The 72,089-nt window shown below is 36.4% G+C and overlaps 2 protein-coding genes across 2 annotated transcripts; both read right to left on the reverse strand.

Annotated features, from left to right (window-relative positions):
- Positions 1–25,677: 25,677 nt before the first annotated feature.
- On the reverse strand, positions 25,678–51,981 carry LOC141641032 (uncharacterized). Its single transcript, XM_074449710.1, has 3 exons — positions 51,595–51,981; positions 51,411–51,538; positions 25,678–26,545 (listed from the first exon to the last, which is right to left on the reverse strand). The coding sequence occupies exons 1-3, from the start codon at positions 51,979–51,981 to the stop codon at positions 25,678–25,680; spliced, it is 1,383 nt and encodes a 460-aa protein (XP_074305811.1).
- A 152-nt stretch (positions 51,982–52,133) lies between these two features.
- Positions 52,134–52,688, reverse strand: LOC141641033 (uncharacterized). The gene has a single exon (XM_074449711.1). It carries the CDS (start codon positions 52,686–52,688, stop codon positions 52,134–52,136), a length of 555 nt encoding a protein of 184 aa, XP_074305812.1.
- Positions 52,689–72,089: the final 19,401 nt, after the last annotated feature.

The following is a 72,089-nucleotide window of genomic DNA, read 5'->3' on the forward strand; positions in this document are numbered from 1 at the left end:
ATTTTCGTGGTGAGTTAGGTGGCGATACAATTAATGATAGAATTGGGATGAATGTTCAGGTAAATTTTGTTGATGGGTTTGATGTTCGTCATTTGGGATGCTAACCGAAGATGGGAAAGAAACCGTGATATTTAGAGATGAGTGTAAGAGGTTTGATATACGAACGGTGGTAGTGTTGAGGTGTTGTCACTAGTGGTTAAAGGTGATGATCAACAGGAAAGATAGCCATTCTAAAGAGGTTGATTTTGAAGAGACCAGATTGATATGTATGGTTGTGAGGAAGTATAAGATGTGGGTATAGGAGGCGGTTGCTGGTAGTTGAGTATTAATGGTATGGTTTCGTTTGTCTGGAGGTGATAGTTATGCGAATGGGAGAATGTGTTATGAAGGGCATGCGAGTTAAGCTCGGGCGAGAGATAACCTTTATCAAGTGGTAGCTTACGTGACCAGGATTGACTAGTTGTATGTGATTACGGGTCTATGTTGTGTATAAATGTTTGTGTGAGGTTCTGACCTCACGAGAAGTGGTATGGTGTGATAGTTATAAAATTGTCATTTGAATGTTCTGTAATATTTGTTGGTTACGGTAACCTAATGGAATGATATTCAAAAAGTAATAATTTGAGTGATCTGGCATGGCTTGTAATACTTGTATGTTTATTTATGATATATGTTTATTCCATGAAAAGGTATGGAAGATATTCATGAGGTTCTTATATGTTTATTCCGTGTAATATGTTGTGTTGTAATTTAGTAAAGCGGTTTTGAATAGTTTTATTATCCGGAAAGTTATACTGAGTCACTGTTTATGGGAATTGTGTAAGTTGCGATGACTATCGATGTGGTTGTTGTGCCTTGGGTGGTGATCCGGGCACGGTACTTCCTGTTGTGATGCGGGTATTTTCGCGCTGCGATGCGGCTATTGGTGGCGGTGTTATGATGCCATCATCGGTTGTGGTGGAGTAGGAGGGATGATTACGATACGAGTTTTCGAAATTACATACCAGTTATACATAGATTGTTGCTTTGTTTACTGCTGTTTCCTGCAAGTTTCGGTTTGGAAAGATAGACGATTGTTTTGTTTATTGATGTTTCTTACCGATTTCTGCTTGGGAGTGAGAGTAGAGTATGATATGGAAGAGAGTTGTGTATGTTTCCGTTGTTGTCATGGTATAGTGATATCCTGTTGATGGGACACAGTTGCGAGAGGTTGTTGGAGTACTTGTAACCTTCTGTTAGAGGAGGCAATTGTTGACATAGTAATGGCAAGTGATTTGGGGAACATGTGTTGTACTGATCTGGAAGCTGTAGGCGGTTCATAATCTTTTATTGAGACAGTGAGTATAGGGTGTTGGAAATTAGTATCATGTTAAGTTGTGGATGAGTTCTGGTAAGAAAAGGGAGAGCTTGGGCATCTTGTGAGAGTGTGTGTAACAATTGTGGATCGTGAATTATGAGTATGGAGATAAGCGCATGTATAGAGGAGTATGTCCTTCTGCGGTAATGTTGAAGAGTTGGTGTGGTGCTTTTGCTGAGGATTTTAAGGTATAGATTAGATGGAGTGCAGAATGAATTGAGGAAGGAGGACTATTAGAGGAAGAGAGACCTTGATATAGGAATGGTTGTAGGTGTTGAGGTTCTAGTCGGTTATCATTGACATGCGATGGTGATGAGGATTTCGGGAAGTATAGCAAAGGATTTAGTATTAGTGGGTTACGAGGATGTAACACTTATCTTAAGTGGAGTAGGATGCGACAAAGAGAGCTTGATGGTTGTACATGTAGCGGTATAATTGGAAATTTGAGCCTTGACATAGAATAAAGGATGGATTTGTATTGTGGTTGATATTGTTAAAAGGTCATGGCCGTGCTTATAGTAGTGCGATGTTTAGGAATGGGAGAATACTTCAATAGTGTTGACAGTTGGATGATGATGTTTATGAGTGTGAGTAAACTTCGAGGACGAAGTTCTTTTTAAGGGTGGTAGAAGGTAACATCCTGTTTGATGTTTATGAGTCTCTTGATATTGGAATTTCTAGTGGATAATGTGTTAGTGAGACGAAGCTAGCAGCGTTGGTGGATGGTATTTGGAAGTGTATGGAGTTAGTGTCGACAGACTATAATGTGGTAGATACGATATCGTGAGCCATATTGTAAAGGTAGGCATAGTTGGTGTTAAGAGTTCTTGTTTTATAGGTTGGGTTTGAACTTCGGGGATGAAGTTCCTTTTAAGGAGGGAAGACTGTAATACTACGGTTTTCTATGTCTTTGGGTACTCTATCGAGTGGGGCTTACTCTGTCGAGTAAGTATGTTTGGTTTACGAAACAGTGTTCTGCTGAAGGGTACTTGATCGAGTAAGTTGGGGACTCGATCGAGTAAGGGTCACTCGATCGAGTAAGTTACTTCTGCGGGTTGTTTTAGCCGGGTTTTATTAGTAACGCGTGATTGGTATTTAAAGACATCCGTCACTTTCTTAATCAATTTTATCTTTTCTAAAAACCTCTAAAGAGAGAAAACAAGTTACGTTGCCTTTAGTCTTCGCGTTGCTATCAAATCCCAATGGCTAAGGTTGTCGGATCGTTGTGTTCTTTATGCCATTGAGTTCATCCTGTCGTGGGTAAGATCCTTGTATGATTTTTATACCGTTTTGTTGATTTTGTTTAAAACCCTAATTGGGTAGATTGGGGGTTTTGGGAGTATAATGTTGTATTAGATAATAATGGTATGATTATGTGATTATAGGAGAAGGTTTCGTAGAGGAGCAATATTAATTAGCTGCTTTGTGACGATTTTGTGATTGCTTATTCTAGGTAGGATTTCCTACTCAGTTATTGGTTACATACATGTTGGTTGGTTGGTTGATTGTTGATGGTTGTTGATTAATAACATTTGTCTATATCGTATTGGAATTGATGATTGTTGATTGTTGGTGGTTGTTGATTAATAACGGTTGTTGGTTTTGTGTTGTGATTACTGTTTGTCTGTCTGTGATCTTCGGGGTGCGTCCCTGGCTGAGTGGAGTCACTTACGGGAGTGGCTTCACGCCCTTGATTTGCCCTTTGTGGAACCCGCCACAGAAGGGATGTGCACATTAAGGAACATGGGTTATCGCTCGGATGAGATGAGCGGGGCTTAGGTGGATATGACTACAATCCCCCACTGGCGGCGTAAAATACCTGTTACGATGAGTATTCTGGCAGGACTACACACTTTAGTGTGTAGTCAGGTGTGTGGAGTTGTGACGGAGTTTGGGTAATGTGTGCTTATATATTGTGTTTTGTGTAATCAGTAACTGACCCCGTTTAAATGTTTTGAAAACTCTGGTGATCCATTCGGGGATGGTGAGCAGTTATTGAGCAGGTATGAGATGGCTCGCACGAGGGATAGCTGGGATGGAGTCATCACATGAGTCACTAGAGTCTTCCGCTGTGTCATGAAATTAGTTTACTTTCAGTTGATTTGTTTTGGAACATTTGTATTAGTTTTACAGTTTTGGTTTTTGATTGTAATTAGTTTAACTAATTTACTTAATTAAGTATGTTTCTTTATTGTCTATTTGATATACATTGCCTCGGGTAACCAAGATGGTAGCATGTCCATGCATTAGGTGGCCTTGGTAAGGCATCTTGGTGTATAGGGGTGTTACAAGGGATTCCAAAGATACTGGGTATCTACAGAGCCTCCACTTTGACTGAGGCTTCGATAAGGTGAATGTCAAAGTATAGCCCTCAGGTCATAAGTGTATAACCCTCAAGTCATAAGATTATAACCTGAAGACTGAAGCGACGTCGAGGTGACCCCAAAGTATTTGAGTCGAGGAGTTGTCGTCGGGAAGGGCGACGTCGAGGTGAGTCGGGGATTCGAGTCAAGGACCTGCCGTCGGTAATAATTTAGAGTCTGTCAGCTATCAGTGCAAGTCGTTTAAAGTCCGTTAGACTACGTATAAAGGCTCGCCAGCCATAAGAAGGGGTCATATCTGAGGCATATTCGGGATATGTCCTTGATTTGTTCTTATATATGCGTAGAGGTGCGCCAACCGTTGATGGTCGTGTGATCGACTGCTGGAAATAGCCTAAATCGTCGGGCCTACTTCATGAGGTTTTTTGTTGTCGGTATGGAGGCTCGTTAGCCATTGATGGTCGAGTGACCAACTTCAGGAAATATCCTGAATCATTGGCCTATTTCAAGAGATTGCTTGTCGTCGGTGCGTAAAGGCTCGTCAGCTATTGATGGTCGAGTGATCGACTGCGGGAAATGGCATGAATCATCGGGCCTATTTCAAGAGGTTGTTTGTCCAACGACCCGATAAGGGAGTGACATCGATGCTGTTGGGGATGGAAGGTGTTAGATTTCGCTTTGCTTGACTCTCGGTCGTTGTTGCTCATACAGGTAATTTTGCCAGTTTTTTGAAGGATGACTCCGTGGGGAGGTCTTCAAGGGGGGTTCCGCTTGGGATTTTTGGTGTTCATAAGAGATGTTTGCAGGGCTCGGAAGAGATATGCCTTTTTTAACTCGGGCCTGGCTCCTGTGGACGGTGGTTTCTGTTACAGCCATTTGAATTTTTAGGAGGAGTGACGATTTTTATTGCCGCCATTCAGAGGTTTTGCGAGAATAGCGAGTTTGAATTTTGCCACCTGCAGTTTTGAAAGGTGGAAAATAACGTTTTTTATTTCTATCATTTGGATTTCGCGGGAATAACGAGTTTGAATCTCGCTATTTGCACTTGTGAAGGAAATAAAGGTTTTTAATTCCATTAGTTGAATTTTTTGTGAAAATAGTAAATTTGAATTTTGTCATTTGTGATTGTGAGGAAAATGACGGTTTTTAATTTCGTCATTTGAAATTTTTGTGAAAATAGCAAATTTGAATTTCGCCATTTGTAACTGTGAGGAAAATAGCGGGTTTTAATTCCGTTATTTGGACATTTTGTGAAAATAACAAGTTTGAATTTCGACATTTGTAATTATGAAGAAGAATGACGGTTTTTAATTCCGTCATTTGAAAATTTTGTGAAAATAACGAGTTTGAATTTCGCCATTCTGTATTTGTGAAGAAAATGACGGTTTTTTATTCCGTCATTTGAGAATTTGCATTTGCGTAAAATCATGATTAGGTGTGTGTTTGGGCCAAAGCCCAATACTTTGCTGAAACTGACAGAGTCGCCCCAAAGAGGCGCGAGTTCTGGGGCGACATAAGGGGCTTCCCCTGTTTTCTTAAAAAGACGCGAGAACATTCTGCTTCTCATTCCCGTCATCTTCTTCGACAAATTACCCCAAAAGCTCTCAAAATCATCATTTTTGATCTTGATTGTTGCTTGGATTAGTGCTATAAACACCATGTCATCTCAATGTATGTGTATCCTCTAGATTCCACTTGATTTTGTTAGCAATTTTGTTGTTTGAATTAAGACGAACCCTAAATCATCCCAAATTAAATTGGGCTTTTTTGATTTGCCCGTTTTTATGTGTAATTGATGCTTGCATTAGGTTAGAAACTTGTTTAGGAGTATATATGTGCTTTTAATTTGCATTTTGGTCCCCGTTCCCGTCTCCTATGTGCGAAAAATGCGAATGAGGCATGAAATCGTCTCATTTCGCAATGTTTTGCTTATTTGCTCGAGTTGTGGTCCCCACTAAATTGCATTGTAGTCGTGGAAGACCGTCTTTGCCATGTGGAACCGTTGTCGTACGCGAGGGGTGAAAATTTTGCATTTTGCCCTTGCCAGACGGTCTTATGCTGACGATATAAGTGCTTGTTTGGGCTGAAACTGACCCGTCTTGCTTTGACATGTTCCCTAGACACAGTTTTGGTCACATTAGGACGTGATTGGGTTATGTTGCTTTGCCGTGGCCGCTTTTCAATTTTTGGCCCTTTTTAGCGCTTAATTAGGCGTAAAATAGCCCTTTTGAGCTTTGTAAAGTGTCCGGTTAGGACGAGTGTATATTTTTGTTTCCGTAGACTTAGTGTTAGCCGCGGGGAGGGGAGTTTAATTGCTTTGTTGTTGACTTGACTCGTCTTTTGCTTGAAAAGAAGGGCGAGTCGGGTTGTTCTTGGTTTCGCTCTTGATTTGCGTTTGCAGGTGATTTTTGTTTTGGCCGTTCTTGGCTCTTGCCGTTTTTGTGCCGTCGTAATGCCGAAATTTCGACTGACATTATTTCTGTTTTGGCTCCAGGTGAGTGTAAAGAGTTCGCTAGGCCGGTTGGTCCCGAGTTAGGGACGCTGTAGGAGAAGGTGTACATACCCAGTATCTGTTGAATCCCCAACAAACACTCGATCATTATCGGACTACAACATGCTTAGGAATCGCTACGTTTGATCGACAGTTTATATTAATATGCAACGGAAAACACAAAAATGATTTCGAAAACAAAAGATTTCATAAATACCTGGAGTATTTAATGCACGACGACGGGGTCACAATGACACTAACTAGAGTCTTAACAGACACCGGACGAAAAACCGACAGCGGACCAAAAACCGACTCAAAATTCAAATTCCGACTCCAACGACGGGTCAAACCGAGTCAAACACAAAAAACAAACATCACAAATCTTCCATGGTAAGTATACACGGTATACTTGATAGTCAAGTACAACAATCATATCCTACAAAACCTAGGATAGAACAAACCACAAATACAAATGCGTGATAGTGACAAGACAATTTGAAGACCCGCGAACATGCTCGCGCCTCTTCAAGCAGCCCCTGTGGCCACGTCGCCCAAATTGCACACAACTACACAATCCTCTACAAATACCCCTCATATGCCACAATTTGAAGGTACGCGAGTGTCCGCCCTCTCTTTTCTCCCTTAAAATTCTAGACCTCGAATTCCCGTGTAAAAAACGACACGTATTATCAACCTACCAATTGAAAATACGAGCCATACACATTGTTTGGTACCGTCATCATGCAATAAATAACTTGACTTACAACTTCGACCAACTACACCATCACTAAAGTAAAGCAACACTCCATACTTTACAAAAACGGTTTTAAATCGAGTTTTCCGACTCATAAGTTTACACTTTGTCAATTCCTCGTCAAGCAACCTAGCATGTAAGTCTGAGGGGGCAATTAATCCTCTTCTTTCATGTTCTTTTATCTGTTTTTATGACTTTAACATGATAAAACATGATAAAACATGCATAACATGATCCAAAATACGTATTGAATGAGACAAAACCAGGTTTTGACCTGAGGCAGAAGCTCCTAATCACAACTAGGTGGCTCGCGCCTCTTCTGGCATCCCAAGTCAGAAGCCAAATGTGTTTGAGTCTGTGTTTCCTCTATTTTCATTTCTTATTTGTAATCAGTTTTTACCATTTCAAATATTTCAAACCATTTCTTACAACAAGTTTTTTTAACCATAAATTATATTCACCGTTGGTTCATTGTACCATGACGGTTTAATCTGTGACTCAGTGATAATATTTGGTTAATTACATTTTAAAGGGTATTTTAAATCCCTCTTTCATCTGTTTACATTTGCAAAAACATATTAGTCATACATGTATAATCATCCTTGGTTCTACATACCATGTCGGGTTTAACCCGAGTACGATGATAAACTTTGACTAATTACAAAGCAATGAACTTAATATAATTAGTTCATATCAAGCATCTTTTGCACACTTAATTACAAAGCAATGAACTTAACATGATTAGTTCATATCAAACATTTTTGCATCTTTTCTTACAAAACTATTCATGTCAAGCTTGAAAACCCGAACCCGACATCGAATATTATCAAAACAATGGTAATTATTCCGAGTCCCGTTCTTCACATTAGCACAAAAAACGGTCTTAACGACCTTTTCAACAAAAGAGGATTTTAACACCCTTGTACAAGCAATTTCACAAACATCTTCAACAACCAGGAGACACCACTTTGGGTCGTCGCCCGACTCGCGCCTAAACAGGCCTTCTGATTTCCAGTTTTCAAACCTGGACAGGCTTCCTTGCATCACCCTACGGCTCGCGCCTCAATGGTTACCGGGCACTGCTCCTGTCCCATTTCCAGCACTCGTCTAGTATGATCCCGACGGTTAACCCGAATAATGGACGGATCTGATTGACGAGTTTGCATTCCAAAACACTTTTTCTAAGACAAATGAACCGTTTTAAACACCATAAACCTAAATCGTTAAATGGATATTTAATTTCTGTCATGCATGTAAATCAACATTAAATCCGACTTGACATTAATTACTTGATATTTGGATAAACAATGACATAGCAAATTTCACATGTTAGTTTTAAACTTGTGGATGCGCATTTATGCATTTAACCCGTTTAATTAACTTCTGCACTTAACCAACCAAGATCGATCCGTAGACGCCACTACCGCGGCCGGGATTGGGTGTCCGATTAAAGGGCTTCCCAATACGTACCCTCACCTCTTACTCAGAAACTTTAGATAGTGGACGAGCTTATCCCGGGCGAATGAGAGTCATTCTAGCGATAGGATGCTAAAGAGGGACGATTCCTATCTTTAGTACCTATGTCAAGCACCGCTTTTGCATTGATTGACCTAGGTATAAAGTGGATTCGAACGGTTTCCAGGCATCCCATAATTTCTTGGTGGCGACTCCGAACATCTCTGCATCGTTTCGAGACCTTCACCGAGACGAAACCGACCGATCTAAAGCGATCCGGTCAAAAGAATTTCTTACGCCGCCGAGCGTGACTTTCCGACTGCTGCGCGTCCACAGATTGGTCTAGCGTGTAGGTGGCCCATGTCCACAGATTGGCGACTCCGCTGGGGAAAACTAGGACACTTGTGTCTTTGCCATCCCTAGATGGTGAAACTCGAACGAGATCTTGGTTGAAGTGCATTAATTGATATTACGGTCATAAGTCGGGTTCCTTGTCCGGGCCCATAACCTAACCTTTATCGACCAATTGGCTCGTCCAGTCGGCATGAGTTTTCTCATCCCCCCATTTAGAATCCCGATTGCATCAAGCATACCCTTGGCGTTACACATTTCTGTTTCGCCAAAGAGCATTCACTTCCCACGTGCATGAGGCATCCCTTTCAAAAATCGGGGATTGATCGCTTGGTGTGTAACCACCCTTATTAAGCCAAAACCCGTGTCAGCATTATGCATGATATAATGAACTGTGAGTGCTTATCTGCTATGTGATCATAAGTCCTTCCGTGTCATTTCCAAACTTTTAAAACACCTTTTTGCGCCGTCATTGTAACACCCCCATATACCAAGAAGCCTTAACAAGACCTTCCCCAGCAGATAAGGGCAATACCATCTCGGTTGGCCGAGGAACATTAAATATCAAATGTCGATAAAAGAACAATTTTGTTTATTTACAAATTATCAATAAAATAAAGATACAACTCGTGTCATTTATCAAATACATGATACTATCTCTGCCATGACTCGTGGTAGACTCGTCCCTTTAAGAACCTAGATAAGATCCATATAACAACCTGCTAAGACCGACTGCTCACCATAATGGATCACGGCAGACATAACACAAGAAGAAAACACAATCAACACCACACAAAGTCAGTAACTGAAGGAACACACAAACTAGATACAAAAATCATACACCCTACACCTCCTGTAATCACCAACACTCCTCCGACTGCCCGAAGGACCAGTCCTGCCAGATTACCAATCGTAACCAGTAATCCTCTCCACCAGTGGGGGATCGCAGCCGTACCCACCAAATCCCCGCTCATCATCACCGAGCGAAAACCCAAGTTCCTTAATGTGAACATCACCTCTTGTGGCGGTTTCCACAAGGGGCAAATCAAGGGCGTGAAGCAACTCCCGCAAGTGACTCCACTCAGCCGAGGACGGGCCTCACGAACCAGAGACAGACACACAACCACCAACTATAATCAAACCACACTACCAACCACAATACCAAAGCAATCAGACACTACAAACAACATACTAATCCACCACTAGTACTGAGTAGGAAAAACTTACCTTTAGCGATCCACAACAATACCGCGTACGACCATAAGGTGACAAGCAACCACCACAACCACCTACACATATAGTATGACAACCTATTACTACTACCACAGCCGTAAATAGACTAAGGAAGACGATGATGATGATGATAACATACCTACACATAGCATTCCGGCGACAAGACCGCTACCCAACTCATGCTTCCCATCCCCATGGTGTCTCAACTCTTAAAGGCTTCAAAAGGATGACTATGAGTGAAGGAGAGATATATGAAGACAGTTAGGTTTAGGAGAAAAAGAAACGAAATGATTTTTGGTTTCACGATTTCACGATTTATATTTTACCGCTAAACTCCGGTTTCTCGATCGAGTATGTAACTTACTCGATCGAGTGGCCTCTAATCGATCGAGTGACTGAGCTACTCGATCGAGTAGCCTCCGCTAGATCGAGCAACCTAAACTCAAAAGGTTACTATGTCGCAAGACTAAACTCGTAAGGCTATCAAAGGTCTATACATGTGTCTAAGGTCAGTCAACGACGGTCAATGGGTCCCTAAAAGGACGGGTATTACAGTCATAATGGCCATTTTAAAAATAGGCTTTCGCCGACCGTTTCAAACCCTTTATCATGCCGTCGTAATGGTGATTTTCGAACCCGGTTTTATAACCGTTTCAACAAAAACACCTTTTTGCGCCGTTATAATGGCTATTTCAAACCTCGGTGTTTCGCCGACTGTTGTAAATCCTTTCCATGCCGCTGTGATGACGATTTTCAATCCCGATTTTACAACCGTTTCAAAAACACCCTTTTGCGTCATCATAATGTCCGTTTCAAACCTTGGTCTTCCGCCGATCGTTGCAAAAAAATTTCATGCCGTCATAATGACGATTTTCAAACCCGGTTTTACAACCGTTTCAAAAACACCTTTTCACGCCGTTATAATGGCAATTTAAAAACACGGATTTTAAACCGTTTTGCGCCGACATAATGGACTTTTGTGCCAACATAATGACCCTTTCAAAACCCGAGAATGACACACCATTTTTGAGGCTTTTCAAGTTCCGAGGACAACATACCGTTCTCGATGTTGGAATAAGTGTCCTCCGACAATAATGCGATCACATCTGTCGATCATAATGATCACATGTCTAAATCTCTTATGTAAGAATACATGTGGGAAGTAATATTTTACAGTCAAGTGGTCCACACATATCGGTAATGATTGGCTGACTAGAGTTTAACATTACTGTCGTGCGGCGGTGGTGATCAGTTGATCCCCTTAGGTCATACCTATAGGGAAACGTTCTTAATTGATTATTTAATTAATCGTAAGCCGATACGAGTTAATTAAATTGCTTAAAATTGACGGATGATTTGTGAGTAAAATTAACGTGTCTCATTAAAATTCGATTAAATTAGATACGTTCTAAGTAATCAAATTGTCTTATTACTTAGATTAAATTATTGTTTACGAAACAATTGAAACAGAATGAATAATTTATTATAAATACAAGTTGTTGTAAATTTATAATTTGATAAACCATTTTGGTACATGTAATTAAGAATTACTAATTAATTTTGTATGTGACATGTTTTATTAATATGTTGATTTTTAATATGTTAAAAATACATTATAGTGTAACATGTCATGTAACATGTGACACATGACAAAATTGACAAATGACAAAATAAATTGGACTACCCATTTTATCCTAAGTGTACCGAAATTATGGAGGGGTTTAGGGTTAGTATTGTGTTTTATTTTTAAATGGAAACATAATGATTAAGCCTAATATCTAGCCTTGCATGCCTAGTCTCACCTTGAGAAGAACAAGACCATGCATTGGCTCCCCTTAGACCACCCTCCCACCGGTTTTTCTACCAAGAGGAACAAAATGGATTCCTCTATTATTCAATTCACTACTCTTCTATTTTTCTAGTGTAAGAAAAATCCTCTATTCTCTACATTTGTGAAATAATTTTAGAGATAGGAAACTCATAAAAATCCTCTCCTCTTAACCGAAATAAGAGAGAACAAAATCAATTTTTGTGTCAAAAGTTTAAGTAAGATTAGTATTATTACTAGTTCATAATAATATTAGTTATTAAAGGTGTTCCTTGGGTATAAGCTTTTGGGAGTGGTTATAATTTGAACCTTTGTTCATCCATTGTTGGGAAGCTTAAGAATTAACAAGTAGGAGATCTTGTTGGTGCCCAAAATACGAAACACCAATGTAAGAAGTGACGATTTCGTCTCTACTTTGTTTTATGTTTGCATGCATAAGATCTTGTATTTATTTTATGACCAAATAAATTAATTCATATATGAATATGTATACTAATTAGATTAATGAATCCTAACAAGTGGTATAATGAGCATTAGGTTGTTTGCATGCAAATCGGTTTATTGTTTTCCCGAGTTAATCTTATTAACAAATGAAACTTGTAATTTTGTGTTTATTATGATATATCACGAAATCACTTTGCATGTTAAAGTTTCTGGTCCTAAAATGTATTTGGGATATTTTGGTTCATTTATGGATTTTATTGTTCATTTTATATATTATTGGCATTAAAATGTGATTTTTATGAGAAAAATGTCATTTTTGTACGAAAAATAGCTAAACTTCAAATTTTCCTGTGGTTTTTGGATATGTTTTCACATGTAATACATACTAATGGCCTGTAAAGTTTAATGTTAAAATAAGTTGTTTTGCTCGAAATATGAATTTTATAAGTTAAAATCATATTTAAATGGGTAAATAGGTTAATATGAGTTATATTTCGAACTTAATCATGATTTTTTAGTATGTTGTCACATGCAATTTTACAAGATGTGTGTAAAATATTTGGCTATAGTGAAGTCTTTATGCATGATTTAAGAATTTTTGATGAAAAATCACATAAATAGTGACTATAATTACTTATAATGATAAAACATACTTCATGACTAAACAAAAACGTCACATGTTGAATTTTATCATATATTTCAGATCTAAAAGTGAAAAGTTGATAAAAAAAATTTTTTCTCATATTTTATGGTCATATTTGTCAAAACCGATAAACCGCAACATTGTTTTTTCTCGATATTTTTTCGAAATATTTAACCTAAGTTTTGAATATTATGAGTATCATGGTATTTTTCCAGAATGTTCATGAGTTTAAATTTCAAAATTTGAAATTATTTGAAATTTTTATAATTTAATTTGAAGTTTATAGCATAATTTTGTATTTTTGGTCCATAATGAACAATATTAAGAAATCAAGTTGCGTTATTGTCAAAATATTAGTTAAGACTAAGTTTTGAGTCCTAAGATGGTTAGGTTAATTAACTTGCACATAAATATGAATTTATGTAATTATTGTGATTTTAATAAGTTAAATCACGCAAATCCATAAAAACCGGTAAAATATACGATATTGCCTCTTAAAAGGCGATTTAGCATAAAATTAAGCATGTTCATACATATTATAATGCTGCATTTTATTTATGATTGTCATATTTTTTTATTTTATATAATTTTTGAATTATGTATATTTACTTAGTATGACCTTAGTTTTTTAATTGGTATTACCCGAAATGTATGGGAATATCGATTCGGTTGTAATTATTGTGATCTCGTATCACCGTTTTGTAATTTAATAGATTTAATTTTTATTACAAATGTATAATAGGAAATTATGTAATTTTTATTTATTATTTGTAATTTTCCCGGAGTTTCCATGAAGACGGCGTTACCTCGAGATGCGTGCCAAGACCGAAGATCAAGGGACCAAAGTAGTTGGTTTCCGAATTTGTAATAGTTTATTAGATTTACTATTTTAGGAAGGCCATACTAAAATTTTATTTTTATTTTTATGCTTTGCATTTTATTTATATGTTGCATGCATCGCTAAATCGCCATAACTAAACATGCATTTTAAATCGAGTTTATCGACCGTGTCAATTACAATTATCGTAGTTCACCGCTTTAGTTCACTTAAAACGTGATAGATAATAAATTGACATGACCTCTCGCTAAATAAACAATTGAGACTTAGCCTTACCAAAAATTAGAAACCATGAAAACCTATTTCGTGAGGGAGTGCGCTCAGCCAAACTGGGGTACAAACCTTGATACGTAGGGGAAGTGGGTGATAAATGTCTATCCACCGAATTCATGTTGATGAGGGTTGTATCGCCAAAGCGTGCCCAATTTAATGTGAATTTGGATCATGGACACATTTATTCGAAATTTGGGTTGAACTCAACAAAAGTATTCTCGACCATAGCCAGATGTGTTTTGGGCTAAAGATAAAAATTAATGTAATTTTATCGACCAAGAGTTCTAAAAGTATAATCGATTAAAGAGTTAATCCACCAAGTTATATTGATGAGGGTTGTATCGCCAAAGCGTGCCCAAGTTAATATGAATTTGGATCTTGGAATCATTTATCATAGTTGGGTAGAGGTCACTATATAAATGCTCATATCTTGTTAAATTATTTACAAGTATTATAACGATAAATGTTTTGTTTTCATTATTCCGTTATCATATTGTTCTAATTCTTTACCTCAAATTATATACGATATCATTTCGATTTTAGTTCAAATCTCCATTAAAATAAGGTACCTAAAGACAAATTTGAATTTTTCTTCTAAAAACATCGTACTATCCATTGCAAGGATCTCTTGTGAAGAGTATAGATAAAACTTATTCGTGATCAAAAGGTTTTTTTTTTTTTTTTTTTGACTAGCATATCTACTTACAATGAATTGTTTCTCATGCGCTTAATTGAGTTAAGTACTTTGAAACGTTAAATCATTTTGGTGACTAGATTTGTTAGAAATCGTAATTGACCAAAATACCGCAACCACTTCAATGAAAGTTTTAAGACTAAACAAACGAATGAAGAGTAGTCTTCATGAATTTCAATTTTGCTTCTCTTAGCAAAGACTCATTGAAATAAGTGGGAGCATTCTCTTAACCGTTAAGAAAAAGGATGAGGTTTAAAGAAGTAAAATTAGAATGGAATTGATACAAGGTAATGGTAAAAGTAAAGTTATTGAGAATAACGATACTAAACCTATCAATCCCGACCGATAAAGTTTCCATTATCTTAATTGTTGGACGCTAGAAAGGAAACTACTCCAAATTATTGAAGAATCAGCAAGTTAGTTGCGGGACATCTAATGGGACCTTATTCTTTAAATGTTTATTTGATTGACATAAATTTTGCTAGTACTACTTCGTCAATATTAGAAACCGGTGGTGGTTTTCATCATTGTATTTGATACATAGGATGATTAGAATATGACGACTAGCAACAATGATGTCGAGAGATAGAGTCATTGTGTACTCAATCTAGTTTTGGGTTTATATTTATACCTTAATTATGACTATTAGATGAATAAACTCTAAATAAGAATATAATTTTGTTAAGATACAAAAGAGGTTTCACTTTTGTGATCCTATACACCATGATTTGATGTATGGCTAGCCCATTATCAAAGGTGATTATATTCTAAACCAAACTAGAATGATATATCATGTAGATGATGCAAGACTCAAATTGGTAACCCAAGATTAAACCTTAAATTCTGTAATGATGAACGCAAAGAGTTTTCGAGTACTGTTGGAACCATTATATTGTTAATCTTATGGTATATGCGTATCTTGTATTCATAGCAAGATGTCTCGTGCTTTTTGGTTGAAAAGGAGATCGAGGTTGTAAATCATTGATCCAGAATAGGTTGATCATTTTCTTTTACCAACGATTTAAGTTGACACTAATATGTTCACTTAATAAGGTACATAAAGAAATCTTTTTAGAAGTTCAAAGAGTTCCAGGAATCACGATTTAATCGTGATGGGATTATCAAAGTGAAGACTTTGATATAAGCCAAAGGAAATGTGATATAGTATCACAAGTTAATCTCTCTTTGCACGCATTATGGGATAATGTGTGGTTGTATAAACAAATCAAACCCTATTCGATATGGTTTGGACTTCAATCAAGTTACTTTGAGTTACTTGATCCTTTTGGGGATTTTATCATTTGTCTAAATTATTTTTCCACTAAATCTAAAACGATTCATATGAGATATGAAAAAGTAGGGTACCATGCTTGTAAGTTTTTACAAGAAACAAATGCTCATTTTTCCTTTCAATAATCACGAATACAACAACTTTGTGGCTCGTGAGGCTGTCTTTCTAGAATACAAGTTTATTTCTAGAAGACAGAGTGGGAGAAAATATTCAAGAGCCACAAAAGAATTGTGTCTAAAATTGTATGAAATTTGTATGTCGCAAGAAACTGTATTTTCTTGGCTACATGATGTTGTTTCTTCGAAACCTAGGAGATTGAACTCATCACTTGTTGAAGATGATGAATTCGTGTTACTTTTAGAAAGTAAAGAGCTTGCAACTTGCAAAGAAATTGTTTGATTCAAGTTACTTCTGGAAACTAATGATCATATGACTTAAATGAGAGTGTTTAAGTCACAACTCAATACAAGGCTTAGAGCCATGAAAATCCAAAATAAATTCCAAGTGGAATTGTTGGATATCAAAGAGAGATATCAAAGATTGATTAGTTGCAAAGTGTTTTGCACTATTCAGATCTTTTTAGGGATTGTATTTCATTATGATTATATATAGCGAGTGAATCTAAAACCCACTTCTTCAATTAGAAGGAATGTATTCAATACATGTCATGAGTTTTTTAGATTCTTGCAATCCTAAAATAATGTGCAACTTAAAAGATTGTCTTAAGTAGGACATCAATGAGTTGGAATCAACATTTTGATCATGTGATAAAACTTTTCTCAATAAGTTCAGAAGTTGTGTTTATACATGAAGTTTAGTGGGAGTTACGGAAATTTTAATTTGTCTTATATGTGGATAACATATTGATCATTAGGAATGATCTCACTCTTTTGGAGTATTATAATACATCTTCAATATCCGGATTTATGGAGATCAATGCACATGATATTAGCGTCAAATAAGAAGTCCTATGTTGATAACATTCATGACTAGTTCAATCATGTTGAACATATTTGATTGATTCCATTTGCTTCCGCTACCGGATCAATTAAATGAGTAATGATGTATAACACTTCATATACTTTGCGTATGATGAATTGTTTCAAAATCGAATTTAAGTAATAGTTACCAAGTAGCCATATAGATTATTCTTAAGTGCTTGAGAAAGCATTAAGGATGGAAAGTTAAGTGTTTTTGATGCAATTAACTAATTTGTGTAAGGGTGTTACACAAATGACAATTGAGATTGCGAAAGGTTTCAGAAAAAACCATATTCAAAACACGTGAAGATGGTTAAGGAACCATTGTGGCTATGTTATTTAAGAAATAGATTTGCTAGAATCATTCTAGGCAATAAAGAACAATGAGAGATATTTACAACGAAAATTGAGTACACTTGCAATCATGAGATGTGCAAGAAGGATGAGTCCCGCACACTGTGAAAACAGTGGGAGCTATTCTAAGGCTAGAGGGCCTATGTCTTGATTGGATCTAGACACGTACTCAGAAAGTTTTGTAATGGAAATGTATACATTACAAAGAAAAACGAGTATGTAGTGAGGTTGAGTAAGGTACAAGAAGTTGATAAAACCTATTAAGCAAAGCCTTCTCATAGGCTTAACATGATGAGTCATATGTCATTTCAATTGGATTGAGATGAACAACTACGTACAAAGATCAAATTGGATTATAAGAATATGAAGTAGTAATCAGGTATTGACTATTCATATGTAATAATCACATTTGCCGTTCGAGTTTTTAAATCTAAAACTCCTTTTATACTTTGTTACATCCAAACGGGTTGTAGAGACAATATTGAACCCCGTTAACGTGAACCCGGATTAACATGGTATTTGCCCATAGTCACTTGTATGAGGTGACGTCTCGAAGTGATTAGTGTGTGATGCGATTGATGGCAAGTTCAAGTGCCATAGAGTCATGTGAGATGACTAGTCGATCACATAGGCAGACTGTTAGGAACACTTTGTCGGGCCTTATGACTGCTTATAGAGTTCTGGCAAATTTATATAGCCTGGTCGTGGCGAGAGCTACTATAGTATTCTAATGAGTCGATTCTTTTAACGAAAGACTGTTCGCCTAAGGTGGCACAGTTTAAGATTAACTTTGATTTATGTTACTGCGACCTTCGTAAATGAGGTCAAATGGGCATATTTTGGGTTATGATGGATGTGGCTAGTCGAAGGGAATAGTGCGATAGGAATTGTCCACCCCTTGTCAGGGTTAAAACAATATCTCAAGGCCACTCGAGGAGTAATGAACTGGAAATGCATGGCCACGCTCGGAAGGTATCTATGGTAGATAATTCCGGTCAATCAGTTATTCTCCAGATCGAGGAAACCACTCTCGATATGATCACTTGCAAGTACGACCCGAAAGACACCTTGCATTGAGTGGGAAATAGTAATAGGACAAGAGAATTGGTGACGCACAATTTTCGAGGATAAGTGGGAGATTGTTGGAATAAGTGTCCTCCGACAATAATGCGATCACATCTGTCGATCATAATGAGCACATGTCTAAATCTCATATTTAAGAATACATGTGGGTAGTTTTATTTTACAGTCAACTGGTCCACACATATCGGTAATGATTGGCTGACTAGAGTTTGACATTACTGTCGTGCGACGGTGGTGATCAGTTGATCCCCTTAGGTCATACCTATAGGGAAACGTTCTTAATTGATTATTTAATTAATCGTATGCCTATACGAGTTAATTAAATTGCTTAAAATTGACGGATGATTTGTGAGTAAAATTAACGTGTCTCATTATAATTCGATTAAATTAGATACGGTCTAAGTAATCAAATTGTCTTATTACTTAGATTAAATTATTGTTTACGAAACAATTGAAACAGAATGAATAATTTATTATAAATACAAGTTGTTGTAAATTTATAGTTTGATAAACCATTTTGGTACATGTAATTAAGAATTACTAGTTAATTTTGTATGTGACATATTTTATTAATATGTTGATTTTTAATATGTTAAAAATACATTATAGTGTAACATGTCATGTAACATGTGACACATGACAAAATTGGCAAATGACAAAATAAAATGGACACCCATTTTATCCTAAGTGTACCGAAATTATGGAGGGGTTTGGGGTTAATATTGTGTTTTATTTTTAAATGGAAATATAATGATTAAGCATAATATCTAGCCTTGCATGCCTAGTCTCACCTTGAGAAGAACAAGACCATGCATTGGCTCCCCTTAGACCACCCTCCCACCGGTTTTTCTACCAAGAGGAACAAAATGGATTCCTCTATTATTCAATTCACTACTCTTCTATTTTTCTAGTGTAAGAAAAATCCTCTACTCTCTACATTTGTGAAATAATTTTAGAGATAGAAAACTCATAAAAATCTTCTCCTCTTAACCGAAATAAGAGAGAACAAAATCAATTTTTGTGTCAAAAGTTTAAGTAAGATTAGTATTATTACTAGTTCATAATAATATTAGTTATTAAGGGTGTTCCTTGGGTATAAGCTTTTGGGAGAGATTCTAATTTGAACCTTTATTCATCCATTGTTGGAAAGCTCAAGAACTAACAAAGTAGGAGATCTTGTTGGTGCCCAAAATCCGAAACACCAATGTAAGAAGTGACGATTTCTTCTCTACTTTGTTTTATGTTTGCATGCATAAGATCTTGTATTTATTTTATGACCAAATAAATTAATTCATATATGAATATCTATACTAATGAGATTAATGAATCCTAACACTCGAGACCATAACAATTTCAAATCTTGCAAACCTCGATTTTCAAAAAGCACGATTTTGAATTTCAAAAACCTCTTCGGAAGCAAAGCATCGTTTTCAAAGCCGCCGCAACTTTAACTTAAACCGTCTTTTGAAAACAAACCTAAGAGAACCATTTTTAACTGGCCGACTCTCTGAAGATCCCTACTCTTCGAAAGCCGTCCATAAAGCAAAAAATGTATTTTTTTGAAAAATTTTATTTTCAAATATTTTAGTCCACCACTCCAATTCCGCCTCGTGTCTACCGGGTCAAAGCAAACGTACTTATTGGCCTTTACTTATGAGTCATTTCACCTCGAGACTCGTTCAACAACGTCACGCCATCACGTTGAACGCGAGTCAAAGTCTAGTCAACACCGTCTCACCATCAATCGAGTTAGCACCGAGGCACCACACACGGTTGCCTTCGTCTCGTTGAGTCCAAAGTGTCTTTCCGTCCTCTGTGTTGTCTGCTCTTAGTCGTTAAACCGTGTCGAATTGAGATGTAATGTGAGCCGTTTTCTACCTCATAACCTTGGTCCCATCTCCAGCTTCTTCCAGCAACAACAACGATGACAACAGAGATCTCACAACTGCTCAGCTAGCCAGCCTGCTAACTGCCCTTAAGGTCACTCTGGACCGTTTCGAGACCTGTATCGACACTGTGGAAAACAAGGAAATCGGAGACCATAATACTCCGCCATTAACCAAAACCGAGAAAAGGCTTAAGCTCTTGGAAGATCAACTCTTGGCCCGTAGAAACAACATCCAGAACAATCGAAGGTTCGAAACTGTCGGGGATCAACTGCCTGACAACTTTACCTTAACTTATGTGTCTAAGTTCAAAGGAGTGGAGGACCCACTTAATCACAACCGGGCCTTCAAGGATTACATGTCCATCAAAGGGGTCAAACAAGAGCTCTTTACCCGGATCTTTCCATTGTTTTGTGTGATGTGGTGAGTGGTATAGTCGCGTGTTGAGTAATGTAAAAGTAAGTGAATTTGGGCACGGGATGATGTAAGTCTAAGGAATGTAAGAATGAAAAGATTGAAAGGAAGGATATGGATAGTAGCAACTTGAGATGTGTAAGGAATTATGGATGGAGATGGTTAGGATTGTGTTGGTTAAGAATATATATAATGAAAGGGTCGTTGTAGAGGGATGGAGAAGAGTGGTATATAGTGAACTTAGATGGAGACATGTCGTGACGTGGATTTGTAGATAATGAGTGAGTTTGGGTAATAATTTGGTTTATTAAGTGGTGAAACTAGTGTGTGATTTCCTTGGGTAATTAACGTTATGAAATGAGTTTTGGTTTCTAGATTGTTGAAGAGTAAACTTTGCTTGTGTGGACGGATTGGTGACAAGTGTGAGTGATAGCATGATGAGAGAAGATCCATGGTAAGAAGGAGTGAGATTGTACATACTGATATGAAATAAAGGGATTTGAGTTTTGGAGCAATGAGAAGGTAACTGGAGCACTAAAGAGTTAGGTAGAAGGAATAAGGAGTTGAATTGTTAATTGATTTTGTCGAGTGTAAAAAGAAAAGAATGAGGGGAGTAAACTAGGAGAATGTTCACCGGAGTTATGTTATATAGAAGTAAGGAATCGTCGAGATGTATGATACTATCATGAGGATGTGAGTTAACAGTTATATAGGAGTTTCAGGACAACATGTTAGCCATGAGTTTCGAGGAATTGAGAGGAGTAAAAAGTTGGTAGAGTATTTGCACGGTACGAGATTTTGGTGGTGAGTTAGGTAACGATACTATTAAAGACAGAATTGGGATGAATGTTCAGGTAGTTTTTGTTGATGGACATAATGTTCGATATTTGGGATGTTAACCAAAGATGGGAGAGAAACTGTGATATTTAGAGATGAGTGTAAGAGGTTTGATATACGAACAATGGTAGTATTGAGGTGTTGTCACTAGTGGTTAAGGGTGATGATAAGCAGGAAAGATAGCCATTCTCAAGAGGTTGATTTTGTAGAGACCAGATTGATATTTATGGTTGTGAGGGAGTATAATAGGTGGTTATTGGAGGCCGTTGATAGTAGTTGGGTATTAGTGGTATGTTTACATCTGTCAGGAGGTGATAGTTATGCGAATGGGAGAATGTGTTATGAAGGGCATGCGAGTTTAAGCCCGGGCGAGAGATAACCTTTATCAAGTGGTAACTTACGTGATCAGGATTGACTAGTTATATGTGACTACGGGTCTATGATGTGTATAAATGTTTGTGTGAGGTTCTGATCTTACTAGAAGTGGTATGGTGTAATAGTTATAAAGTTGTTATCTGAATGTTCTGTAATAAATGTTGGGTACGGTAACCTAATGGGATGACATTCAAAAGTGATAATTTGGGTGATCTCACATGGCTAGTTATACTTGCATGTATATTCCTGATATATGTTTATTCCGTGAAATGGTATGGATGATATTCATGAGGTTTTTAGCTGTTTATCCTGTGTAATATGTTGCGTTGTGATCTAGTAAAGCGGTTTTGAAAAAATTTTCTTGTCCAAGAAGTTATACTGAGTCAGTTTTTATGGGACTGTATAAGTTGCGATGACTATCGATGTGGTTTTTTTGCCTCGGGTGGTGATCCGGGCACGGTACTTCGTGTTGTGATGTGGGTATTTTCGCGCTGCGGTGCGACTGTTGGTGGCGGTGTTGCAATGCCGTCATCGGTTGAGATGGAGTAGGCGGGATGATTACGATACGAGTTTTCGAAAGTACATACCAATTATACATAGATTGTTGTATGTTTAATGTTGTTTTCTGCGAGATTTTGATTGGATAGATAGACGGTTGTTTTGTTTATTGATGTTTCTTACCAGTTTCTGCTTGGGAGTGAGGGTAGAGTATGATATTGAAAAGAGTTGTGTATGTTTCCGTTGTTGTCATGGTATAGTGATATCCGATTGACGGGATACAGTTGCGAGAGGTTGTTGGAGTACTTGTGATCTTCTTTTAGAGGAGGCATTGGTTGACATAGTAATGGCAAGTGATTTGTGGAACATGTGTTGTACAGTTCTCGAAGCTGCAGGTGGTTTATAATCTTTTATTGAGACAGTGAGTATAGGGTGTTAGGAATTAGTATCATGTTAGGTTATGGATGAGTTTTTCGGTAATGAAAGAAAAGAACTTGAGGATCTAGTGTGAGTGTGTGTAACAAGTGTGGATCGTTAGTTATGCTTTTGGAGATAGGTGCTTTATATAGAGGGGAATGTCGTTTTGCGGTAATGTGGAAGAGTTGGAGTATTGGTTATGCTAAGGATTTTGTGATATTGGTTAGAGGGAGTGCAAAATAATTTGAGGTAGGAGAATTGTTAAGGTAAGAGAACCTTGGAAATAGAAATGGTTATAGGTGTTGAGGTTATAGGCGGTTATCTTTGACATGCAGTGGGGATGAGGATAATGAGAAGATATGGCTAAGGATCTAGTATTAGTGAGTTACGAGGAAGTAACATTTATCTTAAGAGGAGTAGGATGCGACAAAAAGAGTTTGATGGCTGTATAGGTTGTTGTAGATTTGGAAGTTTGAGTCTTGGTGGAGAATAAAGAATGGATTTGTATTGTGGTTGATATTGTTAGAAGGTCATGGCCGTGCTTTTCATAGTGTGATGTTTAGGAGTGTGAGAATACTTCGATAGTGTTGACAGTTGGATGATGATGTTATGAGTAGGAGTAAACTTCGAGGACGAAGTTCCTTTTAAGGGTGGTAGAATGTAACATTCCGTTTGATGTTTATGAGTGCCTTGATATTGGATTTTAAAGTGCATAATAGGTAGTGAGATGAAGCTAGCGACGTTGGTGGATGGTATTTGGAAGTGTATAGAGTTAGTGTCGACAGACTATAATGTGGTTGATACAATATCGTGAGCCATGTTGTGGAGGTAGGCATAGTTGGTGGAGTTGGTGTTAAGAGTTCGTGTTTTATAGGTTGGGTTTGAACTTCGGGGAGCAAGGTCGTTTTAAGGAGGGAAGACTATAATACTACGGTTTTCTATGTCTTTGGGTAGTCTATCGAGTGGGGCGTACTCTGTCGAGTAAGTATGTTTGGTTTACGAAACAGTGTTCTTCTGATGGGTGCTCGATCAAGTAAGTTGGGGACTCTATCAAGTAAGGGTCAGTCGATTGAGTAAGTTACTTACTCGATCGAGTAAGTTACTTACTCGATCGAGTAAGTTTGTTTTACGGGTTGTTTTGACGGGTTTTGATAGCAACGTGAGAAATATATATATAATCTTAATCCGTCAGTTTATTTTCATTTTTACACTTTTATAAACTTCACAAAGACAAAACAAAGTTACGTTGCTTCTCTCTCTTATTGCTATCAAATCCTAAGAGCTTCAATTGTCGAATCGTTGTGTTCTTTACGCCGTTGAGACCGTCGTATTGTGGGTAAGATCCTAGTATAGTTTTTATGTTGTTTCATTGATTTTGGTTGAAACCCTAATTGGGTAAATTGGGGGTTTTGGGAGTATTGTGTTTATTATATGGTGATTGTATGATTGTATGTTTGATAGGAGGTGATTTCTTTGAAGAACGATTTTGATTAGCTGATTGTGACGATCTTGGTGATTGCTTTTCCAGGTAGGGGTTCCCTACTTAGTTATTATATAAATGATTATAAGATGGTTGTTTGGTTGATTGGCATGATGATTATATCGTAATTGGTATTGGCGTGTTACATTGATATTATGATTGGTTGTTGTTGATTGTCTGTGGTTCTCGAGGTGTGCCCTCGGCTGAGTGGAGTCACTTGCGGCAGTGGCCTCACGCCCTTGATTCGCCCCATGTGGAACCCGCCACAGAGGGGATGTGCACATTAAGGAACATGGGCTATTCGCTCGATGGAGATGAGCGGGGCTTAGGTGGGAACGGCTGCGGTCCCCTACTGGCGGTGAGGAATATTTGTTGCGATGAATATTCTGGCTGGGGTACACACTTTAGTGTGTAGTCAGATGATTGGTGATGTGACGGTGTTGGAGATTGTGATAGTGTATCTGTTGTTGTTTATCTTATATTGTTTATGCAGTAACTGACCTCGTTTAAATGTTTTAAAAACTATGGTGATCCGTTCAAGGGTGGTGAGCAGTTGTCTAGCAGGTATACTATGGATGAACGCGGGATTAGCTGGGGATGGAGTTGCCACAAGTCTGATAATAGTCTTCCGCTCTATTGTCATAATACTTTTGTTACTTTAGTTGTAGTTTGGTTTTAGAACAGTTGTACTTTACTTTACAGTTGGTTTTGTTATGTAATCACTTAAACTTATCTATTAAAGTACGTTCTTTTATGGTCTATTTGATATACATTGCCTCGGGTAACCGAGATGGTAGCACTTCCATGCATTAGGTGGTCTTGGTAAGGCACCTTGGTGTATGGGGGTGTTACAAACACATCCATGCAAATGATAAAGAGATAAGGGGAAAGAGGAACCCCTTGTCCCAGCCCACATTTTCCAGAGAAAAAACCATGAACCTCTCCATTAATAAGCAAAGAATAATAGGGAGAAGTAACACAAACCATAATCCACTCAACAAAAAGAGGAGGAAACTTAAGATAGAGCAGACTTTGTTTAAGGAACCCCCAATTTACTAAGTCAAAAGCCTTCCTTATATCAACCTTGAGCAAGCACCTGGGAGTGATATAAGCACAACCATATTTAGAAACCAACTCATGAGCTAGCATTGTGTTGTCAAAAATGTCCATGTTAGCCACAAAAGTAGCTTGTGTAGGGCCAATGATGGAGTCTAAAACTTGGTGAAGCCTATTTTCTAGTATTTTACTCACCACCTTATAAAAAGTAGTGCAACAGGCAATAGGTCTAAAGTCTTTAACAGTGAGAGGGGTCTCTATCTTAGGAATGAGCACCAGCAGAGTAGAATTAGTAGATTTGGGCATATAACAAGTCTGGAAAAACTAAAAAACGGCAGTTTTAAAATCAAGCCCAACCAGATGCCAAGCATCTAAAAAGAAACCAGAAGAGTACCCATCAATTCCAGGGCTCTTGTGCCTATCAATAGACTTTAGAGCATCAATAATCTCATGCACCCTCACGTGCTGCACAAGGGGGTTGTAACAATCAGAGGGAATAGCGTCCTGCAGGAATACAGAGGTAAGAAGGGGCAGAACAAGAGAGGAAGTGCCGAAGAGGGTTTTATAATAGGAAATAAAGCCCTGGGAAACTTCTTTAAAACCAGTGCACAACTTCCCATTCTCATCCTGAATAATACCAATACTATTTCTAGCTCTCCTATCTGCTAGCCTGGAATAAAAAAATCTAGTGCTAACATCATTAAGCTGAAGATTCTGAACTTTAGCCCTTTGGTAAAGAACTTGCATTTCAGCTCTCTTCACCATCAGGTAATCCTTTAATAATGTTTTTTCCATAGCAATAAGGGTAAGGTCTATAGGGGAGCAGTTAAGCTGGTCTTGACATTGTTGAAGAGCTTGCTTACCTTCTGCCACCCTCGCAGAGAGATTGGTAAAAATAGAAGTATGAATTCTCCTTAAAGAACCTCTGAGCTTTTTAAGTTTCGGAAACAAAGTGGCAATATGATTTCCATAATAATGATTACTCCAGCCTTCCTTCACATTATCCTGAAATTGAGGGGAGAGAGCCCAACAATTCAAGTATTTAAAAGATGATTTCCTAGAGGTAGGCATATCAACAATATTACCAAGACAAGGAGAATGATCTGAAACCACAGCATTAAGATAAGCAATAGTAGAATGAATGTTGGTCAACCACTGAGGGGAGGCCAAGACCCTATCCAGCTTAGCCCATCTAAGGCCATCACCTTACTTGTGTAAGATTTATTAATATTTTATTAGACATTTCTAATAATTATATAAGTTTAGTTTAGTCATAAACTAATTAGATCTTATGCACGCATAACATTATTAAAACAAAGTAAGAAGAAATCGATCTATTTACAAGGGAGGACCGAATGGATATACTAATTTGGACACCTTTCAAATTAGTCTTCTCAAGAAAAATCCAAGTGCTCCAAGAAACCGTTAGATCCAATAGTAGAATCTACTCCTCAAAGATTTGTACCAAGGTAATCACTCTTAATACATATACTAATTTTGTTACTAGAAATTAGTATAAATGCCCTAAAATTAACAACTAATATTATAGTTTACTACTTCTAGTAATGATAGAATAATATTAGTGATTTTTTGAGTTTTTATTTCTTATTAGTTCTTCACAAGATCTAGAGAGAAAATTGGAAAAATTATCAATATAATTATTTGTAAGAATGAATAATTGTAGAGAACAATTCTCAATATGATGAGAGAGGAAAGGGATGCCGGTTCCATAGGGTGTATGGGGAGCACTGTAACACCCCCATTTATTTAGGAGCCTTTAGCAAGACATTCCCAATAAATAGGACTGTTACCATCTCGGTTGCCCGAGGTAAATGATACAAATTAAAACAAACCAAAGTACTTTAATAACTTTAACTGAAATAATGGTGTTATTACATTGTCAACCGATTAAATTTGAATCTTAACATTACAATATACTACGCAGCGGAAATAACATAAATAAAGTTGTATAAGTCAACTAAGTGGTCTAGACAGCAACTATGGTCCAAGTCGAGCTCACTTCCCAATGCTCCCAAGTCAGCTAATCTTTAGTACTGTCAAACCGCTCCCGATTCACGGGTCATCACAGGTGTTCACGAATACACGGTCAACCACGAGGTTGAGTAGGGATAAATAGAACAGTAAGGAAACACATTCAATAAACTTAAACCGTCTAGAACCATTAGAACCAAAGACCGTTAATTAACGGCTTTACCTCACGGACCGATTAACGGCAATCACGGACCAATTTAATGGCAATCACCGACCAATTTAATGGCATACTCGGACCAACTTAATGGCATATTCGGACCAACTTAATGGCATACACGGACCAACTTAATGGCAATTATTCTTAATTTATTCACGGAGCCCAAAGGCCAATATTTCTTATCTCTTTCCCGCATCAATAACAATAGAAATACTAATCACCACAGCATACAAAAATAACCATGCGAATTCCCAACTTCCAATAACACAATTATCAATTAAACACAAGATTGAGTAGGGGATCCCTACCGTTTAGCAAATCTTCACGAGCCAAATCAAGCAAGGGGTATTATAACGTTCCTCAACAAATCCGAGATCTACAATTATAGAATATATTAATTAGTAGCTAAATTAGCCATTTCATTATCAATAGGAACTACATTAATTAATTAATTATTTGACGATTTCATTAGCTGTGTATAAAAATTATCAAACATCATACTCCGTACTAGTGAATCCCTACCATGTGACACAAGACTTACCCCACTCACACCACTACGACCGACTCGTTCCACCACCAGGCCCGACACAACAACAATAGTAGTCTAAGACATCACGCATTCAGCCCCGAATCGACATCCCCATGACTACCTTGACACCACAATTCTTTGCGTATAAATAACCAAAGCTTATACTCTTCATCCACTAATTGCACTACTATATATTAAATAATTCTCAACTTAATCAATCAACCAACAACCATATCACGCACTACCACCCTAACTCACGTAAACCTCACTATGTAATCACCCACACAAACACGTCAACCAAAACAGAGTATGATCAGCTGCTGTCCCGCTCCTCTATCAACCTTATCACGGCTCCCAAAAAGACATAAGATCATCATCTATCTTATCCCAATCGACACTCTAGCAAATAACAATGAAATACCCATGACCCGATTCCGAATCGAGCTCGAAACGTGCCCAAATTGTGCCCGAAACAGGGCTGTTCCAGACAAAGCATACACCTCGATATTTAATGACGTAAAAAGAATATTAAACGCCATATATTCATATTAAGAAGTCCCAAAAGTTTATGACTGAAAGAAGCAACAACGAGGTTGTACGATGATGCAAAACGTTGTCGAAAACTGATGCGAAACAGGGATACACGGCCTGTAGAAAACAGCCCGTTCGACTCGAGTCCAAGACGACTCCATGACTGACTATTATTGACCCATAATAACCCTATACTCATCTCGAATAACTAGCAAGATTAGCCAAGGACTATACTATATAAAACGACATGATAAAGCATATAGACTACAAAACGTATTAAAGGTAACGCAGGAGTGTGTACCTTCGTTGATAACGACGAAGGAATAACGATGAAGGAAATCAAGGCGATCTGGTTAACAACGGCGTATATGCCGATTACTCTCTTTCGTTTCCTTGTGACTTCCGCCTCTCTCTTTCCTTTTTTTTTGGTGTCTTTATTTTTGTTCTTGTTTTTATGTGAGAGCACAATACGGTGAATAGGTTATAGCTTAATGTATGTATATGGGGTGAGACACACGCTTCCTTTAATATTATTATTATTTTATATTAGTATTATTATTACCATAATAATATGTAGTATAATATAACTACTAATTAGTTATTAGCCCGTTCCATTAGTATATCATACAATTTCCAAGTGACTCTATTAAAACGTTTATTAAAAAAACTAACTAATGTCTTTAAGTCCTAAAAGTACGAGGTATTACAGTCTACCCTCCTTAAAAAGAACTTCGTCCCGAAGTTCACCTATACTACTCAAAACTGAGGCCATACATGCCAATAGAAATGCTATCACTACTAACTCATATTATGAAGACAATCGCACATGTTACTTAATTGTATAACATATAAAGCATAGATAACCAATTGTATAAAACCACTTAATAGAAAGAAACTTCAGTAGTATCACATGCCCCCTAAAATTAAACTTCGTTCCGAAATTTCCTAAAAAATACTTTATTTAAATGTTACGAGTATCTTAAATGCCCACAAACATATTAGTCCTCTAAATCCATTCAATAACTAGTTAGTCTTCTTTTCGTTCCCTTGCACCGTACTAGCTTCTCTAGCTGACTTCCCACCATTGCTCTGGTCACCTCCATTGCCTTGATTCATGTTGCTCTCAATACTTGGTAATGGGGTTTGATAGCTCCTTTGGTTATCCCCTCCATCGCCACTTCTCTTCGCACTCCTACACTCATACGCTCGATGACCTCTTTTCCCACACCCAAAACATGTCACTAAATACCCCTCACAACTTCTGCCCGGGTGGTTATTTCCACACTTGGTACAATGATACACTCACTGACTCACACTATGACTTCGAGTATCGTTAGATCGCTCTCCACCACTAAGATTAATTCCCCCTGTCGAATATTGTTTAGGTTGAGTATTGACTTGCTTTTTACTACTCCCCTGCCCTTCGCCAACAATTTCACTTTTTCTTTTCTCCCCCTTCTCCTTATTTTCCTCTTTTAACATATCAGCAATCCTCTCTGCATGGCCAGCTCGTTGATAAACATCATCCATGCTACTTGCCTGACCAGCTGCAAGCCTCTTCTTAATAGTGGTTATTAATCCCTTTTCAAATCTGAGTGCCAACATCTCATCACTAAAATTCAAATCAGCTACATATTCTGACAATTTCATAAACCTGTTATAATAAGTCTCTACTGTCATCTCCTCAGTCATCTTGAAAGAATCAAATTCAGCTCTCATCTTACTTCTAATATGTTCTGGTATAAATACAGCTCTCATAGTCTCCTTAAAACCCTTCCAAGAGATAAAAGGTTCATCACTCTCCCTCCAAGCTTCCCTTAAGACCTCCTTACTACGATTCCACCACAAACCCGCTTTTCCCCTCAAATAGTAAGCAGCTTGATCTACTTGCAACTCCGTAGGACATCCTAGCAACTCAAAAAGGTTATCAAACTCCCTATGCCAATCCCCAAGTAAAGATGGTTCTCCTAATCCGTCATATTTTGTCGGGTTGTGTCTTGCAATGCTAGCACTCATCTTTGCTGGATCCTGAACTGACCCCTTAGCCTTTAATGCCGCAGTCAGAGCCTCGTTCCTAGCTATCAAATGATCAATCTCCTCTTGGGACTAGGTAGAGGGTGTAGGTGTAGATCTCTTTGGAGGCATGGTTCTATAAAAGTAAAACGAAACAACATAAGTTTCTACCCGAGAAAAGATGGCTTAACATTTTTAAATATTATATACTTACTAAGATAAGGTGCGGTCAATTCTATCCTTTTTATTACCCCTTATTAGGTCCTCCCATGATCAGTCCTACCCCTCAACTTGAAAGAAATGTAGATCTATATACATACATATTCATATATGTGATTTTATTTAATTTGTCATAAAATTAAATATGGATTTTATGCATGCAAACATTAATTAAAGAGATGGAAAAATCTATATCTCACCATGTGATTTTCGGATTTATGGGCACAAGTGAGTCCTCCTACTCACTTGTTCTTGAGCTTTCCTTTAATGGATGAACATACAAAAATCCCAAAGTAGAGATTCTCCAATTAGTAGCACCCAAGACAATCCCTTAATCCCACAAACTAACATGCACTAGATGTTTATATTGTGGTTTACCTTAAATTTGATTACTAATACTCATATATTACTTTGATAATTTTAGTAATCTTATATGAACAATTTAGATTAAATCTCATCTTTTTGATGAAGATAAAAGAGAGAGAAGAGAGGATACATGAACATTTTGCATGTGTATTGAATGGTAGTGTGTTAGAAAAAGAAAAGAACCAACTCACATCCATTTAGATGGAGTCACACGGTTTTAGGGAGCCTAAATGGCATCATTTCATTTTCTTTTACTCTTTTCAAAAATAGTAGGTGTGTAAGATGTGTAAGACTAGTAGTAGGTAGGCATCATTATGTTTATTTTATCAAATAAAATAAAACAACCAAAACCCACTAACACACCCTCCATTTTTCGGTCCATGTACTTAAAATGGACTACCATTTTATTTTGTCAATTTGTCATTTGTCACACAATATGTCACATGTAGTAGAATACATGTTATTAATTAATTTAATGCATATTTATCACATAAATATCATTTCATGAATTAATTAAATTTCATACAACAAATTGACTAGTGATACTTGATCACATAAATAAAATGGGTCATATAGTTATAATTCACAACTTCTTGTAATTATAATTAACCATTCATTCTTATCTTTATTGTTTCTCAAACAATAAATAATTTTAGCAACAAAGCATTTTATTACTAAAATAAATCTTATTTAATCCCATTATAATAAGATATCAATTTTCTCTCTCACAAATCAAATTGTTCAATTTTAAGGAATTAATTAATCAGATCGGTATACAACTAATTAACCTTTTCAATTAAGGGAATCGTCCTTTAGGTGTGACCTCAAGGGATCAACTGATCACCACCGTCGCACGACAATAATGTCAAACTCTAGCCAGCCAATCATTACCGATATGTGTGGACCAGTTGACTATATATGTAATGTATCATCCCTTCCGTATTCTTGAAATGAGATTTAATAATGATATTTAAATCATATGATCGCACTATTGTTGAGGACACATTTCCCAACAATCTCCCACTTGTCCTCGACAAGTGTGCGTCACCAATTCTCTTGTCCTATTACTATCTCCCACTCAATGCAAGGTGTCTTTCGGGTCGTACTTGCAAGTGATCATATCGAGAGTGGTTTCCTCGATCTGGAGAATAACTGATTGACCGGAATTTATCCACCATGGATACCTTCCGAGCGTGGCCACGCATTTCCAGTTCATTACTCCTCGAGTGGCCCTGAGATATTGTTTTAACCCTGACAAGGGGATGGACAATTCCTATCGCACTCATTCCCTTCGACTAGCCACAGTCATCATAACCCAAAATATGCCCATTTGACCCCATTTACGAAGGTCGTAGTAACACAAATCAAAGTTAATCTGAAACTGTGCCATCTTAGGTGAATAGTCTTTAGTCAAAAGAATCGACTCATTAGAATACTATAGTAGCTCTCGCCACGACCAGGCTTTATAAATTTGCCGAACTCTATAAGCGGTCACTTTGCCCGACAAAGTGTTCCTAACGATCGCCTATGTGATCGACTAGTCATCTCACATGACCGTATGGCACTTGAACTTGCCATCAATCGCATCACACTCTAGTCACTTCGAGACGTCACCTCATACAAGTGACTATGGGCAAATACAATGCTAATCCGTGTTCACTTTAACGGGGTTCAATTGTCTCTACAACCCGTTTGGATGTAACAAAGTATAAAAGAAGAGTTTTAGAGTAAAACTCAAACGACAAATGCGATTATCACATATGAATAGTCAATGCTTGATTACTACTTCATATTCTATAATCTAATTTGATCTTTTATGTAGTTATTCATCTCAATTCAGTTGAAATGGCATGACTCATCATGTTTAGCCTTTGAGAAGGCTTCGGTTAGTAGGTTTTATCAACTTCTTGTACCTTACTCAACCTTACTACATATTCATTTTCCTTTGTAATGTATACATTTGCATCACAAAACTTTCCGAGTACGTGTCGAGATCCAATCAAGACATAGGCCCTCTTAGCCTAAGAATAGCTCCCACTTGTTTTCTCGGTGTGCGGGACTCATCCTCTTGCACATCTCATGATTGCAAGTGTACTCAATTTCCGTTATAAATATCTCTCATTGTTCTTTATTGCCTAGAACGATTCTAGAAAATCTACTTCTTAATTAATATTGCCACAATGGTATCTTAACCATCCTGATGTGTTTTGATTATGGTTTTGTCGGAAACCATGCGCAATCTCAATTGTCAATTGTCACTTGTGTAACACCCTTACACAAAATTGCATCATAAACACTTTGCTTTACTTCCTTAATGCTTCTGCAAGCACTTAAGGGTAATCTTTACATACCAGGTAAAGATTACTTAAATTCGATTTTGAAAACAATTCATCATACTCAAAGTATATGAAGTGTTATACATCATTACTCATTTAATTGATCTGGCAAAATGGAAGCAAATGAAATCAATCAAATATGTTCAATTTAATTGAACTAGTCATGAATCTTATCAACATAAGACTTCTTCTTGACGCTAATATCATGTGGATTTATCTTCATAGATCCGGATATTAAAGATGTATTATAATACTCAAAAAGTCTTAAATCATTCTCAATGATCAATATGTCATCCACATATCGGACTAATTAAAATTTCCGTAACTCCCACTAAACTCCATGTATAAACACAACTTCTTGACTTATCGAGAAATGTTTTATCACATGAATAAAATGTTGATTACAACTCATTGATGTCCTACTTAAGACCCTCTCTTAAGTTTCACATTATCTTGGGATTGCAAGAATCTACAAAACTCAAGACATGTATTGAATACATCACTTCTAATTGAAGAAGTGGGTTTTAGATTCACTCACTATGTATTTCATAATAATGAAACACAATCCCTAAGAAGATCCAAATAGACTTAAGCATTTCAATTGGTGTAAAAACCCTTTGCAACCAATCAACCTTGAAATCTCACTTTATTAGTGCAAAACCCTTTGCAACTAATCAAGCCTTGAAATCTCTCTTTATTACTGCAAAACCCTTTGCAACTAATCAAGCCTTTTTATTTCGGATTTTCATGGCTCTAAGCCTTAGTATTGAGTTGTGACTTAAACACTCTTATGTAAGTCATTTGTTGATTACCTTCTAGAAGTAATCAACTTGAATCAAACAATTTCTTTTGTAAGTTATAAGCTCTTTACTTTCTTAAAAGTAGCATGAATTCATCATCTTTAACAAGTGACGAATTTAACCTCCTAGGTTTTAAAGAAACAACGTCTCACACAAAACGTCTCATGTAGTCAAGAAAGTCCAGTTTCTTGCGACATAACATCTTTGTGGTTCTTGAGACATAACATCTTTGTGGCTCTTGAATAATTTCTCCCACTCTGTCTTCTAGAAATAAATTTGTATTTTAGAAAGACAGCTTCACGAGCCGCAAACCCGTCGTACTCGTGTTAATTGAAGAGGAAAAAGAGCATTTGTTTCTTTGTGAAAACTTACAACCATGGTACCCTTACCATTTCATATCTCATATGATTCGATTTAGTGGAAAAATAATTTAGACAAAAATGATAAAATCCCCAAAAGGATCAAGTAACTCAAAGTAACTTGATTGAAATCCAAACCATATCGAATAGCGTTTGATTTCTTATCTAATCACACATTATTCCATAATGCGTGCTAGGAGAGATTAACTTGTGATACTATATCACATTTCCTTTGCTTATATCAAAGTCTTCACTTTGATAATCCCATCACGACTAAATCGTGATTCCTTGAACTCTTTGAAATTCTTCAAAGATTTCTCTATTTACCTTATTAAGTGAACATATTATCGTCAACTTAAATCGTTGGTAAAAGAAAATGATCAACCTATTTTGGATCGATGATTTGCAAACTCGATCTCCTTTTCAACCAAAAGGCACGAGACATCTTGCTTTGAATACAAGATACGCATACACCATTAACAATCTAATGGTTTCAAGAGTACTCGATAACTCTTTGCGTTCATCATTCCAAAATTTAAGGTTTAATCTTGGGTTACCAATTTGAGTCTTACATCATCTTCATGATATATCATTCTAGTTTGGTTTAGAATATAATCACCTTGATGATGGGCTAGCCATACATCAAATCATGGTGTAAAGGGTCACAAAGGTGAAAACCTCTTTTGCATCTTAACAAGTTTATATTCTTATTTAGAGTTTATGCACTTAATAGTCATAATTAAGTACAACTTTAAATCCAAAAACTAGATTGAGTACACAATTACTCTGTCTCTCGATATCATTGTTGCTAGTCGTCATATTCTAATCATCCTATGTATCAAGTACAATGATGAAAACCTCCATTGGTTTCTAATATAGACGAAGTAGTACTAGCAAAATTTTATGTTTAATCAAATAAACATCTTTAAAGAAGAAGGTCCCATTAGATGTCCCACAACTAACTTGTTGATTCTTCAATAATTTGGGGTAGTTTCCTTTCTCGTGTCCAACATTTTAAGACAATGGAAACTTTATCGGTCGGGATTGATAGGTTTAGTATCGTTATTCTCAACAACTTTACCTTTAACATTACCTTGTATCAATTCCATTATAATCTTTACTTCTTGAACCTCGTCCTCATCTTAACGGTTTAAGAGAATGCTCCCACTCATTTCAATGAGTCTTTGCTTTGAGAAGCAAAATTGAATTCATGAAGAACACTCTTCATTTGTTCGTTTTAGTCTTAAAAACTTTCATTGAAGTGGTTGCGTTATTTTGGTCAATTACGAGTTCTTGACAAAACTAATTACCAAAACAATTTTATCGCTTCGATGTACTTAATGCATTTAAGTACATGAAAAACAATCCATTGCAAGTAGATGTGTTAGTCAAGAATCAAAAACCTGTTTGATAATGAATAACTTTAATCTATACTCTTTACAGAGATCCTTAGCAATGGTTCATTTGAGGTTTTAGAAGCAAACTCATATTTGTCTTTAGTTACGATATTTTAATGGAGATTTGAATCAAAAATCGAAATGATATCGTATATGAATTGTGGTAAAGAAATAGAACAATAATAACAACGGAATAGTGGAAAACTTAACATTTATCGTTTTATTAATACTTGTAAACAAGTATAGCATTTACATAGTGACCTCTACCCAACTATGATAAATGATTCCAAGACCCAAATTCATATCGACTTAGGCACGGTATGGCCGATGAAACCCTTATCAATATAACTCGGTGGATTAACGCTTTAATCGATTCTACTTTTAGAACTCTTGGTCGATAAAATTACTTTAATAATTATCTATAGCCCTGAACACATGCAACTACGGTCGCGAATACTTCCGTTGAGCTCAATCCAAATTTCGAATAAATGTGTCCATGATCCAAATCCACATCAACTTGGGCACGGTATGGCCGATGAAACCCTCATCAACATGAACTCGGTGGATTGACATTTATCACCCACTTCCCCTACGTAACAAGGTTTGTACCCCGGTAGGGCCGAGTGCACTCCCTCACGAAATAGGTTTTCATGGTTTCTACTATTTGGTAAGGCTATGTCTCAATTAATTGTTTTAGCGAGAGGTCATGTCAATTTATTATCTATCACGTTTTAAGTGAACTAAAGCGGTGAACTACGATAATTCTAATTGACACGGTCGATAAACTCGATAAAATGACAATGCATGTTTTAGTTATGGCGATTTAGCGATGCATGTGACATAAAATAAAATGCAAGCATAAAGATAAATAAATCCTAGTATGGCCTTTCCTAAAATAGAAAAACTCTTTAACTATTACAAATTCGGAAACCAACTCCATTGGTCCCTTGAACTTCGGTTGAGGCACGCATCTCGAGGTAACACCGTCTTTATGTATCGCCATTCTTGAAGAAATCCGTCTTAGGAACTCCGGAATGAATAAAATTACATAATAAATTACATAATTTCCTATTATACATTTGTAACTAAAATAAAATCAATCTATTAAATTACAAAACGGTGATACGAGATCACATTAAAAATTACAACCGAATCGATATTCCCATACATTTCGGGAAATATCAATTAAAATCTAAGGCCATACTAAGTAAAATTACATAATTCAAAATTACATAAATTAAAATTATGACAATCATAAAGAAAAATGCAGCATTATAATATGTATGAACATGCTCAATTTTTATGCTAAATCGCCTTTTAATTAGCCAATATCGTATATTACTCGGTTTTTTTACGGATTTGCGTGATTTCAACATTTTATAATCACAAAAATGCACAAACTCATATTTATGCATAAGTTAATTACCCTAACCTCTTAGGACTCAAAATATAGTCTCCACTAGTAATTTGACCATAATTAACTTTTATTTACAAAATTGTTCATAAATGGACAAAAATTTACAAAAATAAGCTATTAAACTTCAAATAAATCCAAAAATTTCAAATAAATTCAAAATTTGAAATTTAAATTCATGAACATTCTGGAAAAATTCCATGACACTCATAATGTTCAAAATCTTAGGTTAAAAATTTCAAATTTTTCCTAAAAACAATGTTGCGGTTTATCGATATTTAATAAAATAATCATAAAAACATGTAAAATTATTTTCATTAACTTTTCAATTTTAGATCTGAAAAATATAATAAAATGCAACATTAGACGTTTTTCCTAAGTCATAGGTTATGTTTTATTAATTTTCAACTAATAATGTCACTATTTATGCCATTTTTCTTCAAAAATTCATAAATCATGCTAAAAGACTTCTTTATAGCCAATTATTTTACACACATCTTGTAAAATTGCATGTGACAACATATTAATTTGCTATGACCAGATTCGAAATTTAACTCATATTAACCTATTTTTCTCTTAAATCCGAATTTAATGACGAAAAATCCATTTTTCGAGCATAACAAGTCCAAAAATTATGAAAATTTACAGGTTATCTCAAAATAATATATGTGACAACATATCCAAAAACCAAGTGAAAATTCGAAGTATAGCTAATTTTCGACCAAAAATGACATTTTTACTCATAAAATCACATTTAAATGTCATTATTATTAAATATGAACAATAAAAATCCGAAAAATTAACCAAAATATCCTAAAACACTTTAGGACCAGAAATATTAACATGCATGTAATTATTTCGTGATATATCATAATAACACAAATTTTACAAGTTTTATTTGTTATTCATATAACTCGGAAAAACTTTTAACCAATTTGCATGCAAACAACCGCGGCTCATGATACCGATTGAAAGAAATGTAGATCTATATACATACATATTCATATATGTGATTTTATTTAATTTGTCATAAAATTAAATATGGATTTTATGCATGCAAACATTAATTAAAGAGATGGAAAAATCTATATCTCACCATGTGATTTTCGGATTTATGGGCACAAGTGAGTCCTCCTACTCACTTGTTCTTGAGCTTTCCTTTAATGGATGAACATACAAAAATCCCAAAGTAGAGATTCTCCAATTAGTAGCACCCAAGACAATCCCTTAATCCCACAAACTAACATGCACTAGATGTTTATATTGTGGTTTACCTTAAATTTGATTACTAATACTCATATATTACTTTGATAATTTTAGTAATCTTATATGAACAATTTAGATTAAATCTCATCTTTTTGATGAAGATAAAAGAGAGAGAAGAGAGGATACATGAACATTTTGCATGTGTATTGAATGGTAGTGTGTTAGAAAAAGAAAAGAACCAACTCACATCCATTTAGATGGAGTCACACGGTTTTAGGGAGCCTAAATGGCATCATTTCATTTTCTTTTACTCTTTTCAAAAATAGTAGGTGTGTAAGATGTGTAAGACTAGTAGTAGGTAGGCATCATTATGTTTATTTTATCAAATAAAATAAAACAACCAAAACCCACTAACACACCCTCCATTTTTCGGTCCATGTACTTAAAATGGACTACCATTTTATTTTGTCAATTTGTCATTTGTCACACAATATGTCACATGTAGTAGAATACATGTTATTAATTAATTTAATGCATATTTATCACATAAATATCATTTCATGAATTAATTAAATTTCATACAACAAATTGACTAGTGATACTTGATCACATAAATAAAATGGGTCATATAGTTATAATTCACAACTTCTTGTAATTATAATTAACCATTCATTCTTATCTTTATTGTTTCTCAAACAATAAATAATTTTAGCAACAAAGCATTTTATTACTAAAATAAATCTTATTTAATCCCATTATAATAAGATATCAATTTTCTCTCTCACAAATCAAATTGTTCAATTTTAAGGAATTAATTAATCTGTATCGGTATACAACTAATTAACCTTTTCAATTAAGGGAATCGTCCTTTAGGTGTGACCTCAAGGGATCAACTGATCACCACCGTCGCACGACAGTAATGTCAAACTCTAGCCAGCCAATCATTACCGATATGTGTGGACCAGTTGACTATATATGTAATGTATCATCCCTTCCGTATTCTTGAAATGAGATTTAATAATGATATTTAAATCATATGATCGCACTATTGTTGAGGACACATTTCCCAACACAACTATCACAGGTTAAGGACTTATAAGACATTTATATTAATCTTTTGGAAAGACTCGCGTTTTCGGCAATCAAAGTCAAGCTGTAATTTTCAAAATTCACCATTAATTAACCATTATATTCCACGTTGAGTTTTTATACTTTCCAGAGAATATAAAGAGTTTTAAAAGCATAAGAAAAAGAATTAAGTCCAAAACTCGAATAATTAATTTATAAAGATTTTTACAATTCAGTGGGTCGAAACAAAAACTGATCAGCAAAACGTCAAATTTTTAGGTTAACTTGTAAAAATCACTATTAATTGTCAAACATTCAGCTTGCAACGTGGCCTATCAAATTGAAAACATATTTTAGTCTTTTAAACAATGGAGTTAGAATTAGGTAAAAACATTAAGTACAAATTAAATGAGAAATTTTACAAAATCGTTTGTCGAAAACGTTACTGTACATGAACATTCTGACCACTGCTCACTAAAATATTTATTTCTCCCAAACAGTAAAAGTTTTTAAGATTAGACCAACGACACTGGAAAACTAACTCACTGAGTTAACATTCATAAAAATTTCAACCTTAGACAATTAATAGAGGTCAAATTGCAACTAAATCAAGTAGGGGTAAAATCTGATAAATAAGGTCAAGTTTCCATATCCCATTTTACTAACTCATAAATTCTTATTATCACTCTCCTAAACTTGTATTAACACATCTTGGTCATCAAACTTTCATAGTATCCCTATCACAAATTCAATTATCCAACAACATTGTAAATAACATGGTTTCGGGATTCACATAACCGCATATCGCTAGACATGATACTACTATAATCAAATAATGAATACAAATTCAACAATTATTTTCATGCTCATGATCTTTATAATTCAACATCACATCATTATTTTATCCATCCCATTCTCCTTAAAATCAAGGTTACGCCCCGTAACCTTGGTCATCAACAATACACATCCAATCAATGAAAACAATACACCTCCAAGTCACAATGAATCCTAAGAAATACTCAACATTCATTTTAATTTACCCCACTCTTAATTATATCTCGAGGTCACCGGTTCAAAACTGGAAGGGTCGGGGTTCGGAGTGAGGGTACCTTCTCATCCTAAGCCAAAAGGGCTCCTACCAGTTTCTACCCGGGTTCATTTTATTAGACACATCCTATATTCATTATTATATTCATTGGTTAGGCCTGAGGATCGTTTTTCTCTGATACCACTTTGTAACACCCCCATTTATTTAGGAGCCTTTAGCAAGACATTCCCAATAAATAGGACTGTTACCATCTCGGTTGCCCGAGGTAAATGATACAAATTAAAACAAACCAAAGTACTTTAATAACTTTAACTGAAATAATGGTGTTATTACATTGTCAACCGATTAAATTTGAATCTTAGCATTACAATATACTACGCAGCGGAAATAACATAAATAAAGTTGTATAAGTCAACTAAGTGGTCTAGACAGCAACTATGGTCCATGTCGAGCTCACTTCCCAATGCTCCCAAGTCAGCTAATCTTTAGTACCTGTCAAAACTGCTCCCCAGTTACGGTTCATCACAGGTGTTCACAAAAACACGGTCAACCTCGAGGTTGAGTAGGAATAAATAAAACAGTAAGGAAACACATTCAATAAACTTAAACCGTCTAGAACCATTAGAACCAAAGACCGTTAATTAACGGCTTTACCTCACGGACCGATTAACGGCAATCACAGACCAACTTAATGGCAATCACAGACCAATATAATGGCATACTCGGGCCAACTTAATGGCATATTCGGACCAACTTAATGGCATACACGGACCAACTTAATGGCAATTATTCTTAATTTATTCACGGAGCCCAAAGGCCAATATTGCTTATCTCTTTCCCGCATCAATAACAATAGAAATACTAATCACCACAGCATACAATAATAACCATGCGAATTCCCAACTTCCAATAACACAATTATCAATTAAACACAAGATTGAGTAAGGGATCCCTACCGTTTAGAAAATCTTCACGAGCCAAATCAAGCAAGGGGTATTATAACGTTCCTCAACAAATCCGAGATCTACAATTATAGCATATATTAATTAGTAGCTAAATTAGCCATTTCATTATCAATAGGAACTACATTAATCAATTAATTATTTGACGATTTCATTAGCTGTGTATAAAAATTATCAAACATCATACCCCATACTAGTGAAGCCCTACCATGTGACACACGACTTACCCCACTCACACCACTACGACCGACTCGTTCCACCACCAGGCCCGACACAACAACAATAGTAGTCTAAGACATCACGCATTCAGCCCCGAATCGACATCCCCATGACTACCTTGACACCACAATTCTTTGCGTATAAATAACCAAACCTTATACTCTTCATCCACTAATTGCACTACTATATATTAAATAATTCCCAACTTAATCAATCAACCAACAACCATATCACGCACTACCACCCTAACTCACGTAAACCTCACTATGTAATCACCCACACAAACACGTCAACCAAAACAGAGTATGATCAGCTGCTGTCCCGCTCCTCTATCAACCTTATCACGGCTCCCAAAAAGACATAAGATCATCATCTATCTTATCCCAATCGACACTCTAGCAAATAACAATGAAATACCCATGATCCGATTCCGAATCGAGCTCGAAACGTGCCCAAATTGTGCCCGAAACAGGGCTGTTCCAAACAAAGCATAAACCTCGATATTTAATGACGTAAAAATAATATTAAACGCCATATATTCATATTAAGAAGTCCCAAAAGTTTATGACTGAAATAAGCAACAACGAGGTTGTACGATGATGCAAAACGTTGCCGAAAACTGATTCGAAACAGGGATACACGGCCTGTAGAAAACAGCCCGTTCGACTCGAGTCCAAGACGACTCCATGACTGACTATTATTGACCCATAATGACCCTATACTCATCTCTAATAACTCGCAAGATTAGCCAAGGACTATACTATATAAAACGACATGATAAAGCATATAGACTACAAAACGTATTAAAGGTAACGCATGAGTGTGTACCTTCGTTGATAACGACGAAGGAATAACGATGAAGGAAATCAAGGCGATCTGGTTAACAACGGCGTATATGCCGATTACTCTTTTTTTTGGTGTCTTTATTTTTGTTCTTGTTTTTATGTGAGAGCACAATACGGGGAATAGGTTATAGCTTAATGTATGTATATGGGGTGAGACACACGCTTCCTTTAATATTATTATTATTTTATATTAGTATTATTATTACCATAATAATATGTAGTATAATATAACTACTAATTAGTTATTAGCCCGGTCCATTAGTATATCATACAATTTCCAAGTGACTCTATTAAAACGTTTATTAAAATAACTAACTAATGTCTTTAAGTCCTAAAAGTACGAGGTATTACAAGCACACTCTCTTTTTAAGACACCCTTTTTCTCTTATCTAAGTATAGGGTACGGTGTTGTTCTTGTTTTATGCAAAAAGGCACATCATTATGTCCTTAAGCATGCTAATAAAATAATTGATAAAACAACACCCACTATCACACCCTTTGTTTCGATTTTACCTCATAATAGGTGACCTCCATTTTAACTTTGTCAATTTTCAATTTGTGTAGTGTGACATATTAGACATGTTACTTAATAATGCATTTTTAACTTATTAAAAATCATTATATATAAACAAAATAAATCACATACAAAATTAACTAGTAATTCACAATTACAAGTACTTAAAATGGGTCATAGAATTATAAATCACAACAACTTGTATTTATAATAAACCATTCATTCTTATTTTAATTGTTTCATAAACAATAAATAAACCTAAGTAATAAAACAATTTAATTACTTAGTACGAATCTTATTAATCGAATTACAATAAGATACGTATTCTTACTCACAAAATCATGTGTTCAATTTTAAGGAATTAATTAACTTGTATCAACATAGAATTAATTAATTAATCAATTAAGAGTGTTACCCTAGAGGTATTATCTTAAGGGATCAACTGATCACCACCGTCATATGACAGTAATGTCAAACTCTAGTCAGCCAATCATTACCGATTAATGTGGATCAGTTGATAATAAAATATTACTTTCCCCTATGCATTCTTATTATGAGATTTAAACATATGATCGCATTATTGTCGAGGACACATACTCCAACAGTCTCCCACTTGTCCGCGACAAGTGTGCGTCACCAATTCTCTTGTCCTATTACTATCTCCAACTCAATGCAAGGTGTCTTGCAGGTCGTACTTGCATTTGACCATATCATGAGTGGTTTCCTCGATCTGGAGAATAACTGTCTGACCGGAATTATCTACCATAGATACCTTCCGAGCGTGGCCACGCATTTCAGTTCATTACTCCTCTAGTGGCCTTGAGATATAAGATAACCCTGACAGGGATCGACAATTCCTATTGTACTCTTCCCTTCGAATAGCCACAACTCATCATGACCCAAAACATGCCCATTTCACCCCAATTACGAAGGTCATAGAACATAAATCAAAGTCACTCTGAACCTGTGCCATCTTAGGCGAACAATCTTTAGTTAAAGAATTGACTCATAAGAATACTATAGTAGCTCTCGCCATGACCAGGCTATAAAAATTTCCAAAACTCTATAAGCGGTCATTACCCAACAGAGTGTCCCATACAGTCTGCCTATGTGATCGACTAGTCATCTCCCATGACTCTATGGCACTTGAACTTGCCATCAATCGCATCACACTCTAGTTACTTCGAGACGTCACCTCATATAAGAAACTAGGGGCCAATAATATGTTAATCCAGTTCACTTTAATGGGTTTCAACGTTGTCCTTACAACCCATTTGGATATAACAAAGTAATAGAAGAGTTTTTAATAAAACTCAAACGATGAATGCATTATCACATATGTAAAATTGATACCATATCAATTACTATATAATCTACAATCTGTACTTAATATTGTAAATAACTATACATCTCAACTCAATTGAAATGGCATGACTTATCATGCTTAGCCTATTAAAAGGCCTTGGTTAGCAAGTTTTAGCAACACTTTGCACTTTCCCTAACCTTATTATATACTATTTCCCATTGTATAATCTTTATTATAACAACCTTTTGAGTACATGTCCAGATCCAATCTAGAGATAGGTTCCTTAGCCTTGGAATAACTCCGACTGTCCTCACAGTGTGTAGGGATAGGACCTACGGTTATTGGAACGAACTACCATGGTTCTTCCAATTCACAAAACCGAATCCTGATATCATCCCTTCCTTCTTGCATATCTCGTTATTGCAAGTGTACTCAATTTCCGTTGTTAATCCCTCAGTGTTCTACTACCTAGAACGTTTCTAGCAGATCTGCTCCTTAAATAATATAGCCAAGATGGTTCTCTAACCATCCTTATGTGTTTAGAACATGGTTTTTGTGTAACTCCTTACACATGAATCCATCTCACATCTAAATGCTTAGGTTCATATCTTTAGTACTTTCTGAGTACTAACTAATGAACTTTCTGGCTATACAGAGACTTTTCTCAAAAAATTGATTTGTAACTTTTCGTCATACTCCAAGTATGCGAAATTTAAGAATGGTGATACATCTAAGCGTAATGAATTACTCCCGCAGCGGAAGCAGGTGGATTCAATTTCTACATGTTCAATACCTTTGAACATGACTAGACTCTTATTAATATAAGAATATTCATTTAACGCTAATATCCACTCAGAACTATCCTTATAGGTCTGGATACCTTAGAGATGTATTATTCTTCTCCTAAGTCTTTCATCATTCACAATTATCAATATGTCCCTTACATATAAGACTAATAACACCACATTACTCCCACTAAACTCCATGTATAAACCGAACTACTCGACAATTCGAGAAATGTTTATCACATGATCAAAACATACAATTCAACTCTTTGACATCTACTTAAGACTTCCTCTTAAGTTCGCATCCTAATTTAGGATAGTTGCAATTTACAAAATTCATGCAAGATGATTTTATAATCCAACTATATCAAATCATATCCGAATACAATGAAGCATTGTTATTGTGTGGAAAACCCTTGCCACCAACCAACCAAGCTAAATAAACATTTTCATATTTATTCTTGCTTCGGAATTTTGCGAAGTTGAAACTAGATAAAGCATCATAATAAGTTACAAGTTTGTTACTTTCTAAAATAACATGACTCATGTCCACTTAGATTTCAAAGAAATATTTACTGTTTTTGACAAAGAAGGAACATCTTCCTACGTCTTATTCTCAGTTTGTGGCTCTTGAACATTTTCTCCCACTCTGTCTATAAGAAATAATCCTCTTTTCTCTAATAGACAACATCACGAGCCACAAACCTTTTGTTCTCGTGATCATGTAGGAAGAGAGACCACATGTTCACTATCGAAAAAGCTATAATTTAGGTACCATGCCTAACCATATCTCATATGAAATGTACATAATTGCTTTAATTATGTTTTGAGTTAGTGGAATAAATAAATACTGGACAAATTGTGATGGAAACTACTTCCAAATTTATAGTAAAGATTCAATCATATCGTATAGGATTCTTTGTCACTTTCTAATATTATGAAGGTGAACATGTGATACCATATCACACTCCTTTTGGTGCATAAAAGTCTTCACTTTATTGTTCCCTATTTTAACAAAGTACCAATACTTTGGTTTTAATATCTAGGTTTTGATACTTTTAAACATTCATTTGAACTTATTCAAAGAATTTCTCTTCTTACCTCATTAAGTGGATACCAAGTATCTACCTAGTTCGCTGGTAAAAGAGATGAAGAAGTAATAACCCTTTTTTATTGAAATTGTATTCGACCATACACTTCAAAGTGTAAATAGGGTGAATATCTTGCTTTATTCATAATTCTTTTCTGGAAAGAAGTCATGAATTAATCTTGCTTTGAATACAAGATTCGCACACATACCAAGAGATTCCCAATCAGATGGTTTGGGACACTAGTCAAAACTAGTCTTCTAAATGCAATTTCAATCGAGAATCGAGAAATAATTGGGGTCACCAATTTGAGTCTTATACAATGAATAAAATATAACACTTATATGTCTATGGATGAAATGGCAACTATATACCCTAGTTCCATTCATGTAAATCTCTGAATTTATTCTTGCTAGTCGTCGTACGATAATTTAATGCTAGGATTCTAAGGATTAAAAAACCTTCGGATTCTGTTATGAACACATCCTCTTCTAAATACCCATTTAGAAAGGTGGTTTTTGACATCCTTTTGCCATATTTCATAATCATGAAATGTGGTATTTTCTAACATTGTTCACAAGTTTGTATCAAATACTCATGACGTGATAATTCGCAAGAAGGCTATGTCAATGTCATACATATTCAAGAAGGAATAAGTTGGTGTCACACGACCAACTTCCTTGATCTTTACTTATTGGGGATTTGTCTCTATTTTAGTGTCCAACACTTTCTCTTTCGAGCCTAGTTGTATCCTTAAAAATTAAGATAGATACTTTACTTCTTATTGCTCCTACTCACTTCAAGAATTTCTACTTGATGAAGACTTATCTTCATATAAATTCCTAGTTAATCCTTTACAAGGATGAACTCTAGAGTGGTATTTGGTTAATAAAAATTTCTAACAAATTAATTTACTAATTTTATATTGTCATGTGCTTAACAACTTAAATGCTATGATGACGAGTGTTTAGATTGAGCAATAAGACTTTTGAACCATGGATGCATAGAAGATATTATCAAAACATATTTTGATCAAGTACTACTTCTATTCATATTCTTCACAGAGAATATACGTATGTAAGGAATTTTTAAGACGTTAATCTTATAGTTGTATAAGACGATTCCTATCGAGTTCTATGGAATAGAACGATTCCTATGGATCTAGTCCACAACCTATGATACAGTTCATTTTAGAACAAGATTCTATTTATCGTAAGTAATAGTGGTTTAGCGGAGACTCGTGTTACAATTGGATTGATATCATATATGTTTAGGAGCGATAATAAAGAACATAAAACAATAAAATAGTGGCAAAAACAAACATTCATCGTTATATATAAAAACATTTAAGAATGTTTTAGCATTTATATAGTGACCTCTACCCAACTATTATAAATGATCCCGAGATCCAAATTCATATTAATTCAGGCACGGTGAGCCGATATATCCCTAATCAATATAACTCGGTGGATTAACTATTTAATCGATTCTACTTCTAGAACTCTCGGTCGATAAAATTACTTTAATATTTATCTTAAGCCCGGAACACATGCGGCTACGGTCGCGAATACTTCCGTTGAGCTCAATCCAAATTTCGATGTAGTAGCAATTTATCACCCACTTACCCAACGTAACAAGTTTAGCAACCCGGTGAGCCGAGCCTACTTCCTTATGAAATTGGGGCTCATTGTTCTACTATTTGGTAAGGCTAATTCTAAATTATTATTTAGTGAGAGGTCTTGTCAATTTATTATCTATCTCGTTCTAAGTGAACTAAAGCGGTAAACTACGATAATTATAATTGACACGGTCGATGACTCGATAAAATAATATGCATGTGTTGTTATAACGATTTGGCTATGCATGCAAACATATAAAACAAATGCGAAGCAAAGCAATAAAATCCTAGGATTGCCTTCCTAAAATAGTAAATCTAATAAACTATTTAAAAATTCAGAAACAAACTCCTTTGGTCCCTTGAACTTCATTTGGCACGCACTTCAAGGCAACATCGTCTTTCTCGGAACGCCTTTCGAAATGGCATCGTCTTCAAGGATCTCCGGAATAAATAAATTACATAGCTTTTCTACTTTATACATTATAAAAAGAAAAACAAAATAAAAATAAAAGTGATACGAGATCACATTAATTACAATCGAATCGTTATCCTCATTCATTTCGGGAAATATCAATTAAAAACTAAGGCCATGCTAAGTACAAATTACATAATTAAAAATTATATAAAATAAAATATGACAATCATACTAAAAATGCAGCATTAATATATGTATGAAACATGCCATGTGATATGCCAAATCGCCCTATTTAAGTTAATATCGTATATTTGGTCCGGTTTTATGGATTATTGTGACAATTAACCTTTTAAAATCACACAATATTACATAAATCAAATGTATGTCCAAGTTAATTACCTCAACCTTCTTAGGACTCAAAAATTTAGTCTTCACTAAATAGTTGACAATAATTCAACTTGATATTTTATAATTGCTCTTTAAACACTATTATTCATAATAATAAGGAAATAATTCCCAAAAAGTCATAAAAATTCGAAAATTTCAAAATCATAGTTTTGTATATTCTGGAAAATTCCCAACATTCCAAAATTTTAATAAAAATTTGCCCTTAGATTATTTTAATTTATTTCACGAATAAATCGTATAAAACATAATTTTAACCCTTTAATTCCAAATTAAACATAAAATTATGTGATGAATCAAAATTAAAATTTTGAATATTCTACATAAGTTTCTAAAATCTGGAAATGACAAATGTTTAAGCCCAAAATTGAATTTTTATATTAATGACTATTAAAGTTGCTATTTATCAATTTATATCACATAAAAATTAATAACCATTTAAATCATATGAAATTTAACATGCAACTTTAGATATGGTGTTCATATCATATATACAACATTGGGAAAAATGTTTATGCCATAAAATTCATCTTAGCTATTTTTGCTAAAATAGCCACTATTTATGTGAATTTTACATCTAAAAATCATAAATCAAACAAAATAAAACCATTTTATCTCAAAATTTACATACATTGTTTAAATATTACATGTGACAACAAACTAAAATTTTATGGATAGAAACGAAGTCTAACTAATTTTAACCAAAATACCTCTATTTAATGCATTTTTATCATGTAAAAATCATAAATCATGCAATATAAAACCATTTTACACGAAATTTTACATACAAAGTGTAAAATATGCATGTGAGGTTTTGTCAAAATTTCAACGTCATAATCATAGTCTAACTAAGTTTAGCATTTTAAGTGACATTTTATTCAATAAAATGTAATAAAAATACTTAAAATCATATTAAAGAGCAATAAAATACCATAAATCAACAAAATGACCTAAAATCAATTTAGGACTAGAATGCCATTCATGCAAAAAATTTCGTGGCCTTTATCATCATAAATCACAAAATACAAGTTTAATATGTTAACATTTTAACTCGGAAAAACAAAACCGATTATGCATGCAACAACTCTTGCTCTGATACCAATTGTAAGATTCATTAATATTTTATTAGACATTTCTAATAACTATATAAATTTAGTTTAGTCATAAACTAATTAGATCATATGCATGCGTAACATTATTAAAACAAAGTAAGAAGAAATCGATCTACTTACAAGGGAGGACCGAATGGATATACTAATTTGGACACCTTCCAAATTAGTCTTCTCAAGAAAAATCCAAGTGCTCCAAGAAACCGTTAGATCCAATAGTAGAATCTACTCCTCAAGGATTTGTACCAAGATAATCACACTTAATAAATATACTAATTTTGTTACTAGAAATTAGTATACATGCCCTAAAATTAACAACTAATATTATAGTTTACTACTTTTTGTAATGATAGAATAATATTAGTGATTTTTTGAGTTTTTCTTTCTTATTAGTTCTTCACAAGATCTAGAGAGAAAATTGGAAAAATTATCAATATAATTATTTGTAAGAATGAATAATTGTAGAGAACAATTCTCAATATGATGAGAGAGGAAAGGGGTGTCGGTTCCATAGGGTGTATGGGGAGCATACTCTCTTTTTAAGACATCCTTTTTCTCTTATCTAAGTATAGGGTAGGGTGTTGTTCTTGTTTTATGCAAAAGGCACATAATTATGTCCTTAAGCATGCGAATAAAATAATTGATAAAACAACACCCACTATCACACCCTTTGTTTTGGTTTTACCTCATAATAGGTGACCTCCATTTTAACTTTGTTAATTGTCAATTTGTGTAGAGTGACATATTGGACATGTTACTAGACACGTTACTTAATAATGCAATTTTAACTTATTAAAAATCATTATATATAAACAAAATAAATCACATACAAAATTAACTAGTAATTCACAATTACAAGTACTTAAAATGGGTCATAGAATTATAAATCACAACAACTTGTATTTATAATAAACCATTCATTCTTATTTTAAATGTTTCATAAACAATAAAAAAACCTAAGTAATAAAACAATTTAATTACTTAGTACGAATCTTATTTAATCGAATTACAATAAGATACGTATTCTTACTCACAAAATCACGTGTTCAATTTTAAGGAATTCATTAACTTGTATCAACATAGAATTAATTAATTAATCAATTAAGAGTGTTACCCTACAGGTATGATCTTAAGGGATCAACTGATCACCACCGTCATACGACAGTAATGTCAAACTCTAGTCAGCCAATCATTACCGATTAATGTGGATCAGTTGGTAATAAAATATTACTTTCCCTTATGCATTCTTATTATGAGATTTAAACATATGATCGCATTATTGTCGAGGACACATACTCCAACAGCTTGTAATTCCAAGTAAAGTGACAGCGAGTAGAAGGGTGGTCAACCAGACTACAAGCATCAAGACAATTTTTAAATTCATTACTATCAGCTAGCTGCACATCAGAGCTGCCCAATCTTTCCTTCATGTTCAACACCACATTAAAAAATCCCCTAAACAGAGCCAAGGCTGGGAGACCTGGGAAGAAATGTTGTTGAGCTGCTTCCAGAGCTCCCTTCTATCCAGTCTTGCATTAAAAGCATACACAAAGGTCACTTCAATAAACTTTTGAGAAGCTGTATAAAGTAACAAGCAATGCATATGCTGAGCATACTTGTGCAAGACAGTAAGAGAAAGAATATTAGGCTTCCAAAAGATCCATATCCATCCATTATAATGACTATCATTATTATGAACTAAATTATAACCAGAGAAATTCGTACTAACATCCTTAATGGCTTTGTGCTTCACATGTGTTTCAATCAAAGCACCACAATCCACCTTATTTACCAGCAAGAAATGTTGAGCTTCTTGTTGTTTTAGGGGGTCATTAAGACCCCTAATGTTCCAAGCTGTGATGATCATGGGATGCTGCAGCTTCTCCTGGATCCAAGTCTAAACCCTTATCTGCCATTTTAGCCAACTCTAAAGCTTGTTCATCCCTTGGCTCAGTTTCATCAGGCACCAGGTCAATAGAAGCAGGCTCAATGAGATCCTCATTCTCAAGCAGTGAGAATCTATTTGGAAAGATTTGTAGCCACTGTCTTCTTTACTGGAGATTTCTGGGGAACCTCCTTTGGGGGGCTAGTTGATTTACTAGTCTCAGCATCTCCTGAAGGTCGAGGTGCTACAGGTTGTTTTGGCCTATAGACTGGTCTGGCCTTAGGTTTTCCAGGGTTACACCTATCCTTGGTGTGTCCAATATTTTGGCAAGGTGTGCAAAAACGGGGAACCCATTCATATGTAACAGACTGCAGAAGACTCCCATGATAAGGAGTATTGAGTTTATTAGCCTTAGGTATTTCCTTAGAGAGGTCAACAACTATCAAAATTCGAGCAAAAGCCAGCTTGCTTTTGTTAGTAGTATGCTCATCAGCACAAATGGGATTTCCTATAGCACTAGCCACCTTGCTTAGCCCAGCCTTAGACCAAAAGTAAGGGTCAAGATTAGGGAAAAGCATCCACACAGGAACATGGGTGACATTCAGTTCATCTATGACAGTTGGACTCCATGGCTTAAAAACTAAAGGAAACCCATTAACATTCCAAGTATCTGATCTAATTTTTTCCATATCCTCAGCATTGGCAAACCGAAAATAATACTAGGCCTTAGCGAAGTACATAATCTCAGGGGTAGTAATATGCGTCTAGTACTTTGAAACAAGACTTTCAATCTGAACAAGGGTCGATTGGTTACCTAGAACAGTCCCCACTAAAGTCGTCTGCCAATATTCAACCTCTTTTACAATGTCCTCCTCTTCAATGGTAACAGAGGAATAAGTCATAGGGACAAAAGAAAGATTTATACCTTTCGAGGAGTTCTTCAAAACTTGAGAGTATGTTTTCGAAGTGGACGCCCCAGGAACGTCTTTCTTAGCACCAGATCCTGATGCATCCCCAGTTGACTTCGCCTTACCAGATCCTAATGCCACATTGAGATAATCATTCAATACCCCAGTCGATGGTACAGGTTCGACAATTTCCTCAACAGTCACCACAGTTGAGTCATTCACAGGAGCAGGCGGATTCAGAGGTTCCACCGCCCTTGGCGGCCGGCCCCTGGCCATGGTTGAGAAAGCTAGGTTACAATCGCAATTTTTGAGAGGATTTTGGAGAGAGAAATTAGAGAGAGGGCCGGAATATTATTATTATTATTATTATTATTATTATTATTATTATTATTATTATTATTATTATTATTATTATTATTATTATTATTATTATTATTATTATTATTATTATTATTATTATTATTATTATTATTATTATTATTTGCTTTCTTTTATTTTTTTTATTTATAAAAGGATGCGCGCAGCTTTCATTAAAAGAGAAATAAAAGTTTACATGAAATTGGTGGGGAGCTGAGAGACAATCTGGGCTCCCACACCCTTAGCAACAGCAAAGCTAAGTCTAGTAAAAATGTAAGTGGCCACCCGAGCCCCCGCATCCTGAGATACCGAGAATTTCTGGATCCGCTTGAACAAGGCAACAACATCTGAACCCAGCTCCACAAGCGAAAAGAAAGAGAAGGGAAGGAAACCATAACCCGCTGCTGCACATACATCCCCATATTTAGCACACTTACGCTGAGCAGCATCAGCGACAACCCGCCGGGCACATGTCGAATAAGGTGTCACGAACGAGGTTGTGCCGATGCTTAACACCCACAGTACCATTATTATTATTATTATTATTATTATTATTATTATTATTATTATTATTATTATTATTATTATTATTATTATTATTATTATTATTATTATTATTATTATTATTATTATTATTATTATTATTATTATTATTATTATTTATTTATTTTATTTTTTAATTTTTTTGTAATTTTTGGATTGTAATTTCGAATTTCAGAGATTTTTATTTTTGAATTCATAAAAATCTAGTTTAATGTAGATTTATTATTATTATTATTATTATTATTATTATTATTATTATTATTATTATTATTATTATTATTATTATTATTATTATTATTATTATTATTATTATTATTATTATTATTATTATTATTATTATTATTATTATTATTATTATTATTATTATTATTATTATTATTATTATTATTATTATTATTATTATTATTATTATTATTATTATTATTCAATTTTCATTATTATTATTCATTATTTTATTATTAATTATCGTCTTATTTGCAATTATTAGTACAAGTGCCTTTTAATTAATTATTTGAATTACATAATTTATTCTTATAAATACTTATCAAATTACGAGTTTTACAGGTAGGACAGTGGAATATATCTATCTTACTTGGGGAATAAGTAAGAGAAGATAGGGGAAGGGGAAGGGGATTGTATGGATGAGGGCTCGAAAAAGGGACCCGAGGCACCCTGTTTTGAGCTCGCAAAACAGGGCACGAGTTTGGTGGGCGGTTTTGTTTTGGGTTTGGTCATGGGCACGGGTTTGGTTTAGGATAGGTGTTGGGTTAGTGGGCTAGGTGGTGGGTGTGTGGTTAAGCTAGGTGTTGGGTTGGGAATGGTGGTGTTTTGGGTTGCGGGTTGGGGCTCGAAAAACAGGGGAACGGGGGCTGCTATCTCGCGGGTTTAGGGAAATAAAAGGAAGGGGATGGGTGATGGCTTGGGGGTTCGAACCCGGGACCAAAGGGATATAGGACACACCAAAGTTACACCTCCAAACTCGTGCTTAAAACCGTTCAAAAAATGAGCTTAAAACCGTCTTAAAAACCTCGTTTTAAAAAACCGCTATTAAATCTAATTTTTCAAATTAAAGTAAAGCGATAAAACACGAAACCGTCACACGTCTCATTTCTAATAAATTTAAAATAAAAATTTTGAAGAATAATTTATTTATCAAATAAATTATAAAAGCTTTAAAATTTAAATAAATTCGAAAATATGAAAACCGATGAAATAAATCTCATTTATTTCGAAATAATTTAAATTTCATTTAAATTATAAAACCGTCAAATAACGCTTGTACCGCATCACAAAACGGAATCCTCTAACGAGCGATGTAGGTAAACATGTGTCCTATCATCATCGGGTGTTTTGTCGAAATTTCTGTAAATTCCAATATCGACAGATACGGGTATCTACAGAGCCCTCACTTAGACTGAGGCTTGTGTGACACCCCCATACTCCAAGTGCCTTACCAGGACCACTCAGGTATAAAGATGTCACCATCTCGTTTTCCCGAGGCAATGATAATCAAAAGACAATAAAGAAACAACATTTAAATAGTATAAAGTTTAGTGAATACAATCCAAAACCAACTGATGAAATACGGTTCCATGTTCTTAAACCAAATGTTTAACAACTAATAAAGAATGTCTGACAAACTACTCAACTACAGCGGAAGACTCTATCATCTCGTGGTGACACATCCCAGCTATCCCACATGTCTCAACTCATACCTGCTCAAAAACTGGTCACCATCCCCGAATGGATCACCACAGTTTTTCAAAACATTAAACGGGGTCAGTACTAATCACACAATCATATATAATTACTATAAAACAGAAACCAACACATCACAATCGTCACATATCCCAAACTCCACAATCAATTCCTCATCACTGACTACACACTAAAGTGTGTAGTCCGGCCAGTGTACCCATCGCAACAGGTTACTCCACACCGCCATTGGGGCACTGCAGCCGTTCCCACCTAAGCCCCGCTCATACCATAGAGCGATAAACCCAAATCCATTAATGTGCACATCCCTTCTGTGGCGGGTTCCACAGAAGGCGAACAATGGGCGTGAAGCCACTCCCGCAAGTGACCCCACTCAGCCAGGGACGCACCCCGAAAACCAGAGACAGATACAATCAATCACAACTATCAACAGTAACCAATTCCAACAACTGTCACAATACGAGTATGATACTATACAACAATCACAACCAACAACCAACACATTATGTGACTAATACTGAGTAGGGAAACCCTACCTGGAATGCAACACACGCAGACGATCTCAACAGCTGTATCAAAAGGCCCCTTCTACGAATCCTCCTCCTAACACATCATCACATAATCACTAACAATATAAAAACTAACACAAATCCCCAATCCCCCAAATTAGGGTTTAAAGAAACTTTACTAAATACTATAAAATCGGTATGTAGATCTTACCCTCGACGCTAGGATCACAAGGATGCAAAGAACGATGAAATCCGACCTCTCAAGCTCCAGGATTTGTCAATAACACGGATGAATGCGAAGAACGTAACTTGAATCTCTTTTCAATGTGATTAGGTTTGTAAAAGCGTATTATAAAGATGACAGAAAGATTTATATATTAATCCGTGTTATTAACAAAACCTGACAAAACATTACCCGAAAGCCGAGTTACTCGATCGAGTAACTGACGTACTCGATCGAGTGCCACTTACTCGATCGAGTACCCAGGATACTCGATCGAGTAACCTACCGACAGAATACTGTTTTAAAAACCAAAACACCCTTACTCGACAGAGTAAGGCCCACTCGATAGAGTACCCAGAGACTCATAAAACCGTAGTATTACAGTCTTCCCTCCTTAAAAATAACTTCGTCCCCGAAGTTCAAACCACAACAAAGAAAACATACTACCACACTCCCGACACAACAACAAAAAAAAAACTCAACATAAAACATGCTACCAACCAACTCAACCCGACTCAAACCACTACTAAACATACCGACACAACACAAAAAAGTGTAAAAACGCTTTGCGATCATCTGCTACCCTCCTAAAAGAAACAAGATTACGTCCCCGTAACCATATATACTTGATCAAAAAGGAAAGGGTAACGCTCTCTTATGGCCTCCACTGCCTCACATGTAGCTTCCTCAACCTCATGATTAGACTAAAGGATCTTAAGCAAAACTGTCTCACCATGTCTAGTCTTCCTAACCTTCCGGTCAAGAATATGCTTAGGCACCTCAAGGTAAGACAAGGACTCATCTAGCTCTATGCTATTTGCCTCTAACACATGTGACGGATCACTCACATACTTGCGCAGCTGAGATACATGAAACACGTTATGTACCCTATCCAAAGAAGACGGTAAAGCCAAACGATAAGCAACCTCTCCCACCCGGTCTAGGATCTCATATGGTCCTATGAACTTCTGACTCAGGTTGCGTTTCTTCCCAAATCTCATAACTCCACGCATAGGAGACACTTTCAAAAGAACCTTATCCCCAACCTGAAACTCTATATCCCGGCGATGTAGATCTGCATAACTCTTTTGCCTATCCTGAGATGCTCTCATCCTCTCTCTGATCATCTTAATCTGCTCAACCATCTCATGTACCATCTCTGGTCCTAAAACCACTGCCTCAGCACTGTCGTCCCAACAACTCGGACTCCTACATCTCCTACCATATAAAGCCTCAAATGGCGTCATGCCAATACTAGTGTGATAGCTGTTTTTGTAAGAAAACTCAATCAAATCTAAGCTATGTTCCCAGCTACCACCAAAATCCATCACACAAGCTCGTAACATATCCTCAAGAGTTTTGATCGTTCTCTCTGTCTGACCATCTGTTGCAGGATGAAATGCTGTACTCATCTTCAATGTCGTTCACAAAGATTCCTGCAACTCTTTCCAAAACCTTGATATAAACCTCGCATCTCTGTCAGATACTATGTCTTTAGGCACCCCATGTAACCTTCGCACATTCTTCCGATAGGCCGTAGCTAATTGTGCCTTAGTCCATGTATCATTCATTGGCACAAAATGAGCTGACTTGGTCAGTCGATCCACTATAACCCATATCATGTTGTTACCCTGTTAAGTCTTTGGCAAACCCACGATAAAATCCATAGAAATAGATTCCCACTTCCACTCAGGTACCTCAAGAGACTGAATCTTACCTTGTGGTCATCGCTGTTCCCCTTTAACTCTCTGACATGTCAAACAACGGGCCACAAACTCAGCTGTTTCTTTCTTCATCCCAGGCCACCAGAACGTCTTCTTTAAATCCTTGTACAGCTTGTCACCACCTGGATGTACCGAATATGGTCTACAATGTGCCTCTGTCATGATTGTCTTTTTCAGCTCCTCATCATTAGGGACACACCACCTCCCATCAAACCTCAAACTACCATCGGTATGAATAGAGAATCTAGACACTGTCCCTTTCTCTACTCCAGCTCTCCACTCCACCATCTTAGGATCCAACACCTGTTTACCTCGAATATCCTTATAAAGATCAGGCTGCACTGTCAAATCCCCTATGGCATCCCCTTTTTGGATCATATGTATCCCAAACTTCCTAACCTCATCTCTCAACCTCATCAAAGATATAGCTGTGCACAAAGCATGTACACTCTTCCTGCTCAAAGCATCTGCAACTACATGGGCTTTCCCTTCATGGTAAATAATATCCATGTCATAATCGTCAATTAACTCCATCCACCTCCTCTGTCTCTTATTCAACTCCTTTTGAGTGAAGATGTACTTGAGACTCTTGTGATCTGAAAATACTTTAAAGGTCGCCCCATAAAGGTAATGTCTCCAAATCTTAAGAGCAAACACCACTGCACCCAACTCTAGATCGTGTATAGGATAATTCTCCTAATAAGGCTTCAATTGCCTAGAAGAATAGGCAATGACTCTACCGTTCTGCATCAACACACATCCCAACCCATTCTTTGAGGCATCTGTATAAACCTCAAAGTTCTCACTCCCTTCAGGCAATGCTAAGATTGGAGCTGTTGTCAAACGCTCCTTTAATGTTTGGAACGCCGTCTCACAGCTCTCATCCCAACGAAACCTGTTCTCTTTCCTCATCAAAGCTGTCATAGGTCTAGCAATCTTGGAGAAATCCTTCACGAACCGTCTGTAGTATCCAACTAAACCCAAGAAACTCTTGATCTCAGCTACGTTCTTTGGTGCTTCCCACTTGGTAACTGCCTTAATCTTTGCCAGATCTACAACTACCCCATCCTTAGAGATCACATGCTCCAGAAAAGCAACTTTCTCTAACCAGAACTCACACTTGGATAACTTAGCATACAACTTATGCTCCCTCAAGGTTTGCAACACAATCCTTAGATGTTCCTCCTTAGTCTTGGAGCAGACTAAGATTTCATCGATGAAAACCACCACAAACTTGACCAAAAACGGACTGAAAACTCTGTTCATTAAATCCATAAACACAGCCAGCGCATTAGATAGCCCAAACGGCATCACCAGATACTCATAATGGCTATACCTCAACGTAAAAGCGGTCTTTGGTATGTCCTCATCTCTAATATTCACCTGATGGTACCCCGATATCAGATGAATCTTGGAAAAGACTGCTGCACCACTTAACTGATCAAACAGGTCATCTATCCTTGGCAAAGGATACTTGTTCTTCACCGTCACTCGGTTCAGCTCCATGTAATCTATGCACAACCTCAAACTCGCATCCTTCTTTTTCACGAAAAGAACTGATGCTCCCCACGGTGATACACTAGGTCTAATGTATCCCTTCTCTATCAGATCATCTAACTGCTTCCTGAGCTCCTCCAACTCCTTAGGACCCATCCAGTACAGTGCCTTAGAGATTGGCCCCCTCCCCGGTTGCAGCTCAACACTGAAATTTATCTCCCTCTTCGGTGGAAACCCCAGAATCTCCTCTGGAAAGACATCTGAAAACTCCCCCACAACTGGTATCTGATCAACTGTCGGACTCTCTATCCGGTCATCTCTCACATGGCACAAGATCATCGGGCACCCCTTCCTCAGATAGGACTTCGAGGTCACAGCTGCAATCAACTTAACTTTGGGTTTGACAACAAACCCACAATAAGACACACAAATGCCCTTAGGACCTCTCAGAGACACTTTCTTTTGATGATGGTCTATCTTTGCTTTGTACTTCCCTAACCAATCCATCCCGACTATCATCTCAAAACAACCTAAAGGAAACTCTAGCAAGTCTACAGGTAGATCAACTTGCCCAACTATCAAAGATACATCCCTAAACAACCTCGCACATGTTACAGACTCTCCCGAAAGTATAAAAACTCTCTCACTTACAGACTCATACTCTCTCAAACCCAATTGTTTAACATGACTCGAAGATACAAATGACTGAGACGCCGCCGAATCAAACAAAACAAAGGTGTAAACACCATTAACAAGAAAAGTACCAGTAATAACATGTGCGTCGTCATCAGCTGCTTGTTTCTCCATCATAAACAGTTTTCCACTGGTCTTCTGCCCACCTCCCTGGACAGTACTGGCAGAGGTAGCCGGCTTATCACCCGACCCCTAGTTGTTGTTGGTGTTCGTAGCTGGCTTCTGATAAGAACTACCGCCATTGTGGTTACATCCCCCATTGTTGCTCTGACCTCCCCGGTTGTTCCATGACCCAACTGGTCTGTTACTCGCAAAACTCTGTGCCGGCCCCTGAGAAAAGCTCCTCTGTCCCGGCCTCTGGTAACCCCTGCTCACCGCACTGGTGCACTCATGTCTCTTGTGGCCTACACCACCACAGTAAAAACAGATCAGCCCCCAGCTGCCGCTACTGTTCCCACGACCATGCCCATAAGAAGCCCATGTACTAAACCCCGAGCCAGATGAATATACTCTAGCCTGAGTGTGGTTTCCCTTCTTGTAGCTAAATTGGCCACCACCCTCGCTCTCAGCCTTTCTTTTCTCAGCACCTCTCTCGCGGGCCATCTCTACCAACCTCTCAGCTCTCCCAGCCCTCTCATAAGCTTCCTTAACATCAGTAACGACTCCCACGAGTAACTTATCCGTTATCTTGGGGGTCAACCCCTTCTCAAACCTCAGAGCTAGGTTCTCCTCACTCAATCTCATATCCTCAGCATACCTAGACTTCTCATTGAACTGTTTGTAGTACTCAGCCACAGACATCTCAGAGGTCATCTTGAACCCATCAAACTCCTCCCTCAGCTTACTCCTCACATGCTCCGGCACGAACTCCCTCTTCATGGCTTTCCTAAACACTTCCCAAGGAATAGCAGGCATGTAATACCCGATATTTTAATATGATATTATATTAGGCCGAGTTACCAGCTGGGTCGTGTAGTGTATTTGTGACTCGGGTAATTATGTGACTCGGGTTTTAATTAATCTAACTAGGCTAGGCCCGTATCGTCTTAATAGCACCTATCCTATATGTATAACCCATCTAACCAAACCCTAATCTCCCTATCACCATATTCATTTTAACCATGAGAAAAGAGAGAAAAGAGAGAAGAGGGAGCCGTGTGTAAAGGGAGCCGCGTGAGGAATTGCGAGGCGATTTCTCAGCCTATTCTCATCCTATTTCGTAAGTAGACTATCTTATTACCTCTTTATTCAATTATTAGCATAATTATAGTAGTATTGGGATAATTTTCATAACCCTAGAATTGGTTTGGGGGTTTTTGATTATAAATTGTATGAGATAAATGAATGGAATAGTTACAGCAATTTACAGATTCGTTGGTCTGTGTTATTTGAGTGTTTTACATGTCTTAAAGCCGTGGGATGCAAAAGGTTAAAGAAGAGACTCATGTTTATTCCAAGCCTAGTTTATGCCTGTGAAAATTGGTAGTATTTCACCGTGTAGTTTTTCCTGAAGAAATTATTTGTGAACCTCTATCTAAAAAGGCCGCAAATCAGTAGAGGCTGAAAGATTACTTCTAAAACATAATTTAGATATTGCATTAGTGCTGGGTCTTTTTCATATATTTAATTTAAAGAGTTTAGATGAGTTAGGCGTTGGTTTTACTTAAGAATCATTTGTCAAACTCGTTTTATGAATCAATACTTTTTATGCGACGATTTCTGTCAGTTTTTGGAAATCAGTCTGAAAACCCTTGATAAGTTTGGAATTTGAGAAAAACACGTTAGATATAAATTGTAGCTAAGACTCATGGGGTTCCAATTCAATTGGCCTTGCATCAATTCGAACTTTCTGGAATTAGTTATTCATTTTATACCGAGTCTGCCATGAGCAGGAAAATCAGGAAAAGTCGTGTTTGTTCTTTAAATTGATATTCCTATTAAGTTATGATGAGTCTAGGTTATGTGCATGATTAATTGACTGAGTAGATGGTAATTATACATAATTATGTTATGTAGGTGATGGATAAGTGAAGGATCATAAGTGATTGCTTGTGTGTGCTTGGATTGCGAAAAGGTAGGGAAATACACTTGACTTATTATCGTTGATGTTGAATTGTGTTGACTTGTTTGTGTTTCGTACGACCAAACTGTGAACGTTGACTTGCTTCGTGGCTGTTGATTTACGTTATGATTCATATACTGGAAGGTGATTGACTGAATTGATCGTATTGAGTATGTTATCACAATATTTGGTAACCGGCATGATTTTATGATTGATCAGTTCAAAGATATATATATTGTGTTGCATTAATTTCTTTTGAGCATTCATAAGCATTGGAGATGGAGGATGTTGTGGTGATGTGGTGTGGTGAAGATGATGTTGTGATAAGGCCCAAGCGGGTTCTGCAGGACTTGCCCTGGTGTCCTCACCAAGGTGCGGATCGGCTACGGTCGATATATAGTCTACCGGGGATCGGTATGGCTGGGTGTTACGGGTTATGAGATATGAGTTGAGATGGAGATGGAGGTGACGGAGGAGCATGCATATCATATTTTGTTGTTTCATTGTATTCCCTACTCAACCTCGTAGTTGACCCTGTGTATTCGTGAACACCTGTGACGATCCAAATATTGGGGAGCAGGCTTGACAGGTTTATGAGATAGGCTGGGAGCTTGATGGGCGTGAGACACTGGATCAGAAGACTTAGTAGCTAGATCATCATTTAGAAGACTTTCACTTTCATTTATGTTAGTTCCTTGTAATTTGATGTAAAAGAGATTTTGTAATAATTAAGTTAAAGTAATTATATATTTTGCCTTGGAGTTTAATTTGTTATTCACTACCTCGGGAAATCGAGATGGTAACAGTCCGGTTTATTAGGGAATGTCTTGCTAAAGGCTCCTTCATAAATCGGGGTGTTACAAAGTGGTATCAGAGCGAACGATCCTCAGTCCTAAACCAATGAACCCAATGAACGTAGGATGTGTCTAAATAAAATGAACCCCTGGGAATAAACTGTAGGAGCTCACAGTGCGGTTAAGAAGGAGCCCTTAATACGTGCTCTTTTGCCCTCTCAGTTTTGAACCAGGTAACCCGAGAGAAAATTGAGTGAATGGGGTAGTTAGAAGGACAACCTTGGATATAATCAAGTTGATGTATACCTTGAGACCCATATATTCTAACCATTCTGCAGGACAACGTCACGGTAAGTATTTTGTATGAATGATGACATGATCATTTGATGTTGTGGAGATGAGAAATAAATTTTCGTGTTCAGATTGATAATCAATGAAGTGTTGGATTGTGGTAATCGTGAGCGTGAAAATAATTACGAATTGATGATATTTATCTGGATGGATGTGAATGACGTGTTGATAGTGCTATTATGTCTAGTGATATGCGGTTATGTGATCCCGAAGCCATGCTAGTATAGTATTGTGATAGTAATCAGAAACACTATTGAATTGCTTGTTTCTAGTCATAGCAATCGTGATTTAGATGTAAGGAGTAGATCGAGATGCGAAGGGATTCTATGGGATATATGTTTACGTAAGTACAAAGTGTGAGATTTAAGTTGGGATGGGTTAGTATACATAGTATGTTCATAAGAGCTTGTAACATAGTAAAGAATGACCTAGTGCTGAAACTCGTTTTGTTTGATTTTACTCTTTAATTGACCTTACTGCCATTTCTTTTCTGTTTATTGCCTATGGATGAAAATTTTGTGAGAGATAGCCTCGTGAGTTAGTGTTCATTTGGCATTGGTTTCATGCTTATAGGATTTATGGATTAGGAGTAATAAATATTTTAGTGGGCTGTGGTCAGGAAGTTCTTGTGCAGTGATGTTTCGACCAACGATTTTGTAAAAATCCTCATTTAGATTGTATTAATAATTTTTGCATAATTCCAACTCCATCGTTCAGAAGATTTGCATATGTTTTCAAATTGATAAGCCACGAAAATGGTTGATGTCTCTATATTAAATGGTAAGTTTTGCAAACTGACCCAAGTTTCGGACCAATTGCTGTCACATACTTGTTTGGACCAACTGAGTTGTAAAATCATTTAAAAATTGAATTCTTGAGCTTTGGACCTCATTCTTTTTCTCACGAATTATTAACTCTCTGTATGTTATAAAAAGTAATATAACTCAAGTTTTCGTTGAACGGTTATTTATTCGTGATTTTTTTGGAAGTTACAACGTGAATCATAACTTTTAAAATGTGAATGCTATGTTGAGTTTTCATGCAGTTGTTCGATTATTTCATGAGCCTTATTAATGTGAAATTATAGTGTCCTTATATGATGATAGTAGCACACATATTCATTGGTTATGTATCTTAACTAGTGATAAAAAAAATTAAAGTTTAGTTTATAACATTGTTGGCATGATAGTATGAGTGAAATTGAATAGCTTAATTTGATTCTTAATCGAGGGTGAAATATTTTATACGAGTCCAGTTGTTTGCATATTTTATGCTTGGCATGTTATAATATCTCTGGTGTGTTCATCATATTTGTATAGTGGTCGGATATATATAAATATAAAACTATATTGTCATATCTTGTTAAAGTTGGTAGCGTTAAATGTTAACTTGATTGTTCTAATATACTCGCATGAATATTTATAATAATTATGTTCAAATGTTTACACATGGATGGTAGTAATGAGTATGTCTAAATGTTCACACATGTAGGATGTCATCTGAGTTCTAATGTCTTTTATGTGAGTCTGTGTGCCTATAGTTATCCTTATTACTTTCATTGCATTAATTTATTTCAGTTGAACCTAAACTTATGATATGATAATAAAATAGTGTTGTTGCTCCTTATTGGATATGTTCATAGTTGTATTGTCATGAAATGCTAAGGTGATTGTTACAATTGTCACGATATTTGAAATATAGTTTGATGTAGTTACGATATAGTTACGATATTTGAAATATATTCTCGAACCGTCGCTATGAATTATAATGAGATAACCCTTTGATGATTCACATGTTATGCGTATGTTTAAATGATAGTCGTTATAGTTACGTTTAATTGAGCCGCGAGTTGCCTATTTGTTCAAACCGTGCAAACCAGAGAACTTGTTCACCTTGCTAATCTTTTGTCATAGATAATGTTTTACAAGTTATATGATGGTATATGTACATGTTTAAGTTGTTTATGCGATATCTTTTATTTTGCTGAAAATGAATTATACTGAGTTGATGAATACAATTGAATGGTATGGTTGCTAAAATGTTAAACATATGTGTGATATGGAAGTAATTTAGTTGTTATTGTGAATCATATAACCATTAATACTCAATTGTAATTTCAGTTGTTTGACTTCTACATTATTAAGTTAATTACTCATGACGCACACAATCGATGGTTCCGTAAGGAGTTTCACAGGAATTTTATAATGTGCCTCCGATCTAAACTAATAATCTTCTTATATTGACTATATGGTTAGACTCTTGTCTAGTTCTTATGACGTGATAAATCGTTTTAAAATTTAACATGTGATTGAGTTGGTACTTATACTTTTGTGTGACCATGCAACCCGTGATAAATAGATCTGTAATAAAGAGGTAAAATTTTGATTGAACACAGTTAATTTGTAGTTACTTGCTTTACATCATGGTACGAATCGTATGCTTTGGTCGAGACGTCACCAGGGAATGTGTACTATCTAAGAGGTCTCCGATTAAATGTCGTAGTCGTGTTAGCCGTGAATATAACTGAGTAAAGAAGTGCAACTAAAATCCCGATGTTGAGGTAATAGTCGTTCATTAGTAAAGATAGGACTGAAATGAATAAGATGAACCCGTAAATTACGAAATATGAGTCGACATCTAAGCTTGTATAGTTTGAAGGAATTGAGTTAAGTTTATCGATTTTGAGTCAAATGGATTCTATGGACTGACTCTGTTATAATATTTATGTTAAGAAAGTTATTCACCGTCCAAAGATGAAAGTAAAAGTTTTGAAAATGAAGTTAAATTTTGTCGTGTGAGTATAAATTCGAATGAGATTTCCAAATGCCGATGTCCGGTTGTATGGTTTCATGATATTTGCTAGTCCGGGGGAATGAAGCTAGAACGGAGTCACAAATAGTGGGTTAATTTAGTCATGTTGTTCGTTCATGTAGTGAATTAGTGGGTTGTGGTTAGTTACGAATGTCAAAACGGGAAATGTAATGTGGTGATTTAAGTGAGTTGTGTGTTAACATGGTATGTTGATATTAGCATGATATGTAATGAATATTTGTAAAATTGGTGTAGTTAAATACATTTAATCTTTTATGTCATGGTGTTGGGTGCAGTTTAAATATATTTAACACCAAGAATGAAATTTTATGTATGATAGTATTGTATGTTAACTTTCCAATATCGCTGTTTACTCGCTTGACTGACTCGACCAATAAGCTTGTAAAATTTGCCAATCAATGTGCATTCGTCATTCGTCATTCGACCAATATTTCTTGGAAAATATGCTCTTTGACATGAACTCCCTCTTCATGGCTTTCCTAAACACTTCCCAAGGAATAGCAGGCATGTAATACCCGGTATTTTAATATGATATTATATTAGGCCGAGTTACCAGCTGGGTCGTGTAGTGTATTTGTGACTCGGGTAATTATGTGACTCGGGTTTTAATTAATCTAACTAGGCTAGGTCCGTATCGTCTTAATAGCACCTATCCTATATGTATAACCCATCTAACCAAACCCTAATCTCCCTATCACCATATTCATTTTAACCATGAGAAAAGAGAGAAAAGAGAGAAGAGGGAGCCGTGTGTGAAGGGAGCCGCGTGAGGAATTGCGAGGCGATTTCTCAGCCTATTCTCATCCTATTTCGTAAGTAGACTATCCTATTACCTCTTTATTCAATTATTATCATAATTATAGTAGTATTGGGATAATTTTCGTAACCCTAGAATTGGTTTGGGGGTTTTTGATTATAAATTGTATGAGATAAATGAATGGAATAGTTACTGACAATTTCTGATTCGTTGGCTGTGTTTATTTGAGTGTTTTACCTATCTTAAATCCGTGGGATGCAAAAAGTTAAAGAAGAGACTCATGTTTATTCCAAGCCTAGTTTATGCTTGTGAAAATTGGTAGCATTTCACCGTGTAGTTTTTCCTGAAGAAATTATTTGTGAACGCTCATCTAAAAAGTCCGCAAAATCGGAGAGGCTGAAAGATTACTTCTAAAACATAATTTAGATATTGAATTGGTGCTGGCCTGCTGGGTATTTTTCATATATTTAATTTAAAGAGTTTAGATGAGTTAGGCGTTGGTTTTACTTAAGAATCATTTGTCAAACTCGTTTTATGAATCAATACTTTTTATGCGACGGTTTCTGTCAGGTTTTGGAAATCAGTCTGAAAACCCTTTATAAGTTTGGAATTTGAGAAAAACACGTTAGATATAAATTGTAGCTAAGACTCATGGGGTTCCAATTCAATTGGCCTTGCATCAATTCGAATTTTCTGGAATTAGTTATTCATTTTATACTTTGAGTCTCCCATGAGCGGAAAATCGGAAAAGTCGTGTTTGTTCTTTAAATTGATATTCCTATTAAGTTATGATGAGTCTAGGTTATGTCCATGATTAATTGACTGAGTAGATGGTAATTATACATAATTATGTTATGTAGGTGATGGATAAGTGAAGGATCATAAGTGATTGCTTGTGTGTGCTTGGATTGCGAAAAGGTAGGGAAATACACTTGACTTATTATCGTTGATGTTGAATTGTGTTGACTTGTTTGTGTTTCGTATTTACCAAACCGTGAACGTTGACTTGCTTCGTGGCTGTTGATTTACGTTATGATTCATATACTGGAAGGTGATTGACTGAATTGATCGTATTGAGTATGTTATCACAACATTTGGTAACCGGCATGATTTTATGATTGATCAGTTCAAAGTTATATATATTGTGTTGCATTAATTTCTTTTGAGCATTCATAAGCATTGGAGATGGAGGATGTTGTGGTGATGTGGTGTGGTGAAGATGATGTTGTGATAAGGCCTAGGCGGGTTCTGCAGGACTTGCCCTAGTGTCCTCAACAAGGAGTGGCGGATCGGCTACGGTCGATATATAGTCTACCGGGGATCGGTATGGCTGGGTGTTCCGGGTTATGAGATATGAGTTGAGATGGAGATGGAGGTGACGGAGGAGCATGCATATCATATTTTGTTGTTTCATTGTATTCCCTACTCAACCTCGTGGTTGACCCTGTGTATTCGTGAACACCTGTGACGATCCAAATATTGGGGAGCAGGCTTGACAGGTTTATGAGATAGGCTGGGAGCTTGATGGGCGTGAGACACTGGATCAGAAGACTTAGTAGCTAGATCATCATTTAGAAGACTTTCACTTTCATTTATGTTAGTTCCTTGTAATTTGATGTAACAGAGGTTTTGTAATAATTAAGTTAAAGTAATTATATATTTTGCCTTGGAGTTTAATTTGTTATTCACTACCTCAGGAAACCGAGATGGTAACAGTCCGGTTTATTAGGGAATGTCTTGCTAAAGGCTCCTTCATAAATCGGGGTGTTACAAGGCAGCCCCTGCTTCTCATACATATTTTAGTGCTCACCTTTACCTTATCCCACCACTCTCCTACTGCCTCCCTCAAGTAGAACGCAGCTTGTTCTACGCTCATCTCATCCGGACAATGTATCAAATCCAGAATGTTCTCCATCTCACGATGCCAATTGTAAAGAAGAATTGGCTCCCCGGTTCCCTTATACTCTTTCGGGTTAAACCTAGCTATGTAGAGACTGATCTTAGAATGATCAACCTCCTTATCCTTTCCCACTCTCTTTAGCGCTTCCGTAAGAGCATCTTGATGCTCCAACATCTTAACTATGTCATCAACGTTCATGCTCTCAGCTCTCGCATACAAGGCGGTTTTCTTTGGCGGCATCTTGAAACTATATAAGAAAAGGTAGATATAAACATACATACTATAACCCAAAACACGAAAACAGCCTGCACAGACCCCACTCGATCAAGTACCAAAACCCACTCGATCGAGTTGAGGCTACTCGATCGAGTGCCTAACATACTCGATCGAGTGCCCCGACTCCAGACCACAAATAGACTTTCTGATCTCTAACATACTCGACCGAGCTGAGAGGCCACTCGATCGAGTGCCCCTTACTCGATCGAGTGCCCCTACGTACGCGATCGAGTACCCAAAAACACGGTTCTGGCCATAAAAACGTCAAACTATCCACTCGAGCGAGTTAAGCCCACTCGATCGAGCACCTCACCTACTCGATCGAGTACCCCCTACTCGATCAAGTCATGCAGACTCGTATACACTACCCGCATGTTATTTCACTTACCCCAACATAATACACAATCTTATGTTATTGCAGGGCGAGTTCGCAACTTTAGGACGTCTCCCAAGCCTTTGCATTAGCTCCTACAACATTTACCCCGGGTTCATTTTAATTTGACTCCCTATGTTCATTAGATTCATTAGTTACAGGTTTCAGGATCGTCGCTCTTATACCACTTTGTGACACTCCCATACTCCAAGTGCCTTACCAGGACCACTCAGGCAAAAAGATGTCACCATCTCGGTTTCCCGAGGCAATGATAATCAAAAGACAATAAAGAAACAACATTTAAATAGTATAAATTTTAGTGAATACAATCCAAAACCAACTGATGAAAAACGGTTACATGTTCTTAAACCAAATGTTTAACAACTAATCAAGAATGACTGACAAACTACTCAACTACAGCGGAAGACTCTATCATCTCGTGGTGACACATCCCAGCTAGCCCACATGTCTTGACTCATACCTGCTCCACAACTGCTCACCATCCCCGAATGGATCACCACAGTTTTTCAAAACATTAAACGAGGTCAGTACTAATCACACAATTAAATATAATTACTATAAAACAGAAACCAACACATCACAATCGTCACATATCCCAAACTCCACAATCAACTCCCCATCACTGACTACACACTAAAGTGTGTAGTCCTGCCAGAGTACCCATCGCAACAGGTTACTCCACACCACTAATGGGGGACCGCAACCGTTCACACCTAAGCTTCGCTCATACCATAGAGCGATAAACCCAAATCCATTAATGTGCACATCCCTTCTGTGGCGGGTTCCACAGAAGGCGAATAATGGGCGTGAAGCCACTCCCGCAAGTGACCCCACTCAGCCAGGGACGCACCGCGAAAACCACAGACAGATACAATCAATCACAACTATCAACAGTAACCAATTCCAACAACCGTTACAATACGAGTATGATACTATACAACAATCACAACCAACAACCAACACATTATGTGACTAATACTGAGTAGGGAAACCCTACCTGGAATGCAACACACGCAGACGATCTCAACAGCTGTATTAAAAGGTCTCTTCTACGAATCCTCCTCCTAACACATCATCACATAATCACTAACCATACAAAAACTAACACAAATCCCCAATCCCCCAAATTAGGGTTTAAACAAACTTGACTAAATACTATAAAATCGGTACGTAGATCTTACTCTCGACGCAAGGATCACAAGGATGCAAAGAACGATGAAATTCGACCTCTAAAGCTCCGGGATTTGTCAATTACACTGATGAATGCGAAGAACGTAACTTGAATCTCTTTTCAATGTGATTAGGTTTGTAAAAGTGTATTATAAAGATGACAGAAAGATTTATATATTAATCCATGTTATTAACAAAACCCGACAAAACATTACCCGAAAGTCGAGTTACTCGATCGAGTAACTGACGTACTCGATCGAGTGCCACTTACTCGATCGAGTGCCACTTACTCGATCGAGTACCCAGGATACTCGATCGAGTACCCTACAGACAGAATACTGTTTTAAAAACCAAAACACCCTTACTCGACAGAGTAAGGCCTACTCGATAGAGTACCCAGAGACTCATAAAACCGTAGTATTACAGCTTGGACAAGTCGAAAGTCAAAGTATACCCCAAGTCTATTGACCTGAGGACTCCGCAGGTCGTTTATAGTCCATTAGACTTGTGTATATGAGCTCGCCAGCTATAAGAAGAGATCATACCTGAAACTTTGCTAGGGAATGACAATTGCTGTTGTTGCGTCAAATCGTCATCATTGGTCGTCGACCCATAAATTTGCATATATGGTGGGTTGAGCCTTATCCTTAGGCGCCTTCGTATCCGTTGTGATGGAATCAAACCCGCATCGTAGTTCGACATACCTTGGCCTTGGCATTCTGTAGTCTAGGACCAAAACGGAGCTTTCTGAAAGGAGGTTGCTGTCATACTTTGGAGATACCTCTCCCATGATGTCTATACTCTTCGAGTTGCATGTGAATTATCTCACTTGAGCTGCGATTCTTCATCATTAGTGCCCAACATTTGAGCAACGTTGTTTTAATTTCATTGGTTGCATTCCGCTGGGGAATATTTTTAGCTTAGTTACCCGACGCAGATTACTTTACATGGTGGAGACTTCTCCGTTCATCATTTTAGTGGTCTCTGGAGCTAAAAGTGACAGAGCCCCTAGTAGCATTGGGTCTAAAGTCCTAATTGGAGCGTACCTGCTAAAACATGGACATATATCATATTAGAAATCATATAATGTTGTCCCGAACTTTTGAAAATCATAGCTAAAACATGGATGGGCCCGAGGCCTGAACTAAAACATTGAATTGGGTTTCCGACCCGATTTGACATATGAAAATGGGCGTCGCCCTGGATTTGTTGGAGTAAGTGTCCTCGACAATAATGCGATCACAATTGTCGATAATATTGATCACATATTTAAATCTCATATCTAGAATACAAAAGGGATGATACATTACATATATAGTCAACTGGTCCACACATATCGGTAATGATTGGCTGGCTAGAGTTTGACATTACTGTCGTGCGACGG

The sequence above is a fragment of the Silene latifolia genome, chromosome 2, assembly GCF_048544455.1.
Source record: "Silene latifolia isolate original U9 population chromosome 2, ASM4854445v1, whole genome shotgun sequence".
In the NCBI taxonomy this organism is placed as follows: Eukaryota; Viridiplantae; Streptophyta; class Magnoliopsida; order Caryophyllales; family Caryophyllaceae; genus Silene; species Silene latifolia.

Coding starts and splice junctions, on each gene's coding strand:
- LOC141641033 (XM_074449711.1), bottom strand. CDS start 52,688: ATGGAAAAAATTAGATCAGATACTTGGAATGTTAATGGGTTTCCTTTA.
- LOC141641032 (XM_074449710.1), bottom strand. CDS start 51,981: ATGATCATCACAGCTTGGAACATTAGGGGTCTTAATGACCCCCTAAAA. Junction 51,539..51,594: donor TCAACAACATTTCTTCCCAG/GTCTCCCAGCCT, acceptor TTGAACATGAAG/GAAAGATTGGGCAGCTCTGA. Junction 26,546..51,410: donor TGGAATTACAAGCTGTTGGA/GTATGTGTCCTC, acceptor TGATGGCCTTAG/ATGGGCTAAGCTGGATAGGG.